We start from the raw sequence: 72,089 nt of genomic DNA on the forward strand, positions 1-72,089 counted from the left end.
CTGAATATCCACATCCATTGACTCAGGAAGTTTAATACCAGAAATTATCATAGTACCATGATTTAGAGTGTATGTAGGAGGATGAGTATTCCTGTGTTTGGTTCTGCTCAAATGATACAATGATCTGATCAAATGATCTCAACAAGTTGAGAAGAGTAGGGGCTGTTCCCAAGGCTGATAAACCCCTGGATATAGAATATGTTACTTCATGCCTTTTGTCTACAGCTGTGAGCTCTATTATAAGCTCAGAGAAGAGAACTATCCCTTGCTGCCTTCAACTATTGCAACAGACACAAACACAGGTACACACACCTTAATAATTACTCACCTAACGTTTACATGTGGAAACCGAAGCTTGGAGAAGATTGTGTGTTTTCTAAGGTAAAATATCTAATGAATGATAGGATTAGAATTTAGCTCTGGTGTGTCAGGGACAAAAGCTCATTTGAACCCCCAAACCACGATGCCTCCAGTTACTATGTTCTTGCCAAACGATATCAACATGAAATTAAAAAATATATATATTTTAGTAATTTTTGATTATATCCTGTTTTTTTTTTAAGGGTTTTACTTATTTTGTCATGAGAGACAGAGAGAGAGAGGTAGAGACACAGGCAGAGGGAGAAGCAGGCTACATGCAGGGGGTCCGACGTGGGACTTGATCCCTGGACTCCAGGATCACGCCCTGGGCTGAAGGCAGGCGCTAAACCGCTGAACCACCCAGGGATCCCCTATATCCTGTTTCAATTCGTATTTTCTCTCATTTCCATTGTGGTTTTATTCTTTTTTCATCTATTATTTTACTTTTGTTAGGCTCTTAGAACTGCCTACTTGGAGAGCACTCAAGACATCATGTGTCAGAGAGGGACAGAGAAATAAAAAGATGGAGAGAGAAACAGTCCTCTTACAGGTTTCAAGATTGGGAAATTTTAACTTTCATGGTTTCTGGAGAGAAAATAAAGGAAAAAAAATGAATGTAACAAAAGAAATGTAGAAAAAAAGGCAGTCTTAGAGTAAAGGTAGTATGAGATTACAGAGCCAAGAGAAGCAAGAGTTCCGCCGGAGTAAGATGATCAATTCTGTCAAAGAAGCTTTAAAGTTAAAGGTATTGAAGGCAAAAATATCTTCATAAGAACAATGTGAGGTATCTTTAGTCAGTAATATTATTTACATTATCTGTATTGATTTTAGAATACCTTCCCAGTCCACTTTTCCAACTACCTTTCATATATTTAATGCACTTTTGTCAGTAAGATTTTCTGCAAAAGTATTTATTTATTTTAAAGATTTTATTCATTTATTCATGAGAAGCACAGAGAGAGAGAGAGAGAGAAAGGCAGAGACACAGGCAGAGGGAGAAGCAGGCTCCATGCAGGGAGCCCGATGCGGGACTCGATCTGGAGACTCCAGGCTCATGCCCGGCCGAAGGCAGAAGCTGAACTGCTGAGCCACCCAGGCGTCCCCTGAAAAATTATTAAAAAGTGTCTCTAGGGTGGCCTTATCTTTAATCGTGTTTGTGATGGGGACACTAAAAGGAACATGAAGGTTGTTACAGTCTCATTATGAAGTTAACTTATCACCAGTGATTGAATTTTATGATACTTAATATTCCAAGATATTCATATCATGGTTTATACTCCTAATATTTTGTTACCTATAGATACATCAAATCATAAAGAGTTAATCTTCATAACTTGGTGAATAAATGGGTATGACGTCTTGAAAGTTTTACTTCTTGAGATTATGTAGTATCCTCATGGGATCCCAACAGTGTTTTGAAGAAGGAATGGAAAGAGACTGACCATTCTGCACTCTTTGGGGGTATCTAAAGGTCATTATTAAAAGTGAAAGTACCACATTTTAAGTATTAACTCATGAATGATGTCTGCTGACAGTAAGGCTGTTGAGGTCTAAGTGATGAGACATGAAAATATGAGTTGCTGAGTTGGTTGAGAGGACAAGATATAAATTCAGGTTCACTAAAACTTCTTAGAGCAGCAAAAATGCTGGCTTTAGTGTGAAAAACTCAATGGGATTTCTTGTAGATAAACTGATAAGCTGCCCTTTTTGTGTTTGTAGTAAGGCAGATCTTTATTTGAACCAGATGCTACTTTCTGCTGAGTGTGTTCTAAGGTTTTGCCTAAGTTGCTGACCAAAAGAGAACAAATTCCAGAGGGATTTGAATGAGTTAAAAAAAAAAATTGTTCACTGAAAATAAAATGTTAAAATATGGAATAATTTTATTTCAGGAAAAATTGCATTCCTTTTTAAAAATATTTCATTGAGATATATTTTGGATGGCATATAATTCACTCATTTAAATTGTACAATTCAGTCATTTTTAGTAGATTCACAGAACTGTGCCTCTATCACCACTAAGTTCAGAATGTTGTAATTACCTCGAAAAGAAACCGCATCCATTAGCAATCAGACCCTATTACCCACATTTCTTTCATTAATAGGCAGTCGCTAATCTACTTTCCTAGCTATAGATTTGCTGATCCTTGGCATTTCATGTAAATGGAATCCTGCCATATGTGGCCTTTAGTGACCCACTTTTTCACCTCGCATGATGTTTTTAAGGGTTATTCATGTTGTAGTGCATATCAGCACTTCATTTCTTCCTTCCTTCAGTAATTATTTTCTATAGAGGTATAACTGATGTACGACATAATAGTTCCAGGTGTATGACATAATGATTAGACATTTGTATATATTGTAAAATGATCTTAATTTACCATCCATCTCGTTACCACCCATCATTCCTTTTATCGCTGAATAACATTCCATTGTATGGTATTCAAGCCACATTTCATTTATCCATCAATTGATGGACATTTGGACCACTGCCACTTTTTGGGGGTATTATGAATAATGCTTCTATGAGCAGTTGTATGCAAGTTTTTGTTGAACATGTGTTTTTATTTCTCTCGAATATATAACTAAGAGTGGAATTGCTGGGTCATATGGTTACTCTACGTTTAACATTCTGAGTTGCTGCCAAACTGTTTTTCAATGTGGCTACATGAAAAGAAGGCACTTCTGATAGTTTAAAAATAATTCTGCAGTCTGCAAGATAAGTCAGCAGAGTTTAGTGGAAATTAAATGGAATGGGAAAACTCTGGAACTGGTCCCAGCTCTGCCACTAATTAGTTGTTTGACCTTAAGCAATTCATTTACATTCTCTAAAACCAAGTTTCTTCATTTGTAAAATAAGTGTGTTTCTTCAGACAAGCACAACTCTTGAATATAATTATAGCTACTTTCCCTTTTGTTTTTTTTATAGTTTCTTTAAATTTGGTCCGAGGCCTAATTTTTTTCCTTGGCCTTGAATGACAAACTTAAGCACGACCCATGACATCTCTGGCTATTATTAGGTATTATAAAGACTTCTGGTCACTTTTAGTCACAAAACATGATCTCAATTCAGTAATCAAATTGTCTGTTTTTATATAATAACCAAAGTCTGAATGCGATATGAATTAGAGGCTTCTTCCAGTTTCAGTGTAAACAAGGAGCGCTGTTGTTAGGGATCCCGCATGGGTTGGAGTGTCAAGGGGACTATGAGAAAAGTGGACAAGTGAAGTCCTTTATTGAGATCTACAGTTAATGATCTGGCTTGGGGACTCTTTGAACTTGGCAGATGTTTAAGACTTACATTTTTTTTTTTTTTTCCTGGTGATTTGTGATCGAGTATTGTCTTTGTGCTAGTTTGCTAGCACTGTTGTAACAAAGTACCGCAAATGGGGTAGCTTAACAACAGAAATAATTTTCTCACAGTTCTGGAGGTTAGAAGCCTGAGATAAGGTGGGAGCAGGCTTAGTTCCTCTGAGGGCTGTGAAGGAGACTGTTCTTTGATCTTTCTAGCTCCTGGTGATATGCTGGCAATCTTTGGCATTCTCTGGCTTGTAGACGCTTCACCCTGATCTCTGCCTGAGAAAAATCTTTATTTTCACATGGCATTCACCCTCTACCTATATCTCTATGTTCCCTCCTGTTTTTTTTTTTTTTTTTTTTTTTTTTTTTTTTTAAGAAGGACACCAGTCATATTGGATTAGGACATTCACTAATGACCTTATTTTAACTTGATTGCCTCTGTGAAGACTCTCTCTCCCAATAAGAGAACATTCTGAGGTATGGGAGGCTTAGGCCTCCCATATATATTTTTTATGGGGACACATTTCAACCCATAATAATTACAAAATGGATGTCCCTTCCTTGTGATAGGATTATTCTTCTATGCCCTTTGCCATGTGACTTCATAGTACTTCCCAGTTATCACTTCATCCTAGTGGCTTTAGGCTTGCCTGTACTCCTGGCTACTATTGGAAGGGGCAGACGTGAACTGCCAAGAGTTCCGAGTAGGGGCTTCACAGAGCAGGTATGTTTCAGCTCATCCCTGGAGATTTGACTGCCATGAGATTCTTAGATTCTTGAATGTTAAGACACATGGATAGGAGAACTTCTGAGCTCCCATAGTCCATCTAAGCTGCAGCTATAATGTAACAAGGATAAATATGTTTTGTTATTATAAGCTATTAAGATTTTAGGGCTATTACTTGCCACCGAAAAAAGTGACTTAGAGAAAAATTTTATTTGTTTTTGGAGATAATCTCATTCCTGGGACATCTCACCTGTACCTCCTTGATTCAAGTGATGCATCTCTGGGTTGTTGTGGATTCCTTTCTCAGTCCCTATTCATTGATATCACTAGTCTCTATGTTAGGTCTATACTAAGCAGTAATCTTCGATTGACAGTATTTAAGATCCACTTACACTATCACTATTCTCTTTCTGGCCCATCTTTGCTAAAGAAAATGCACACACCCTTTGCTAGGATGAACTTTGGAAATGAAAGACATTCAAAACATTTGGTTTTTCTGCAACGCATTCACTAGCCAGCCCATCACTAGCCAAGTAGGTGTTTTAGGCAAGCAAGAATCGGGCATCAGGCCACTAGGTAGGTGTCTCCAATCTTTAGGGAATGCATAGTAAGTGCTCCAAGTTGTGTGCGTGTGCGTGTGTGTGTGTGTGTGTGTTGTCTAATGAGTCTGTGGCAGCTATGCAGCTCCAATTTCCTCCAAGACTGAAAGCTTTAACGCTCTAGCTATTACCTCTTTTGGTCAGTAATGCTGCTTGTATCAAGGCCCAACTTTCTCTAGTTGTTCCCATGCAGTGACTAAACATAGTGGGGGCACTAGTGCTAGTCCATTACTGCCTGACAGGGAATTCCTCTAATTAGGGTTGCTGGATAAAAGAACACTCAATTAAATTTGAATTTAAGATCAACAATTAGTAACTCTTTACTATAGTTATGCATGCAAATATTTGGGGATATATACACTAAAAAATATTTGTTGTTGACCTGAAATTTAAATTTAGCTGTGTACGATTCTGTGTTTTTATTTGCTAAACCTACTTAATAATGACAGTGGTTGCTTAAGCACACCCCGCCATGCTGGCTGAAAATTACTTAGAAATATATAAACTCTTCCTATGCAGTTCTTTAACTCTCCCTGTATCATAGTTTGAATGTTGCCCTGTCCGCTCATGCTCATTTGCCTTTTTCCCTGACAGGCATCCCCTATAAAAGCTCTGGCATGTCTCATCCCCTCTTGGCATTTTCTCATGTGCCCTGAACATTATAGCACTTGATGAAACTTCTTTCTCCTGAAAATTCTATCTTAACTCTGTCCTGTGGATATTGGACTAGATGATTCCTAATGTTCTTCTAGCCATGTCTTAGGATTCTGAGTTTGTTCTTAGGTGGACAGATCACACTATAAAAAAATATTTCATCTTTACTGCATGAAAATAAAACTAAGACTTTAACTTGTTTAAGACTGAATTCTTACTCCTCTAGTCTTCCTCTGATATTCTATAGAAACTAGCTATAGTGAAATGCTGTAAGTGGTAGTTAAATGAGGTGAGAAATCGGATCAACCCTTCTTCCATATCATAAAAGCTGCAAACTACAGACTGTGTCCTAGCTGGATCTCTCCTGATTGAAGTGGTAGACCTAAGATAGTGAGTTTCCGTTAGATTGAACAGCTGCAATCTCCAGGCTTGAACTTCAGCCTGCTGATCAAGCTAGAGGTGGAACTGGCTCTTCTCCAATCATACAACTCAAAAACCTCTGCTACGCAAGAGTCAGGTTCATCTCTTGGGATCTGCATGTAGTTCTACAGAAATACTAGAGCACTGGGCATATTGGAAGTAGACAGTGGAGGACAGACACACTTTCTGTTTTTTTTTTTTTTTTATATTTCCATTGATATTCTCCAGTGAAATATTTTCAGCAGGCTGAAAATGTGTTCTATCTGGCCATTGTCTTTGTGTTATTGAAATGGGCACTATGACCACAGCCTTTGTCTTGGCATCTAGTATGGGATGCTAGAAACAAAATCAAAGGGACAGAAGTCAAAATCTATTTCAGGAGTGGGAAAAGTTTACCTTAGTTGGTATGGTATTCTTGAAATGGTGTAGTATTTCTATGGTGCTATATAGTTCAGTAAAATGGGAATCATGAGGAAGGGACATTAAACCTCATAAGCCATGTGACCTCTGTCATATTTACCTCCTGATAAAGGGAAAAACCTCAATGTAGAATAAGTGACCCAACAGAACTACCACATGGGCTTTCCCTATCAAATAATAATCTTACAACAATAATCACAATGATAACAACAATCACTGTTATTATTTTTTGAAATATTCATAATGAAAATGATGTTTTCCCCAATCCTACATATATACACTAACCATTTGGTACTTAAGATATCAAGAATACTAAGGGACTATATGAACAATCTGAAGGGTGGTGATGAAAAGACTCCTAAAGTATGACCCATATATATGAGCTTAGGATATTAAAGCAGTTGTGTGATGGGGTGACCTCTGAAGAGTTGTCTCCTGGGATCTCATTATCAGGCAACACTATCATTGCCTTACTGAGATCTCTGTCCAAGCAGTGTCTCCAGTTTTCTGCTGCTTGAATGTTGGCTATAAATAGCTCATAGCTCTATTCTTCTTCTGAGAATTGTCTTTGACTAAAGGGAATAAATCATTGAGAAATGCTGGAGAGGTAGAGATTTCTTTCAGAGGCAATTCATGGCCAGTTATGGATAGAAACCCTCCACTACTTCAAGTTGGGACAACTTTGTGTTGCTCATTGTAGTTAATCATGCCCTGTAATGCTTCATTAGATCAGGGTAAGGTTAGACTTCAAGTGATCATACTTCTTTGCCCAGAATCTTTCTGGATTAAATCTGATTACTCATTCCTGTACTAGATGCAGTTGAGAACAGTCTCTCATAAATCATTGATAAAAAATCCTTGTCTCAAGCTCTGCTTCTAGAGAACCTGACCTAAGACAGAGAGGCTTATGGTCTCATAGCAGATAAATGATGATTAGTAGAACAGGGAAACTTATTGGATCCCAGCCCCTCTTTACCTCCAGAATTGAGGTTGATATTTCCCCAATTGTAAATGTTAAACATCTCCATTAATTCAAGGATCAGAATTCCTCTTTAGGAATCTGATGGCTGGGCAGCCCAGGTGGCTCAGCGGTTTAGCGCCGCCTTCAGCCCAGGGTGTGATCCTGGAGATCCAGGATTGAGTCCCACGTCATGCTCCCTGCATGGAGACTGCTCTCCCTCTCCCTGTGTCTCTGCCCCGCCCCCCCATCTCTCATGAATAAATAAAGTCTTTAAAAAAAAAAAATATATATATATATATATATATACTTAAAAAAAAGGAATCTGATGGCTGAAAGCTCTGCCAAATTCCTCTAAGCTGCTTCAGAAAGTAACAGGTAATGGTTTAACACATAACTGATATTGCTCCTGGGTCTATTATTTTCCCCTAATAAATACTGAACCAGTAAGTCCAATAAGAATCATATCTTATGTGCCCTTATTTGATCAACAGAAAATATCCCCTATAGCCACCAAGAAAAGGATAAAAATTAGAAGGAAAGTAACTATGGAACTTCCAAACATTTTGCTTCTTTAAGAGTGGATGGAGGGATCCCTGGGTGGCTCAGCGGTTTGGCGCCTGCCTTTGGCCCAGGGCGCGATCTTGGAGTCCTGGGATCGAGTCCCGTGTTGGGATCCTGGCATGGAGCCTGCTTCTCCCTCTGCCTGTGTCTCTGGCTCGCTCTCTCTCTCTTTCTCTCTCTGTCTATCATGAATAAATAAATAAATCTTTTTAAAAAAAGAGTGGATGGAAAAGTATTATAGATTAGATTATGCATCTTTTCATCAGTCTCAACAATTTACATTTATTAATGCAAAATCTTTTTCTGACATATTTTTTCCTTCCGCATTATCAGTTTATCACGTGCTACTTAGGAATAATATTCACAGTACTATTTATTACTCTCAGTAAACAAGTGAGAAAATTGAATTGGAATTTAAATCATGATTTCCCTAGAATAGAAAATATGGACCTGGTTTTAAAAGTCTAAATTTAGAGAGGGTAACTAGGACCTATAATTTTAGATTGAGCTTCACTAATTTGGATCTGTGGACTTGTGTAAGGCAGAGATGCTCTGGTAAACTTTGTCAAAGGACTGCTTTTCATGTGTATTCCAGATAGCCCCTTAAACCTCTCAGGCTGTCATTGTGTGCTATTAATTTATCAGTGACAAAGGAGGGAAAAGAAAGGAAAATGGAAGACATTTTCCAAGATTAGAAGTGGAAGGTAATCACCTAGGGATGAGAGTGGGAGAAGCACTTCTACAGTTTGAAGAAAAATCTGAAGCTTAATGCCCTTTGAGGTATATTTAATTGCCATATTTGGTTATGGATGAGTGTGTAATCTCTTCATACAATGTTATACGTGTAAACAAACAAACAAACAAAAAAACAATGTTACACATGTCAGTAAAAAGGAAGATGGCCTCCTACAATGTGATCCTCTTGGCAGATGCATCTTTTCTCCTTAGATTACATATTCTTGCTCAACTACTTACTAGTTTTAGGGAACTGACTACCTTTCTTTGTGTCAGAAGTTTCCTCATTTGCAATATGGGGATAATAGTTTTTACCTTAAACTATTTTCAAGATTGAAGTATACAATATCAGTGAGGGTGACAGAACATAAGAGACTCCTAACTCTGGGAAATGAACAAAGATGTAGTGGAAAAAAAAAAAAAAAAGATGTAGTGGAAAGGGAGGTGGACGGGGGTACGGAATGACTGGGTGATGGCTTGAAGGGGGCACTTGACGGGATGAGCACTAGGTGTTATGCTATATATTGGCAAATCGAACTGGAATAAAAAAATATACAAGAAAAAAGATTGGAGTATACAATAAAATAAGACTATTGGCACATAGGAATGGATTAATAAATTATACGTATATGTATGTTTTCATTTGCTTTTTATTGTTTTCACTTATCTAAATTTTTGGTTTGGTTAAACAAGTAAAAACCCACATGGCTGCTTCAAAATATTTTGGTAAAATAATGATGGATGTTTAATGTTTAATACTCCTTTTCTTCTTCCTTTTTATCATATTCTTTTCAAATATTAAAAAATATAGTTCTTTTCAGCACCTTAAATATTATATGCCAGCCAGTAATTTTAAGTCCCCTTAGTGCAAGAAAGAGAACTAACATTCTTTGAACAACTATTAAAGGACTGATCTCAAAGTGAGATGACTGTATTTCATAGCTTCCCAATTAAAAACATAACATAGGGACACCTGGGTGGCTCAGCGGTTGAGCGTCTGCCTTTGGCTCAGGGTGTAATCCTGGGATCCGGGATCAAGTTTGGCATAGGGCTCCTTGTAGGGAGCCTGCTTCTCCCTCGGCCTGTGTCTCCACCTCTTTTTCTTTGTCTCTCATGAATAAATAAATAAAATCTTTAAAAAAAACCTGTAACATATCTATAGAAAACTTTGGCAAATACAAGCACATTTGAAGGAAAAATATGAGTCTCCCATAATCCCACTGGTTGACACAGCTACTTTTTTAGACTGTATGTATATTTACTTTTAACTTTTAAAATTAATATCATCCCACTGTAAGAGGAATTCATGTTCTATCTTGTTTTCTGGTCTTGTATGCTGTTTAAATTTACTTTGTAACTACTGATTCTTTTTTTGCTTGATCTATCACTGTAACTACCTTATTTATGTCTTAGATGTGCTCTTATAAACAAAATATAGCTGAGTTTGCTTTGTTGCATAATGTTCTAACTGAAGAATCGCATGTGTTTTTACTGTTTATAATTACTGACATCTTTGGACCTATTTTTGCTAAGCCATGTTGCACTGTCCTTTTGACTTACCCTCTCTTCCTTTCTACCTTTATCCTTTTCTTTCTTATTCTTTTCCCTCTGTTCTCTTTTGATGATTGGATTTCTCTTTCATTTATTTATTTATTTTTAACTACTGACATGAAAATGCACACTTGGTTTCTGATATTTAAAATGTTACTCAAGTAATTTAAATGTGTATATTTTACATAACACTGTAAATTTAGTCAATAATTTTACTTCTTCATGAACAATTTTATTTACTAACTCTCCTTTATCATATATGATAACATTTTTCAGAATTTTTAGAGTTTAACTTGATTTTATCCTCCATATTAGACATTATTTATACCCTGTGATTCAGCCAGCATTTTAAACATTCATGTTTACCATTTCCTTTCTTGGTTACTTATTCTTTCATGACAGACCTTCCACTTGGAATCATTTTCCTTCTCTATAAAATGTATATTTTATAAATAATTCCTCTAGAATGGCTCTAAGGTACTAAGTTCTTTCAGATGTTATTCTTTTGTCAGTGTCCTTATGTAAGTCATATTTTTGGAAGAGTTTTTCTCAGTGTAGAGCTCAAGGTTGATAGCATATTTTCTTAGCTCATTGAAAATACTATTGTTTTCTTTAGAGAGTGGTCAATCTCTTTGTCATTCATTTTGGTTTATTTCCTGTATTACGTTTAAGTTCTTATTTATTTATGGTCTTTGGCTATGTCACTGTTTTGTGTCTGCATGTGGAATTTTTACAATTCATTGGACTTCTTGAATTTGAGAACGGCATTTTTAATCACTTTTGGGAAAAATTTCAGCTAGTATATTTTCTATTATTGCCTCTTTTGTAATTTTTGCTATCTCTCTGAAACTCTGATTAGCTTATAATATTTGGCCTTTTCTGTCTTGCCTTGGAGTATATTCTCTCAAAGATAAGAGGGTAGTCCCTATCTCACAGTGTCTTGTCTTTCTCTCCTGCACTTATTTTCCAACTCACCAATACTTTCTTAGTTATCCCAATCCTCTGAGTAAACAGTTATTTGAATCTATATTTTAATGATAATTTTTTCATTTACATAATTACTTTTTAAAATATCAGCCTGATTAATTTAAATAGAAACATTTTCTTTGTAACTTTTTCAGTTTATTATTTTTAAGTCTAATAAGTGTACTATGCTTATTTTCCATCCTATATCTGCTAATGCCAATATCTGTCATCTGCAGGTTTGATTTTGTAGGCCACCCACCCACCTACTGCTCTCCTCCTTGTGGAATCTTGCATGTGACAGCTCCATTTGACTATTTAAAATCAATATGAGATTGTTAATTCATGCTTCTTGGACTTTAATTTGGGGGAAGCCTTTGAGTTCTGAATTTATTATTTTATTTTATTTTTCTTAAAGATTTTATTTATTCATGAGAGACACAGAGAGAGAGAGAGGCAGAGACACAGGAAGAGGGAGAAGCAGGCCCCATGCAGGGAGCCTGACATGGGACTCGATCCTGGTACCCCAGGATCATGCCCTGGGCCGAAGGTGAGCGCTAAACTGCTGAGCCACCCAGGGATTCCAGTTCTGAATTTAAACTGAGTTCATTCAGTGAGATTTGTTAGGCTCCTAGAGGCCAAAACCAACCAAGACCAATCTACATATTTTCCTTAAGACTTCACATGAGTAAAATGAATCTTAGCCATAACTTCTTGAATTGGGGTCTCTTAGAATTTCTAGGAAGACTTTTATTTCTATTTTTCACTCTCCTTAGAGCCCAGGCTGAGAAAAGAGAGTATTTCTGTATTCTTCCTTTACAGAAGATAGATGGATGAATAGGTAGGTAAGTAAATAGATAGGTGGACAGATGGATGGATGGATAGTTTTATTTTTATATTTTTATTTATTATCCTTTGGGTTTTGAGCATTATTTGGGAGAACTTTCAGATTACGTTGGTTTTACACAGAGGTCTCTTTTCAAATCTCCCAAGATATATGGTACTAAGTTCTTAACTCTTTTACCTCCAACCTTTTTTATGGTTTCATAAGATCAAGGACCTAGGACTTCCATAAACCTACTGAATTTTCCACTACTGAAATCTTTTGAAAAGGATGGATTGTGCCCATTTGTCTCCATTTGCTTGCCCACATTCATTCCTTTGCCTTCTTTACCCTTTGCTCTTCTTCAGGCAACAGGTATCTAGGAACTACATCATCTAAGCTTCCTGCACATTGTCTTCTTTTTGGGTTCAGACAATGGACAGGTTTGGTAGTAGTTCAGAATACTGGACAGCAGGGTTATTTCATTTTGCTTATTTCTTGCATATCTGGGAATAGTGTTGCATTCTATATTTAAAACTCTTGCTGGGCAGCCTTTCTTCCATGACCCTAAACTACTTTTAGTCTTCTCTAACATCATTACCTTTTTTGCCTCTTCAGGCCCAAGGATGGAAATAGTGTGTCACTGCTCTCAGTCTCTAGATTCTTCATAGCCCTTTTTGTACCCTAAGCAAGAATCGCACTCCCAGGCCAACAATCTATTTCATAGCCAATTTTGATTCCCTAACCCAACCAACTTTGGTAACTAGTGTCTCAACTAAATCCTATACCTTCAAGTGTTTCCTCTATTTCCTATTGGGATCCCTACTATGACTCCAACATTAATATTCCAGTTCTGTAGGTGAGCAAGCTGAGGCTTAGAAAAACTAAGTGATTTTAGAAGAGAGCAATGGGGTGGTTTGCATGATTTCACCCTGAATAAGCTAGGATCTGTGTTTCCCAGATATTCCTTCCCAGAATATTTTTGGATTAGAGTTGGCCAAATCAAAACTTGGAAAGCAGAAGCAAGGCAGTATCCATTACTCTCTGAAGTCTGTGGTAGTCAAATGTAATGTGGGACAGATACAGAGGTGCCTGGTAATCCACATCTCATCCTTACTCTCTACTGTATCATGCTGTAATTTTTTCTGACTCCTGACTCCTTTGACAAATTGTAGTTTCATACCAACTGTGAGATGCTTTACTTCAAACTCAGAGTAGCTGCTACATAGAAACAAAAACTTCCATTTTCACTGTGAAGATGCCTGGAATAAAAGACTGTAAGAAGAGAGAGGCAGGTAACATAGTCATTCTGACCAAACCACCTGAGAACCCAGACTCCTGAGGAAGGCCATTATGTACCCATGAGCCCCCATCAAGGCATACACATAGCTGGCACCTAGAGCCACATCAGTGATCCAGGCAAGACCAACAGAAGAAATACATAATCAAATCTTGAGACAACTGCAGTACTGTATTTTAAGCCACTAAGTTTTGAGACTTTTTTAAATGAAGGTGTAGAAATTGGAATATTAAAGTGTTTTACTATAATAATAATTAATAATTAATAATAATTAATAATAATTAATAATTTTTTAGAAACCTAAACTATGTGACATTGACTTTTGGACTTGCTGCTCCTGGAGACTAGAAAGGTCCTGAGAAAACCATCAGAAGCTGGAGATAAGGCAGTCTTTGTTATTTAGTGGCAGAAAAGTTGGCCAAAATGTTGCCTGGTTATTTGGAAGATTGAAACTAGTATGAACTGTTAGATCTGCCTAAGGAGGCTTCCAGGGATAATATTGAAATGCCAGCTGGCTTATTTTAGTATCATATGATCAGATATAGGAAGAAAGAGATGATATAAAAATAGAACTATACATTCAAAAACAGAGTTGGTGAAATGAGGACCAATATTTTTTGTGCTTGAGAATAAAATCTTCTCATTTCTAGTCTCCCAGCCAGCAAAACATCATCAAAGTAAAATGAAACCTAGGGCTACAAATGAAAGAAAGGTGTGTTTATAAGACCTTCTGTTAATACTTATGAAAGATATAAGGTGATATCAAGTAAACATCATCACCTAGAACAGTAGCAATCCAAACAATCTTTAAGAGTGTTATCAAGACGTCTCATGTGCTCCAAACAGATTGGGGCTCAGATCCTTGAGTCCCAGTTAAACTGTTAGACATAATTCCAAGTGACAGGAGTACAGCTCAAGTGACACCAGTGGAAGAGCAACCCAGATTTCCAGCACTGACCAAGAGGTAGTGTGGTTTGTTAGGTACTAATTAATAACTAATACAAGCTGCTACTCATCATTTGTAACTGGATGTATGATTTAATCATAATTCAATAATATTTTTTTGTTTATAGCATGCTAAATGACAATTTACACTATTAGCCCACTATGGCAAAAATATGTAACATCAAAATATCTTATATTTTCTTTTTAGAATTGGCAGATGAAATACACCTGGGGAGAGTTTAGAATTATATAAAAAGATGTGGCATTATTCCATGTAGAGTAAAGGAGAGCTGGATTGGATTAGTTGAAAGCACTTTATTGCTTTGGGGTATTCTTGTTTATCTTTGTTTTATCACTTTATCCTTTATTTTTAAAGCCCCTCCCCAAAAGATATGTATGTCAACAATCTTTTAGAATAATAAAGTTAATCTGACCTCCAAACCCCATTTTAGAATTAGAAAATCATTTTACTCTTATTTCTAGGGTTAGTCTTTCTGGGACAATCTTAGTCTTTAAAGGGCTTATAATGTTGGCATCAATTATTTTTTCTCAGCATTGTAGTATGAACCCTTCTTCAGAGAGGGAGATTCATATCCCTGCCAGATGCCAGGATAAGTGCATGTATTACATATGCTACTTCAAATCTGGAAGAGGCATAGTTTGCCCAAACAATATGCTTAGATTTTCTTCCTATAGTTGCTAACATCATCACCATCACTCCTGTGAGAGTACCAAACAGCTGACCCCTGTCTTGCTGCTGGGTTTCTGACTTAGGAAAGTCCTACTCATTTATCCTCACTTGAATTAAGTTCTCCTTTCCCTCTGTGGGCTACTGTGTAGAGCTGGTTGCACTCAGACTTGGAGTCACACATGATGCTTCCATCATGGCAAGTCGCCATCTTGGAAGCACACCCTGCTCAGCACTGCCAATCACCGTGTTAAATCAGCCAGTGATCTAAAACTGAGGATTTCTGTTGAAAACAGTCAGCCAGTTTCTTGTCAGCCCTGCCTACAGCTGTGGTATTGACATAACTGGTTTAGCAGTGGTTTCTCATGGTGTAGAAGAGAAAATACAGTGATCTGCATCTAGTGTTACTTAAGAATTGTTGCCTTCTACCAAGCCATGCTATTTAGGATCTAAGTATCAGAGTTATTTGTTTACTTTCACAACCACAACTGTTATTTATGAAAGCAGATCTGGAGAAATAGATACTTTAAGTCCAGGGAGGTGTCTAGCCTAAGTACAAATCTATTTCTGGAAAATTTCCCCTCTAATTGGCAATGAGCATGTCCAGATTTCTTCTACCACACAATGATTCTTGAGGACCTTTAGTATCTAATTCTGCTGCTAAACAGGCTGTGCCATTTCAACTTGGCATATATAGTCAAATACTATTGAAGCTTGAAGAGGAAGAAAATAGAATCTCTCTCTCTCTCTCTCTCTCTCTCTTTTTTTCTCAGATGGCATTTGGTCTATATGAAAATTTGCTCTTCTTAAGCAACACTTGTGTTCCATAAGTAAGAACAGAAATAATGTGGTCATTGTGAAGGAAATAAAAAATGGCAAAAACAATTATTCCTGGTAAATAGGCTGTCAAATGTCAAAATTGCTTCATTTTCTCATAATACCCAGAGAGATAGAGTCCACTCTAAGTGTTTTATGCTCTTTATGGGCTTAAGATTTTTCTATATCTAAAATACAAGAGAAAGAGATTCTTCAAGAATCTTTTGAAGGTGGAAAAGATGATGTAAGGATTTCCTGTCATAAAAGCTAGAGAGGACTGCTCTGTTTCTGAACTGTCAATCTAACTTTTACTAAAACATTTTGGCAGTGATTTCCCTCTGCATTGTCAAATGTGTCATTGATAATAGTTTTGCATCATAAAGGGGAAAAGGGATATTAAGAACTTAATTCACAACACTTGTCACTTAGTGGTGTCATTGACAGTTTAAAACAAGAGGTTTTACATCTCTGAAGATGTAACCTAAAGTCTTACAGAGTGATGGAGTATGTGATGGGGACAAAGGAGTGGGTATTTATTGAAGGTCTCTTATGTGTTTGGGATTTATACATTTCAAAATTTCCACAACCCTAAGGGGACCAAATTAATTATCTTGCCAGTTTCATAAGAAGGAACTGAGGCCCAAGTAGGTCAAATAAATTTCTGAAGATCTCATATCTATCAATGTCTTTTGGGACAGGTGCTCTAGTCAAGCTAACTCTAGAAGCAATGCTCTTCTCACTGAATCATGTTCCTTAGTACATGTTTGGAGAATGTGTAAAATGCGGGGGCATGAGTATGCCATCTCTCTTCATAAAACCATACGTAAGTAACAAGTATGGCAATTAAGATTATCAGAAAATGGAGTGGTAGCTGAAATCCCTTAATAACAATATTATCATGTTATAAACTATTGAATACTATAATGGTTCTGACTATTGTGGGTAGGACTGCTGCTGCCAGCAAGACTATCATTTTATCCCCAACAGAAAATTATTTTTAAAAATCTGATGTGTTTATTGTAAAGCCCCTGGGCATATGTACAAGAACACAAACAGCATTTACATATCTATTATCTATTAACTGACACTGCATTTGCCAGGCATTTGACACAATTAAGCAAATGCTTGACTGAACAGATGGGTCTTATAAGGATCCCTAAGGGCATGTCTGCATTAACTATGCCAAGGGGGGTTAATGCACCCATTTGGCATCTGCGTGCATTTTCCCATCAGCATATACACTACTGCTTTGCATGGTTGCAAATGGGTCCATTTGTGTCCCAAAGGACTAAGTGTAAATGAATTGAGCTATTCCAGTTTGTTCCATTTTTGTCTTCTGTTTGAAATGTATCCCCAACAATAGTACATTACACCCTGTGATTGTTTCTTGTATTCATTTACTTGGAAATGGCCTAATGCTTTTATTTGGTTTACTAGTGGTGTCAAGGAAATTGAACACTTTTATAAGGCAAAGTACATAACCTTTGTATTTTATACCTTGGGTTGTATAGTCTCTAATGCCAGGTTATAATAGCTAGAGGAAGAAAAAAACACAACTCAGATATTAATAGTAATAATAAAGAATTGAACATCACCATACCTGACAAAAGAAGCATTTGTTTTCACTAAACTATTTCGTGGCATCTGAAATGAAAAAACACAACCTGAGACATTATATACTTAAATCAGTACTGTAGTCTCCCTTTGTTGTATGTTGGATGAATATATGTCTCTTTGGGAAATGACCCTAACACATCAATTAAACTTTTTGTTCTTTTTTTTTTTTTAAGCCTTACCAAGTCTTCAGGGCCTTTTTCAAAGGCTTTCCTTAAAGGGCCACAGTTCAGGACCTGCTCTGTGGGCAGTGGATGCTTTAGTATTTTGTATAGCACAGAGATAAAGCTGTACCATGATTCAAAACACAGAATAAGTATTAGGGTTAATTATAAATGAGGAAGCTTAGACTGTGTTCTTTGAATTTCACATTGGTCTATAGCTGTATCTAAAATGTTTGGCACAAATGTTTTTGTGTCATCTTTTATAGTTAATGAAGCTCAGCTTTAAAGGCAAAGCAGCCCTGAAAGTACGTTGCATGCTGCAGATCATTATGTAGGAATATAAAATTAAACAACAACCAAAAATGATGAAAACTTCAACATCATTTTAGCACTGTAGGGCAAGCAAATATTTCAATAAATGAAATTAGCTAATAGCTTGTCAAATCAGGCATTGGGAATGGAAATTAGGTTATTTTTATTGTTTTTCTTTTTAAAACAATTCCTTCAGCAGTGTTTTGTCAATATATATATTTGATTTATTAAATGGGAGATAATCTCACACTAGGCAAATTCCTTGTAGCCATAAAATCTATTTCATTTAAAGGGTACATTCTATTATATGTAAATGATGAATCACTAAATTCTACTCCTGTACATATCACACTATATGTTAACTAACTGGAAATTAAGTAACAACTTGGAAAAAAAAAAAAGTACTTAAACAAGTATAGTGTGCATATTTATTTATTTATTTACTTGAGGCCTTTTTCTCTATTTTTAATTGAAGTATAGTTGCTGCACAATATTATATTAATTTCAAGTGTACAACATAATGATTTGACAATTATATACATTATTAAATGTTCACCACCATAGGTATTGTTGCCATCTATGACCATACAAAATTATTATAGTATTATTGTCTATATTCCCTATGCTGTACCTTTCATCCCTGTGGCTTATTCATAACTTGAAGTTTGTACCTTTTTATTCAAGTATAATTAACATGCAGTGTTATAATAGTTTCAGGTGTACAATATAATGATTCAACAATTCTATACATTTCTCAAAGCTCTCAAGATAAGTGTACTCTTAATCCCCATCGCCTCTTTCATCCATCCTCTCACCAATCTCCCATCTGGCAACCACCAATTTGTTTTCTGTACTTAAGAGTCTGTTTTTTGTTTGATTCTTTTTTTTTTTTCTGTTTGCTTTGTTTCTTAAATTCTACATATGACTGAAATCATATGGTATTTGTCTTTCTCTGACTGTCTCATTTCACTTAGTATTATACCCTCTAGGTCCATCCATGTTGTTGCAAATGGCAAGATATTCATTCTTTTAAATTTGTGTAAGTGTCTTACCAGCTGAAAGAGGAACAATATTTATTTGGGATTATTTTCAATGTTTCTACTTATCGTCCACACTACAAAATAACTGCTACTATTTAAATGTATCAGGTTAAATATTTGGAACTGCTGAGTCTGGAGTGAAAAGAGACCTCCTAGTTTTTCTACTGGAGCACAATTTTTTTTTTAAAGATTTTATTTATTTATTCATGAGAGACACACAGAGAGAGACAGAGACAGAGACACGGGCAGAGGGAGAGGCGGGCTCCATGCAGGGAGCCAGATGTGGGACTCAATCCGGGTCTTCAGGATCACACCCTGGGCTGAAGGCAGGCACTAAACCTCTGAGCCACCCAGGGATCCCCATACTATAGCACAATTATTTGAGTAATCTGAGGGTTCTATAGTATGTTAGTCACTCAAATAACTAGTTAGTGGTAATCTTAGAGTTAAAATTGTATCAAAATGCAGCACTCATTTTTTTTTTTTTGCCTAGTATAATACTACCCTGAGTCCTAGATAAATTTGGATTTTATTTTTTTAATTAGTTAATACAAAAAGTATAATATATGTAAATAAATAAAGGTCATGTGTTGATAAGAAAACACGTGCCTTCTAAAATTTGATCAATACATTTAAATATGTCTTTATACTTCTATCATATTAACTAAAATGTAGTACAAATTAAAGAATATATCATTTCTCTAGAGGTATTGACTGTTAATGTCATATATATGTCATTATGTCATCTAAGCCTCTGTGCATATGAGTATTTAATTTTACAAAGGCAGTATCATACAGTAGATGCTATTTTGCACTTTGCTTTTTCACTTAATGATATATTATGGATGTAAGATCTTATCTGTGCATGTATTTATTTGAAAATAAATGCCTATTCTTATCTGTATTTCTTTGCTATGTACTTTTATAGGATGAATTACTAGATGGGACCTAATGCTGATATTAATACATTAGACTCTGCATCACAGAGTTAGTTGGCCTGAAACAGACTTAAGAACATTTCTTGAAGATTAAATAAAATTCATAGTTGCTTGGTTTACTCTGATAAGGGTAGTAAAAGTATGACTATAGTTCTGCTAATACTTTCATCTCAGTTCTTGGTGTAGGCTTTATGTTAAAATTTGAGATCCATTTAACAAAATACTGAAAATCAAACTACCATGTCTTAAAAATATCCCACTTGATCTCTGTATGCTAAGGCCAGAACTCCATGAAAATTAATCCGTGGAGCCTTAAAAGCAAGTTTAGGGAGAGCTGTCAATGCAAATGCCTAACACAGCCTGGCACTGTGGCTCTACAGACTGCCCAGAGAGCAGAGGTTTTCAGTTATCTGACCTACCTCCTGCCCTGAAAATACATCAGTGTCAGTCATGGCCCTGGAGAAGACAGAGCATTCCAGAACTCAATCTAGCAAATCACACTCAATAGAATGCTGATTTGCCTTGCAGGGATTGAAGATTCGCATTTCCTCTTTTCTGCTCTATTCCCTTTTCTCTATTTTCTAATTGACACAATTACATATTTCTCATTTAATGAGCTCTTGGCAGAAAAGTTACACTACATAAAAACACACATTTTTCTCTTAGTGGTTATATTATTGTGTTAATAATATAACATGGTATCTGAACCAGAACTATTTTTATTGTATTGTTTTCTTGATCCATGGGTAACATGGACCAAAGAGTGACCCATAGCACCAAATTAGCTACAGTATATCACCCGGAATGCTTTTTACTGGAAAAACTCAACTGTAGATTATGCCTGTATTTGAACTATCACAAAGAAACTAAGTGATTTTTTTGGTCAAGACAAAATATTTACTATAAGTCATCGGTGTATACTATGTAGTAAGGCATTATTTATCATGGATGGACAGACATTGGTTATATGAATATTTTGGGAGTATTTGTGGCAGGATTAGACTAGCATCTCAAAGAAATCCAGACCCAATTCTGTAAACCTGAGCTATGAGTAGTTTCTTGGATAATAACTTACATAACTACTCCACCACCCACCCAATCTGGCATCTTCTAGATGCATATATACATACTTAACACATGCACAAACATAGGGAAGATACTAGTTATATAGGAATTTGTGGAAATATTCTTGATTAACTTTTAGGATAGTACTATCCTGAATTCCACTTTTTTTTTTTTTAAAGATTTTATTTATTTTTTCCTGAGAGACACACACACACACACACAGAGAGAGAGAGAGAGAGGCAGAGACATAGGCAGAGAGAGAAAGAGGTTCCATGTAGGGAGCCTGCTGTGGGACTTGATCCCTGGACTCCAGGATCACTTCCTAGGCTGAAGGCAGATGCTTAACTGCTGAGCCACCCAGGCATCCCCTGAATCCTACTTTAAAACCAAAACCAAACAACAACACAAACACAGTTCTTTGTTTTATTCTAATTCCAATAAAGCTTTTACTTTTCTTAAGACCAAATCTGGGGGTATTGTTTTGTTTATGCTCAAATATGTAATACAAATAAATGCCCAACTGAAGGGAATTTGAAGTTTTATTTTGAAGTCTTACTTTAGCGATCCCTGGGTGGCACAGCGGTTTAGCGCCTGCCTTTAGGCCCAGGGCGCGATCCTGGAGACCCAGGATCGAATCCCACGTTGGGCTCCCGGTGCATGGAGCCTGCTTCTCCCTCTGCCTGTGTCTCTGCCTCATTCTCTCTCTCTCTGTGACTATCACAAATAAATAAAAATTAAAAAAAAATTAAAAAAAAAAGAAGTCTTACTTTAGAGACATTTTATGGTTCTGCCCTGGTTACATTCTGGTTGTATAAGAATTGTATCGGAATTGATGTGTCACAGAGCACAACCATCTTATGCCCAGATTTTTCTCCTGTAAGAATTCTGAAGGATTTGTGTGCTGATACAAAGCAAGAATTTGGTCTTATGGAGCTCTCTGCATCTTGATCAAAGATATGCCTTGTCTTTTTTATCACAAAGTGAGAAATTGTGTTTTGAGAATACCATAAAATACCATGGCCATCTTATTTAAAATTTGTCAGCTGGTCCTTAGTCCTTAGTTTTTAAAGTAACAATTTGACCTTAATATTTTGCAAACACAGAGTGTATTAAATTAATTGACATAAGAAAATCAAATTGTTTCATTTAACTTTTCTTAGATCAGCAGGATGAAATAAGATTATAGAGACCTAAATAAAATCTACTTGTTCTTAAGACTAAATCCTATCTTTCAGAAAGAATCTGTGCCACTGCAGTGTATCACTGCAGTGACACAGATTTTCTCTGTAGAGATTCTTTCTGCTTCCCCCTTCCCCCAAAGTTTAAGCTAAAACTATTCAGTAAAAAAAATAAAATAAAATAAATTTGTCCAAATAAAATAGCAGGTAGAAGAGTTGGAGCATAGCTAAAAAGGTAACCTAGATGTGATTTGTTCTATTTTCAAAATATGATAGTTTCTAATCTGTAATTTGTTCCTAGCCTTTTAAAATACTGTCTATATGTGAACTTTTTGGAAAAAAGACATATATTTGATTTTAAAATGGTTGATGTTTTTACCTCAAAATATAATATGTAAGAGACCACTAAATCTAATGTATTTTAATGTCACCCCCAAAAAGATGTGTACTATTTTCTCCTGTGTTCAATATCTTTATGTTAATATTATCCTGAACACCAACATGAAATTTCTGTAACAGAATAGGTTACTGTTTGCTTAGAGCAAATAATAACTGTGCCCAAATTCTTCTCTCTATGGATACATGAGAACCAGATGTGATCCTACACAAAGTGGGGTCTACTGGATGTGAGGAGTCCCCAAAATGAACTCAGACAATTAGAAAGAAAAGAGAAGCAGCTGTTCCCACTCTACTTCTGAGTCTCGTTGGTGACATAATGGGGAGCTCATTCTTTTCTCAAGGGAATGTAAGTAAGTTTCTCCTTAGGGAATTAGACTAGTGTCTCCCAACTTCACAATGCAGAGAATGTCTTTTTTTTTTTTTTTTTTTTCAGAGAATGTCTTCATAATTCCAGGGCTTATCCGCCTTCAAACATAAACATATACTTCATAGGAAGTAGATTTAGAGTTCTCACAATCTCTGTTTAACTTAACATCCAGGCTTGCTTTTTAGCCCAGATCCCAGGTTCTAGCAACATTTTCTTAGGAAGCTCTAATTATGTAGAAATATGATTTTTTTTTTCTCTACAAGAACCTCATTTTCTGGGGAGTACCTTCCTATGTCTGCTTGGCCAGCAAATTTGTGGAGCAGCTTTTAAAGCCTTTTTTTTTTCCTTTTACTTATATGGTTAGGGCAAATCAGACATCATTGTGGACAATGTGTGGAATAGTTGCATAGTTAGCTAAAATCAAGCAGGTTGAAGAACAATGTCCATAGGGCACTGGTTGATGGCAAGGACCATCAGGTTTAAGCACTTGGCCCCATCAAATTTCAAGGCTTGGCCTCAGCATTTTTGTCATCTAAGTAAGCAAATGGTTGCAATCAGTACAGCCATCTTCAGAGTGATTGAAGAGACGTAGATCAGACTCATTTTAGAGCCCAGTCCTAGCCTGAGAGACCATTTTGGATAATGGTAGGTTTTTAAGAGTTATCTGCTGGCATTTTACATCACAGGTAAATGGGTAAGATGAAAATAGACATTAAATGCTGTGGGATCATTTATCCTATTGACATATGGCCCACAGTAAGGTCAACTGTTGACCAGAAGGGAAGTTCCATGAGGTTAAGGACTTCACTTTTTTTTTTTAATTGATATATTCTTATCATCCACAGGAATGTTTTATTCATAGTAGGCTTTCAATAAATGTACGTTACATGAATGAATGAACAATAGGAGGAATTAGGAAGTGAGAATAACTCTAGAATCATCTGAAAGATACTAGTATTTTGGTATCACATGAGTTTGATTACTCTTGGTGCTCAACACTCTTTTCTTTCCTTATTAAAATTTTATCCTTCCTTTGTTTCTTTTGATACATTTTAAAATACTCATTCTATCTGTATATACAACTTCTTGCTTTAATGAATTACAGATACGGAGCTCAGTCCTTAAACAATGAGGTACTCGAGGGTTCTGTTTTGGACTGTTTTCTCTCTTTACCTCTCTTCCTTGGACCTTCAACCCAATTCTTGGCTTCAACTACTCCCCACATACACATAGATTTTACACAGACATCTCTGCTACATTGTTCCTCAGTTCTTCCCACTCAGAGTGCATAAAGATGAATTGATCATCTGTCCTGCCAAAATGTTTCTTCCTTTTGTGCCTAGAACCAACATTACCTCAGTACAGAAGCCCAAAACTAATTCTCCTCCTTTCTCTCTCCTCCTTTAGAGTCTATTATTCAAAACCACTCATTCCCTACTTTCCGTTGCCACATACACTTTCTTCTTTTGTCCATAACAACAAATGCCCCCTTGTTTCTAGTTTTCCTTGCTTCCCTTCTATCCTGTGTACTTTTGCTAAAAGGATCATTCTAAGATAAATATCACTCATTTTATTAAATTTTAATTAATCAATTTGAATTAATAAAATTAGCTTTCAAAATACTTCTCAGATATTCATAGCCTGAGCTGTGTCTTTCTCGAAGGCAGATTTTACACTCTATCTCCTTACACATATTTTGCCTCTATCAGTAATTCCTTTATCCTTTTACTCAATAGTCAAATATTCTTTTTTTTTTCTCATTTAGCAATCATTAAATGAGGACTTATTTTGACCCAGGGGATTTTTCTGGGAGCTGGAGATATAGCAGAGAACACAACAGTCATAGTCTGTGTCTTCAAGGAATTTGCAATACAGTAAAGAAGATTATAGATAAACAAGACAAATAATTACAAATGTAATAAATGATATAAAGAAGAATTACAGGCTGTCTATAATAGGAATGCTTGATGTAGTCTGTGAAGTAAGGAATGATATCCCTGTGGAAATGAAGGTATTCTAAGCCAGAAATAATAAGGAAGTGTAAACAAGGTGTTTGAGGAGGGAGGGCAAGGGAAAATTATTACAGGAAGGGCTAAAAATTGTGAGAAGACCCTGAGGCTGGGAGAAATAAATGTATACCTGGAAGGATTTAAAAGGCTTAGTCCATAGAGGAGAGACCAAAGGGAATGTGGCACCAGTCCACCCATGCCATGCTGATCTGTGTCTCCCTTTCCTTCCTTTGTTGAACATTTAATATTTCAAATCAGTTAAAATGTCACCACCTCCTCTATGAGCAATCAATTTGATTTTTATCTTTTTTTTAATGCTCTTAAGTCACCCTGTGAAGACTCCCATCATAAGCTTATTTTATCTTTCTCCCCTACTATGATTATGAACTCCTTGTTGGAAAGCACCCCTTGCATCCTTGAGGTTCTGCACACCACTTGGCACAAGGTGAAAAATCAAAGACTCTGTTTCATGAAAGAATGAATTAATTAAAACTGAACAGGAGACTATGATGTGGTGAGCATGGGCATTGGACAGTCGATAGTGAAGTGCTATACCTACTATTAAAAATATTTCTAACAGTTCCTCCTACATCTGGAAGTGACTGACAAGATATGCTGCAAAAATTAATTGGTATTAGAATCATACTTGTCCATAGTTTAAACAATGCATCAATCTGTCAATCTCCCTGTCATATTTGTAAACATTTAAACTCGCCAAATGTTCAGAATCTCGCTGAGAATCAAATAGAACAGAAGCACAGTTCTCTTTCCTTCAAGGAACTCTGCAACAACTTAAGGAACTCTTTTATATGGATCTGCTGGGATTATGTTATTTCAAATATAGTTTTTCTCAGAACCTTGGAGAGCAACCGTTGAGCAAGAATGTGCCCTGTAAGGAAGAAACCTGTCTCCTACACAAGCTGCCGCAGCTAACATTATCAACTTTGCAGGTAAGAATTATATATAAAAACAAACAAATAAATAAACTTCATTTATCCAGAAATTATGTTCTGGATCTCACACTGACTTTCCCTACTTTTTGAAGTCATTAAATTTAGAATTTCCTTAGCATCCATAGTGGTTTATTTCATATACATTAATAAAATCTTGTTGGCAGTCTGCATGCATTCTTTACATGAATTTCTTAAACATTAATAGGACTTTGATTTATATTTAGAACTCACTGACCATTTGCTCTTTTTAAGCAAGGGAATGGTAATCAATCATGGACCACTCTAAAAACATTTTATAAAAGCACTACAAGGTCCCAGCATAGCAGAAACTCAGAAAAAAACCACCATCCCACAGCAAACGTTCAATGTATATTCTCTAGCCTTTACAAATGAAATTTTAAGGTGTTATTTAAAGATGTATATTTTAATTGCAAGTGCATTTTTCTCCTTTATACTATGTGTGTGGTTTTTCAATATAAACATGTGCAAGAGAATTCTCTTAGACTTGAGAGTTTTTTGAACACTTGCATCTCTAAGGAAAACACCAATCATGGACAAAGTCTGCACAGCTATAGCCAATTCATACTACAAATAAAACTTTTATTGGGAACAATTTTGGATTATCTATTTAAGTAAGATGTAGTGACTGGAATGGTGGTGTGAATTCTCAGTTGGAAAGGATGGGATTTTAAAAGATTGTTGAGGCAGTACTTTTACATCACATACAATGAATTAGTTTCATTTTAAGTACTTAGCAGAGTTACTTTTATTTTTTAATATTTAAATTTCTTAAATCTATACATGCATATATATGTAAAACATATGCACAGATATATATAAATATATCTTTGACAATTAACTAAAATTAGTCATTTTTCTAGACTAGTGAGGAATGCACACAGATCTATATATTCCCTTATACAAAACTTACTTCCATTTCTACTTTTATTTCTATTCCTGTTAATGGTAGATATCATTTACTGAGCATCCGGTCTACTCAATTACACTACATTTATTATCAAAATTAATTTTTATGATAATGATATGAGATAGATAATTCTATGCTTATTTATAAACGCATAAATTGGGATTTGGAAGGCATTTTGGCAAATGGCCAAAAGTTATATAATTATGTAGCAGGAAGTAGGCCTAAGTTTTAGAGTTTTTCATCAGCCACAAAACCAGAAATCTTGCTACTTTTTATAATAGTTATTTAGTATGTAGTAGGCAATTTTTCATGTTACCTGAAATAGTGTCATTGGCATTTAAGATGAATATTGTTATTTGTTTATTTATTTATTTATTTATTTATTTATTTATTTATTTACAGATGAGAAAATTGAGGTTAGGTCAAGCAAATTTCTTACATAGACTCTATGTGACATTGTTGGGATTCAGACCTGATCTATCTAGTTCTAAAAATTGGGCTCTTCCAGATGTACCACAATCACTGAATAGCTATCAGGTGTTTTCTATATTTCAAGAAGCCATACTGATCACTAGGAAAATATAATACAGTAACTATTCATATTTTTGTTTATTGAAAGTAATCTAATGATAATGATTACAGTATCACTAGTTTCAATAAATCTATTGAGATTAAATAAACCTATTTATACTAAATAAATTTATTGATACTCATAGCCTAAATATTATCTAATTAAAATCTCAGGATGTCATTACAGAATAAAGAAAAGGGGATTGAGTTTGTTTATTAAAGACATGAGGAGGCTTCTCTTATGAAGTTGAAATTAATATAAATTCTAATGGATGTGTTTAAACTAGCTTTGCAAAAAGGAGGAAAGGAAAAGCATTCACTGTAGTAAAAGAAAAAAAAATACCCACTTTGGGGTTTTTTTTAAAGGTTTTATTTATCTATTAGAAAGACAGCAGAAGCAGGGAGTACAGCAGAAGGAGAGGAGGGAGAAGTAGACTTCCCACTGAGCAGGGAACCTGATGTGGAGCTGGATCCCAGGACCCTGAGATCATGACCTGAGCTGAAGGCAGATATTAACCAGCTGAGCCCTCCAGGTGCCCCCATTTTGGAATTTTTAAAAATGTATAAAATAGCTAGTTCATGTAGTAAGGGAAGTGCAGCATGAATTAACAACAGAAGAAAAATTGGAAACCAAGGATGCAGAGTCACAATCTGAATTTTAATTTAAGAGTGGTAGAAATGAATAAATTTTCATGTTTGCACTTTAAAACTATCAGTTTGCCTAAAATTTAAAGAAAATGTTGGAGAAGGATAAAATAGGTGTTTGGAATTACAATGAGGCTAATGATTTGTTCCAGAATTCTAGAAGAAAGAGAATGGATTATTGAACCAGCCTGGTAGCAGTGGGGATGACTGTAAATGGATAGATTAAATTTTTTTCTTAATTCAATAAACATTTGTAGAGAGCCAACTATATACCAGGCATTATTATGGTTTCTTGAAATACAGCAATGACTAGAAAGAGGCAACAACCTTGTTTTTAAAATTTTTATTTTGGACTACTTAGGAGCCATTAGTTTTGTGCAGAAGAATGATATGCGACATATATTTACTTGAATTTTATTAGAGTTTTGTGCAAGGGAGTGATATGTGACATATCTTTACTTTGACTTCCAAGGCTCTGGCTTGAGCAGATAGGTCTATATTGGCACCACTTTCTAAATAAAATATAGATCATTAAAAAGGCACACTTCAGGTAGGAAAACAATGAATTTGCTTTAATCCGAAGTTCCAGCATGGTGTCCAAACACATATATACAGGAATAGTTTGTTTCATAGGTGGGAACTTTTCAGAAGAGAACTTTGACTAGCAATATCATTTAGAGGTATGTTAACATTGAGCTATAATTAAAACCACTGGGTAACTGTCAAGGGATCACGCAATGAAATGAGGTTAAAGCTAAGACTGATCCCTAAGAAATACTTATGTTTGAGGGTCAGGTGTATGAAGTAGAGCTAGCAAGAGTACATTCCCTCTTGGTATTGTGCATTCTATGGGTTTGGATAACTTTTTGATGATATGTATCCATCTGATGGCATCATACAGAGTATTTTCACAGTTGTAAAAATAATCTGTGTTCTGTGTATTCATCCATCGCCCTGTGCCAGCAACCATTAATTTTTTTTATTGTTTCCATAGTTGGTTGTTTTTGTTTGTTTGTTTGTTTTTGTCTTTTCCAGAACTTTATGTAGTTGGAATCATACAATATGCAGCCTTTTTAGATAGGCTTTTTTCACTTAGTAATATGCATTTAAGTTTCCTCTATATCTTTTTTCTTTTAATTTTTATTTTAATTTTTATTTATTTATGATAGTCACAGAGAGAGAGGGGTGGGGGCAGAGGGAGAAGCAGGCTCCATGCACCGGGAGTCCGACGTGGGATTCGATCCCGGGTCTCCAGGATCGCGCCCTGGGCCAAAGGCAGGCGCCAAATCGCTGCGCCACCCAGGGATCCCTTTTTTTTTTTTTTTAATTTTTTTTTAAAATTTTTTCTACATCTTTTTATGGTCTGATAGCTTGTTTCTTTTTAGCAGCGAATAATATTGAGTTGTCTGTATGTACCACAGTTCATTTATCCATTCACCTACTGAAGGGCATTCTGATTTCTTCTGAATTTTAGCAATCATGAATAAGGCTGCTGTAAACACTGTAAGCAGATTGTTGGGTGGACATACATTTTTAACTCCTTTGGTGTGTGATCGCTGGTTCATATGGTAATAGTATGTTTAGTTTTATAAGAAACTGCCAAACTGTCTTTCAAAGTGTCTATACTATTTTGTATACCTCCCAGTAATGAATGGCATTCATTGTGTTTCTCTATACCTTTTGCCAGAACCTGGTGTTTTTCAGAGTTCTGGATTTTGGCCCTTCTAATATGTGGTGGTATCTCATTGTTTTAAGTTGCATTTCCCTGATGACATGTATTATGGAACATCTTTTCCTATGCTTATTTGCCATCTGTATGTATATTTTCTTTGGTGAGGTGTCTCTTAAGGTCTTTGGCTCATTATAAATCAGGATGTTTGTTTTATTATTGTTGAGTTATAAGAGCTCTTTGTGTGTTTTAGATAATAGTCCTTTATCATAGATGTGTCTTTTGCAAATATTTTCTCCCATTCTATGGCCTGTCTTCTAATTCTCTTGACATTCAGAGAGCAGAAGCTTTTATTTGTAATTAAATCCAACTTATCAATTATTTCTTTCACAAATTATGCATTTGGTAAAAAAAAATCATTGCCATATTCAAAGCTATCTAGGTGTTTTTCCTATATTCTAGGAATTTTGTAGTTTCAGTTTTGCATTCTGCACTTGTCTGTGTCTATAGTCTTTTTTTTTTTTTTTAACATGTGGATGCCCAGGGTTTCAGTATCATTTGATGAAAAGACTATCTTTTCTCCATTGTATTGCCTATTTTATCTAAGATCTGTTGACTATACATATGTGGGTCTATTTCTGAGCTCTCTATTCTGTTCCATTGATCTAGTTTCTGTTCCTTTGCTGATACCACACTGAGTTGAAGACAATAGCTTTGTAGTAAGCCTTGGAGTCAGTTAGCGTTAATCCCCCAACTTTGTTCTTTTTCAATGTCGTGTTGGCTATTCTGGGTCTTTTGCCTTTCTAAGTAACCTTTAGAATTAGTTTTTCCATATCCACAAAATAACTTATTGGGATGGGAAGATTGTTTTTTAAACAAATTAAATACTGTTTTATTAAATAATAATGACAGAAATTAATAGATGGTTTTAGAAATATCTAGGTAATTAATTATATTAATGAGGATAATTTCAGTGGAGTATTAGAGATGTAAGGCAGATTAAATTTGTTGGGAAATACAAAGAGAACAAGAAAGGAGAGTACAGATAACTCTCAGACATTGTGAAGAGTGAGTAGTCAGAGAGACAGGAAATAGTTGCTAGAAATAGTTGCTGTGGGATCTAAGAGCCAGAATGAAGTTTGTCAAAACTGCAGTATATTTCATATGCCACCTCTAAATAGAGTAGGCAACAGAAAATAATTGCATTTTCCATAAAATCTAGAAACTGATGGTCTTAAGTGAAAAAACATATAAACAAGGAGCAAAGGTTTATTTGTTAGATATGTCTGTGTCTGAATCCTTGGTCTACCATGTTGAATTATATGATGTTAGAATGTTAGAAAGTTATCTAACTTCTCTTTGAGCCTCATTTTCCTTATTTGTTAAATGGAGGAATTAATATTACTTTATGGGTTGTTGAATGGATTAATGTAGTAGTATACCCCGTGTGCTTTGCTACCTTAGTGATGACTTGACTGTTACTGCTAACCGGACCCATCTCACCTTGCAGCTATGGTTATTCCATATTTGCTTACCTTTGGTTTCTACACTTATCCTTGATCAATTTCCCTAGATAGGGAGTAGATTGGTTTTGTTTAACCGAGGATACAGAAAATATGGAACTAAAGTAGCTGAGAGCATTTTTTTAAACAGCTTTTTTTTTTTTAAGAGAGGCTAAAACTTTTTAATTTTTTTTACATTTGGTTTTATTTAAGTTTGATTTGCTGATATATAGCATAACACCCAGTGCTCATCCCATCAAGTGCCCTCCTCAGTGTCTGTCACTTTGAGATACAGAGTTTTTATGGATTTGTCTAGTCTAGACGTTTCATAGAAAATGAATCATATAATATGTAATATTGTGACTTGTTTCTTTGACTTAGAATAATGTCTTTAAGGATCATCCATGTTGTAGTAATATGTATCATATTTCATTCCGTTTTATTGCTGGATAATATCTCATTGGATATTTTTTAGTCCATTCATCAGTTGAGGGATTTGCATAGTTTCCACTTTTTGGCTATTAGAAATAATACTGCCATAACATTTGTGGAAGTTTTTTCACAAACGTATGTTTGTTTGTTTTTTAAAATTTTAGTTAACATACAGTGCAATATTAATTACTGGAGTTGAATTCATTAAGTGATTCATTACTTACATATATCACCCAGTGCTCATCACAAGTGCCCTCTTTAATACTCATCACCCATTTAGCCCATCCCCCATATCCCTCCATCAATCCTTAATACAAATATATGTTTTTATTTACTTTGGGTATATACTTAGGAGTGGAACTGCTGGATCACTGATAATTCTGTATTTAATTGAGCAACTACCAGACCATTTTCCAGAGTGGCTGTACCATTTTAATTTCCAAATCAATGAGAGTTCCAATTTCTCCACAATCCTCACTAACACTTGTTATTGTCTTTTTTATACCTAATTTAGGGACTATGAATTAGTATTTCATTGTTGGTTTTTTAAAGATTTTATTTATTTATTTGACAGAGAGTTAGGAGTTAGTGCACAGGTAGGCGGAGCTGCAGGCAGAAGGAGAAGGAGAAGCAGGTTCCCCACTGAGCAGGGAGCCACAGGGCTCCATTCTAGGAATCCAGGATCATGACCTGAGCTAATGACAGACAGTTAACTGACAGAACCACCCAGGAACCCCTATAATTGTGGTTTTGATTTGCATTTACTTGATGGCTAATGTTGTTGAGCATCTTTTCCTATCATCATTAGCCATTTGCATACCTTGTCTGGAGAAATATCTATTCAGATTCTTGCCTATTTTTTTATTGATATTTTTGTCTTTCTATTATTGAGTTGTATGAGTTCTTTGGGTATTATATTTGTATATTCCAGGTGAAAATCCATTGTCAGATATGTGATTTGTAAAACTTATCTCGCATTTTATGCATTATCTTTTCACTTTCTTGATGGTGTCTTTTCCTCTGATTGTTTTTAAAAAGGATCTGTGAGTGGGGAAGGCAAATGAAGATTTATAGACTACTCTTTTTTTTTTTAAGATTTTATTTATTTATTCATGAGAGACAGAGGCAGAGACATAGGCAGAAGGAGAAGCAGGCTCCATGCAGGGAGCCTGATGTGGGACTTGATCCCGGGACTCCAGGATCACACTCTGAGCTGAAGGCAGGCGCTTAGCCGCTGAGCCCCCCAGGCATCCCTATAGACTACTCTTAAGCTGAACCAGGGTAACTCCAGAGTATTAACTTTTTTTTCATGATGTAGGAATGAGAGGATGTGCATACAAATGAAGTTATGTTTACAAAATACACAGATTTAGGCAGAACTGGTAGATTTAAGTGCCTTTGTCTTTTCCTCCGATTTCTCACAAGTGGCTTTGTGGATGTCACATGTGGGTATTTTACATGAGCCCAGGAGTAAGCCCTTTTATGCCCTTTATCCTTGTTCTCCTTGTAATTATGTACTGTCCAAAATTCAATGGAGGGAGGACAGAATTTATCACTGTCACTGCTGCCAGTGTCCTCTATGAATAATAGCTTCCCTACCCATAGTGCTATCTACTTCTAATTTCTTCTTTACTATTTAATACAGAAATGAACAGATTATCCTTAATATCTTGATCACTATGTCAAGTTCAGTCTCAAGTAGAACTATAACTGCTACACTAAGTAAATTTTTCAAGGTGATTGAAAAAAAAATAGCAATATAGTGAGGCATTTCATTCTAAATAAGAATATCACAAGAGCTATCAAACTGGAGAAACTTTGAGGATTCCACCTCTCAGTACATTGATTACAGTCTGAGAAGCAAGATATTGAAGGTCACCAGTAGTGTGAATGTGCTTGGGAGAAAGCATCAGCTCTGAACTCAATCAAGAGATATCACTTTTGGTTTGGCTTGTCACTGACTTGCTTTAGGAATTAATGGACTTGTGTTGCAGGTGACTTACATGTGTCTCTGCTTGTTCTTCTCTAAAGTGGTAAGGATGCTTTTTCCAGTGTTGAACTTTGGCACAATTAACTAGAAAGCCAGTGGTTTGGACAATGAAATGACTTGTTTTTGAAGGCAACCATAGCCTTCTCAATATAGATTAATTTCTTTTGTGCCCTTAGGTTAGTATCTGAAAGGGAATATGATCTTTATGTTTAATACGTATTGTTGATCTTACCATTACTAAGGTCTTGAGTTAATGGAATGTGCTTTTAAGTCATGATTTTTCATTTGAAATTTTGGATTAATCAAACTTAATGCATCTCTGAACGAATTAATATGAGTCAATTCTAAATCTTTAAAATACTACCCAATCATCAAGTTAGTGAAACTATAAACGTACTATAACCATCAACAATCAAACATCTATCACTTCTTTCCATAGCTTCTGCCTCGTTCCATTCAGATTCTGTCTCTATACTTCCTCCAAGTATGATTTTCCTGAAGTAGATATCTGATCATATCAGATTATAATAGCATGCATAGATATATGTATAAACTTTTATTGACAAGTTTACTCATATGATCTTAGGCTTAAATTATGTTCATAAAGAAAAGTGTCTGTGTTGTTTACATGTCCTAGTCAGGTTTACAATGGTATTGTTTTGAAAATATAGAATTTTTGGATGATGAAATGAAAATTTGTTGACATTTGAATTGATATTCTCTCTGCAAAGTTTAGGGTGCTTTTTCTAAGCAAAACTCTAGAGAGTCTTAAATATCAAAGAGTACTTCAGTTAAATGTTGTTTAGTTAAGTTAAATATTATAAAATTAAATTGAATTAAATTCAAAGTAATTGAGAAATTGTTGACACTTGAAACAAGACAACTCAAATATAAATGTAATTTTCAAGGTCAACAATGACTAGGCCAAGTTGATGGTCATAATTCTGCCTAAAAAATTGCACACTCTGATCTTTTTCGAAAAGTTCATTTTACTTGAGTTTGCACATTAAGTGGCAAGTATTATGCTTAGCAGGTCTAGATATAATGGTATTCTTGATTCTTAAAAGAGATGCAGTCACAAATCAGATTAGTGTAGTGTATATCATTTGTTCTAGCACAGGGCTGATTTATTACAGAAGACAAGAACCAAAGCAAGAAGGGTCTGGGAGTCCTGAAGACTCTGCAGAAAGTCTCTAGGAACTTTGAGAAAATCCAAGCAAAGCATACTGATGGAAAGATAGGTTCATCACTTCTCTGTGTTCTTACAAATTTACAGGGAAGCTCATTACCCTTTGTCACTTGTATGTCTAGACCTTTCTCTCTCCCCTCTACTTTCCAGAGTGTGTGCTTTCCAATCCCAAGGTAAGCAATTTATAAAGGAAATTGCAAGATATGTATGCATTCCTCCACACATGACTGTGAGGTCAGAAGGAACCCTAGTTTTTACTTCAGTAGAAACTTCATGTTGTTTTTAAATTAGTTTTGAAAATCACTGCTTTAGTTATAACTAGATCAATTGCTTATGAAAGTATACTTACATGCAAACTCAGAGGTAACTCTCAGTTATTTCTTATGAAAGGGATAGAAACAAAGGATCAAATCTGGATTTTTTTTTCTCCTTTAGGTCATTAAATCAGATTGTTCAAAATATATACTTTGCTGTCAGAGGGAGTCAAATTTGAATGCCCAATATTCTGGTAAATCAATTGTTGAGAGCTAGAGCTTTCTTTTGTCCCATCTCCATGTAGATAACACTACAAGATAAGCAATACTTGTGTGTTATTGTTAACATGTCAATATTACATAGAACCTGTATGTGAAAAATAAGTTTAACTGAATAATCTAGGAAAAGGTATACTCATATTTATGCCATAGGACTATTGTTAGAATTAAATCAGGTATGATATAGAAAACTCCTCAAAGTGTTTCTCCTCAGTGAGTATTCTCAATGAAATACTGATTATTTAGAAAGAGAGTACTCTTAACCAGAAATCCTTCTCCTCTGTCTTCTTTATAAAAGGAGATACATTTCTGACTCTGAACCAGTTTTCTTATTTACTATGTTATCTTTGTCATGATAACCTACACAAAGAGCTATTGAGGATTCAGTTAGAAGATGTAAGTAAGTACTTCCCACATTGTTCTTCTCAGGAAATGATAAATATATGGGACTTATTTTAATATTGTGGTTCTTACTTATCTGTATGTTTAAATTCATTACACCAAGCCATCAGGCTTAAGGGAAATGTGAATTTAGGAAATGTTATCGCAAAAACCCTAGTTCAATACACAGATGATTGAACATGAAATCCTAAATTCTCTTTTTACCTCTGTCCTTATAATAAGGTTCAGAAATTGTCCTCAATTTATACCTTATTTCTGGTATTTGTTCTCTGTTGCTCAATGACAGCCATCTTACACTGAATCTTAAATTCTATTTCAGGGGCCCTGCTATTCACCACCACCCTGAATCACTGCATAATTTTGGCTGCTAGATTTTCTGTTGTGTGGTTTAAACTGTTTGTATCAACAGGCTTGTTATTCTGAATTTCTCTCTTTGATTTTGACTACTTTTTTCTCTGCCAGATATACCATCCTTGCGCGACTGAACTGAGTTCTCTTCATTATTTTCAGTGGCAAGTTTAACTCCAGTCAGTCTACCTTTGGGCATGAGCACATGCATGCATGTGTATGAGTGTGCAAACACACACACCACACATGCAAATCTGTCTTTCCCAGCCTAGCCCGACCACCAAAACTTATGAAATTTTTGTACAATAACAGATGGCAGCACTTAATATTACTAAATCTAGATTCTTGCTCTGCAGTGTAAGCTTTTTTTTTTTTTTTTAAGATTTTATTTATTCATGAGAGAAACAGAGAGAGAGGCAGAGACATAGGCAGAGGGAGAAGCAGTCTCCCTGCAGGGAGCCCAATGCAGAACTCGATCCCAGGATCCCGGGATCACACCCTGAGTCAGAGGCAGATGCTCAACCACTGAGCCACTGAGGTATTCTATAGTGTAAGATTTTTAAATGCAAGATATTTGTTAAAGATCTTTTATACTTATTATGGGATTTCTTCATTCAGTTTGAGATAAATATGTGGTACTTAAGAATCTGGACTCTGGGTCAGGGCTTCTCATGTTCCCTTCCCAGTTCAGCCACTTACGAATTGTGATAACTTGGGGAAACTATATAATTTTTTTATATCTCAGTTTTGTCATCTCTAAATTGAGGATGTTGTGTTGCTATCATGATTAAATGAGCTAATAATTCATGCAAAGCTTATCAGAACACTGGCACACAGTAAGTGTTCAACAAATGTAGATTTTTTATTTTATGGTATTATCATATTCATGGAAATAGTCTTGCTCAAAATAAATATTAGCCTCTAAGGGAGAACTCAGATTGTTATAATTCAATCTTATATAATCATGTAATTCAATCTCATTCAATCAATTGTATGTAATTGAATCAATATTTAATCTTTGACTTGACATATTCACACAAGACAATATAGGTTTGGAATTATTAACCTTTGAGTCCAATGGAAACATTCCAGGAATTTATGAGTCAGGTTAAGAAGAAAATAATGATTACATTTATTTCTGGTACTGAGAAAATATATGAAAAATGTGCAAGTATATTATTAACTCATTTTTTCATGATAGGCACAAAATGCAATTTTAAATAGTGACATAACTATGATACCTATAGAAAAATTCTCATTGTTAGAAATTAAATAAAATATGACTATTAATATGTGCTTTTGATCATATTGGGCCCAACTCAATTTTCAAAATATCTAAGAAGAAAAAGAACATTAAAGTTGCTGTATTGTTTAACTTCCATTATAAAACATGAGTTGCAGAAGCCACGGTGAATCATGTATAAAAAGATGTTTCCCAATGAAGTCACAATTCAAAAATAAAATACAAATTACAAAACAAAAAACCTCATACTAACTTTGGTGAGTGTCATTATTAGATAGACAGGGACTTTACCAAACTGTAAATTTCTTCTATCACAATTCTGATGTGATTGGAAACACCATTCAAATGTTTGGGAAAACCCCAATGTCTGGAATGGTCAAGCTTTCTTGAAACTCAGATTAAAGGAAGAAAACTGAAGCAGGGCCTCTGTAGAATGAAACAAACTTTAAAATCACAAATACTCATTTTCATGAATATCAAGCAGGTTATGGAATAAATAGTTATGTTATTTGCTTTTGAACTCCACTTTGGTAGAAGTAATAATACTTTGTATAATTGTCTGGTTTATAGCAACCAGGTGACTGTTGATGTGTCAAAGAGTTTTTAAAATCTACTGTTGGGGGATCCCTGGGTGGCGCAGCGGTTTGGCGCCTGCCTTTGGCCCAGGGCGTGATCCTGGAGACCCGGGATCGAATCCCACGTCGGGCTCCCGGTGCATGGAGCCTGCTTCTCCCTCTGCTTCTCCCTCTGCCTCTCTCTCTCTGTGACTATCATAAATAAATAAAAATTTAAAAAAAAAAAATAAAATAAAATCTACTGTTGGAATCTTAAAAGGCTATTGATATTTTCACAATAGTGGCAACATACTTTGTTAAAGAAATGTCAGTATGAAAAATTAATGCATTTTGTGATATGATACATGGTTTTCAGCACCTGGAATAATTTACTCCACCTATATTTCTATCTCCACTCCACCTATCCTTGCTATCTCTAATATCTACATGTCTACATCTCTCTATTTCTCTATCTCTGTTTCTTATTTATCTCTCTATATTTGGTGGGAGGATCACTCCCAGAACTATCATTGCTCAGAAATTCCTGCTGCTCTCTATCCTAACTGAAATTTGGTATTATTTTTAATTTTTTCCTCAAAGTTGTTGGCATAAAATATCCTAGAGTTTTAGTTAATGTATATTTTTCCTTATTGATGAATTGCTTATTGATGTTATTTCTCTACTGGTATTTTGGGTTATTTGCCTTTTTTCTTGTTGATTTGTAATCCTTTTCATATTCAAGATAAAATCCAATATTAATTAAATGTATTGCAAATATCTTGTTTTAGTTTGCAGATTCTGTTTTCATTTTTGCTAGAAAAGGTCATTTGGTCAACATAAATTCTTAATTTTAGAATAGCCAAGTTTGCCAAACTTTATTTTTGTGTTTTAAGAAATCCTTTTTTTGTATTTTATGAAACACCTTTGTATCTTGGTTTTCTTATGGTCTCTTCTGGATTATTCTAAAAGTAAAGGTTATATTGACTCCATAAAATAAATTCTGGGAATGTTTCCTCCGTTTCTATTCCCTGAAAGAATTTTTATAAGGTTGGATTTTTTTTTCTTCCTTTAAATGCTTGGTAGAAATTCACCAGAGAAAATATTTTGGCATGAGATTTAAAATCTCATTTAAAATTTAATTGTGAGAATAATTTTGACAAATAATTCAATTTCTTTAAATGTAATAGGAATATCTATTCTTTTAATTTTTCATTGCTCCATTTGGTGAGTTATAATTGGTAAGTCCTTTCTCATCTGTTTTCAGATATACTTCCTGTAAAACCCTCTTATTATTTCTGCAATACCTTTTTAGAAAGGATTTTATTTAATTATTCATGAGACACACACACACAGAGGCAAAGACAAAGGGAGAGCAAGAAGCAGGCTCCCTGTGGGGAGCTTGATGCAGGACTTGACCCCAGTACCCTGGGATCATGACCTGAGTCAAGGGCAGACACTCAACCACTGAGCCACCCAGATGCCCAAATACCATTTTATTTTTAAAATCTCTTCAACCTCTGGATTCACTTTTTAATTCTGAGTATTACCTAATATTGCTTTAAAAAAATTCTTGAGCAACTTGTGCAGCTGTGTGCTCTTCCTTGTGTGAGAATTTTATTTTCCTCCTCCTTTCTTTTCTTTTTCTTTTTTTTTTCCTTCCCCTTTATCACTTTCTTCCTTCACCTTATTTTCAAGGGTTAGATTGTGCCATTGAGACACATGGATGGATCAAGAGGCTATTATGCTAAGAGAAATAAGTCAAACTGAGAAAGACAATTCCACTCATAAATGGAATATAAAAAATGAATAAACAAAAAAAATCAGGACTATAAATACAGAGAACAAACTAATGGTTGCTAGAGGGGAGGTGGGTAGGGGTTTGGGAAAAATGGTTGTAGCAGAAGGGGAGATGTAGTTACGGAATGAGTAAGTCATGGGAATAAGAAGCAGAGTAAAAGGAATACAGTCAATGATATTGTAATAGCAATGCAATGGGACAGATGGTAGCTATACTTATGGTTAATATACTATAATGTGTAAACTTGTCAAATCACTAAGTTGTACACCTGAAATTCATGTAACATTGTATGTCAACTATACTCAAAAAAAAAGGAAAGAAGAAAAGAAAAGAAAAGAAGAAAAGAAAAGAAAAGAAAAAAAGAAAAGAAAAGAAAGAAAAGAAAAAAATTAGGAGGATAATAAGTTTATATATACTCTACTCCTAGGCTGCGGACTTGTTTTTTTTAATCTGGGTTTTGCTCTTGGCAGCATTGTGTGTGTGGTGTGTGTGTGTGTGTGTGTGTGTGTGTGTGTATGTGGTGTCTGGCTTGGTTTTTTTTTTGTTTGTTTGTTTGTTTTTCTTATCTTTCAGTTTCTTAGAGTTGTTTTTATCAGAAAGGTCAGACAAGGAATCTACTCCTTTGTACTGATAGAAATGGAAGTTTAAATTCATTCTTCAACTCACTTCAACAGTCTCAAATGTTTCAGGCATGTTGTCCAAGCCAATGAAATACTTATTTTTCATATTTTAGTTTTTATTTTTATTTTTTTATTTAAATTTATTTTTTATTGGTGTTCAATTTGCCAACATATAAAATAACACCCAGTACTCATCCCATCAAGTGTCACCCAGTCACCCCCACCCCCTGCCCACTTCCCCTTCCACCACCCCTAGTTCGTTTCCCAGAGTTAGGAGTCTGTCATGTTCTGTCTCCCTTTCTGATATTTCCCACTCATTTTTTCTCCTTTCCCCTTTATTCCCTTTCACTATTTTTTATATTCCCCAAATGAATGAGACCATATAATGTGTGTCCTTCTCCAATTGACTTACTTCACTCAGCATAATACCCTCCAGTTCCATCCACGTTGAAGCAAATGGTGGGTATTTGTCATTTCTAATGGCTGAGTAATATTCCATTGTATATATAAACCACATCTTCTTTATCCATTCATCTTTCAATGGATCTAACAGTGGCATTTGCCAAGTCATTTATTCCTTCTTTCTTAAAATACTCCTATCCCTTATATTTTATGGTTTTCTTTCATTTTTTTTCCCCACTGGCCACTCCTTGGCAGAGTCATTTTGCTGCTTTCTTTCTTCACAATCAGATCACTAAGTTTTGGAATGGATCATTCTTCATATGTTTTGTATACCATTCTGTTCCAAGATTTTAAATAGTCTGTATGGTAATCATTTTCAAACATATCAAGCACAGATCGCTTTGTTGAACTCCAATTTTTTAATCCAACTGCTCATAATATCTTTCACTTGGATATTTCATAAACTTCTCAAATTTACTATATCCAAAAGGGAATTCTTGATTTTTCTGGGGTTTCTCAGTTTAGGACTTACACGTACCTTCCCCCTTTCTGGAACACTCTTTGACTCTCTTTTATCCTTAGGTCTTATTTAAGATATTGCCTGCACAGGTTGGCTTTTCCCTCCCTAAATAACTTCCAAATCTGTGCTCTCTATTCTATTACTATGATAGTTTTCTTCATGGCAATACTCACAGCCTGCTGCTACTACTCATTTCTTTATTTCATTATATTCTGTCTGGCATGTTCCTAAGGAAGCTCTATGGGGCCAGATTCCTACATGTGCTCCTCATTGCTGTATCCCCAGCAGTTGCCACAATCACAATTAATAGCACCTGATAAACAAACTTAATGAACATTTGTTGAGTAAATGCTGCTCTTATTTTTTAAGTGTTTTATAAGATGCAACAGAGTGTCAAAGTCTTAGCAACTTTGGCAGGAAAACAAAAGCAGGAAAACTGCAGATTTCACTAAATAACACTTTGCTTAAGGAATCTTAATATTTTAAAATGCATCTCTTATTCAGTCCTGGCTTACTCCCTGAGTCCTACGTTTTGCCTGTGAGGACACATTATTTAGAGTACATGGGAAGAAGTGGTGTGACTTGAATTCAACTCAAGGAATATTGGAAAATCTCAATATTGCTTTGCACAGGCCTATGCTAGATAAACAAGAGCTGTGATGGGGGCATGGATTCTACTTATTAATAACCACTCTTGTGAGAAAGCATTTTCTTTATGCATTTCCATCAGGAGAGAATTTCAGAACTGACTGAATGTCAAAGATAATGTGTGCATTTCCAGGTCATGGAAAAATTCAAAATATCTCTTTCTTATTCCAATCATGGGGAGTCTTTTATTGAAATTTAGTGTTTGAGCAGAATTGAACTTTACTCTTTAAATACACTAACACATTTTCAATTTACTTCAATTTTTAGAAGGGGTTGTTTTTCTGTGTGACCAAAAGAGATAGCTAATCTCTATAAAGATTGGCTTAAATTTAGCTTGTGTAGAAAATGTACTTCCAATGCAATGAAGTTATTTTACTTCAGTTTGCGTTTTGCTGAAGGGAAGCAGGGAAAAAAAGAAGGGGAAGAAGAAAGATGAGGTGGGATGGAAGTATGAGAATTTTTTCTAATGAGATTATTAGAGGTATCTCTCAATCAAAGAAGGTATATCACTGATATTAAACCACTTTAGTGCTTCTGGTCCTGATTTTTACTATATATTTCAGCACATTTTTGGAGTCAGAAAGTTATCATTGACCATTCAATGTGTTTTGCTTCTATGTGCCTGGGTCTGTGGAAAAAAGGCATAATAGCTATTATATCATCTGTTCTTAAAGGCACTATTGTTAGAGTTAATTAGACAAAGGTGAAACACTATGCCATCCTCAAGAATCAGTATTCATATGGTAAGTGCAAATTAAGGTTATTTATATTTGTTTTATAACAATTATTTCAGTTATCAAATAATCAGCAAATTCAAACTTATTTATAATTTCTTACATAAAAAGATTATTTTATGAAATGTCATTGCTTACTAAAATTCTCCGATGAGTTCAAGTAACCTTGTTTAATGCATCATAATACTGTGCTTAAATTGGTCACTTTGTGAGATGTTGGCAAGCTACTTTGTCAACAACATGCTTAAGCAGGCATTCTGAGCACGAAGATAATAAAATTCTGGTTTAAGTATTAATTAAGAAGTCATAGGGGCTGTTCATTTTAATCATTATTGTCTAGCTGAGAGGGCATGCAGTTACATAGTGTGCATATTTGTATGAAAATATTTCCTATTACTTATTAAGGTATCTGCATTGATTTTACTGGACCCACCAAGTTTTAAGCTCAAATAAGAATCTAAAACTAGGTTAGGTAAAGAAAGTGTGGTGTAAAAATAAATAATTATAAGAATTTTAAAAATAATTAAATTACTGCTACATTGTTGCCACTTCCACATTATTGTGTTAATTATGAACTAATCTGCAATGATTAACATTTTATTCCATTTTATTTTATTTTATTCTTTAAACTCTTATTTATTTATTCATGAGAGACACACAGAGAGAGAGAGAGGCACAGACACAGGCAGAGGGAGAAGCAGGCTCCATTCCATGCAGGGAGCCTGACGTGGGACTCGATCCCGGGTCTCCAGGACCACACCCGGGACTGAAGGTGGTGCTAAGCCACTGAACCACCTGGGCTGCCCCATTTTATTCCATTTTAATATGGCAACAAAACATGCAGAATTGTCTTTGTAATTCAACAGTGATTATATGGATTATTATTTTCAAAATTCCCAACACAATTTTCAAGGAAAATTATACCAATTATTGCTTTTTAATTCCCACAAAAGAGCATTTATTTCAGTAACTTGCTAAAATAACAATTAAAAAATTCCATTTATGTATACTTGACAAATATGACCCATGTTATTGCCTAATTTTTTTTGGAATAATAACATTAAATGTAAAAATTTGGTGAATTAATGGACTAATAATTTTTATCAAATGTACTAATGATAGAGCTAGATCTTCTAGCTCTGCCTTTGTTTCTGAGAGTTGCTCCCAAACAATCTATGGAATCCGAAGACATTGCTTCATACATGATCATGCATTTGCACATGAACACATGCACACTCACACTGAGATGTTTTGGTTTTGTTTTCAGATATAGGGAAATAAAACAAATCTATTTTGCTAAATGCACATGTCATGATCTTTTTAAACAAATATAATTTAGAATCAGATTTAATGATTTAGAATAATAACAGAAATCAGAGTAATTATTTTTAGCAACTCAAAGTATTCTCTAGGACAAATAGAAAAGGACAGAAATCTTTGTGGGAAAATGTGCATAATATAATGAAAATGAGCTCAGGATTTTAGAGCAGAAAGAATTTAGAAACATTCTAGATTGGTCTTTTCATTTTAAAAATAAGGATAAGAGGCCTGTAGAAATTAGTTGCCTTACAGAAGAATAGATAGCCATCTGAAAGGTTATTTGAATTTCAAGTTTCAAATTATTTTCCCCAATGTTCCCTCTTGAGTGACTTAATTATTTTATAGCACTAACTCAATATAGTCTCATTCATTAATTTATTCATTGTCTATTTCTACTAGATTATAAATCCCTTGAGGGCAGAATTTTGTTCTCTATCACTGTATCCTCAGTACTTGACCAGAATCCAACAAAAAATATGTATTCAGAAATGAATGTTGAACGAATTAACTAATTATGAATATAACTTGCCATTCGCTTCTTAAATTATATAGTCTGACTTCTTTTTTTTAATATAGTCTGACTTCTATTGTGACTACCCTAGAGATAGTTCTCTGACGAGTTCATCAAAGAATTTTTTTCATCATAGAAATTTATTTCCAAATGCAAATATCACTTTTTAGTTTTTTTCCAACATAGTCTTTGCATTATGTATTATGGGAACAACAATCTTCATAAAATAAAAGGACTGAGTCTCTAATTATCTCTAATTAACCTGTGTAGCCCCGTGTGAAGCTACCACCTTAGTCAGGAGATAGAGTATTTACATCATCCTGAAGGTTTTCCATATTCTTATTTTCATCAATCGTCCTATGTCCACAGGTAAGAATTGCTGGGATTTCTACTCTATAGATTAGTTCTGTCTGTCCTGAACTTTACTTAAATGGGGTTATAGAATACATACAATTTTGTATCTGGATTATTTGGATTGAGTTAATATTTTAGAGAGGCATCTGTGGTATAACATGCTTCAGTTATTTTGCATTTTTATTGGAATGCAATATATCATTGCATGAATGTACCAAAATTTATTGTTTATTCTCCTGTTGATGGACACTTGGGCTCTTTTAATTTTTGCCCTAAGGTGATTAAAGCTGCTATATGCATTCACATATAAATCTTTTTCTGTATATACATTTTCTTCTCTTTCTTTTCCTTTTTTTTTGTTTTGTTTTATTTTAAGAGGATAAGTGTCTCATTCCTGGGGTTATAATGTGGTTTTATATTTAAATTTGAAAGATATTGTCAGAAAAAAATATATTATCAGAGTTTTTCAAAAGGGTGTATCATTTTATATCCTCATAAGCACTAGTAAGGGAATATCAATTATTTCATTTTTTTTTTCAATAATCTTTTTCATCTTAGTCTCTTAATTGGATGTTTAGGTGCGTTTTGTTGTTGCTTAATTTTTATCACTCTAATGACAAATGATAACGAGCAACTTTTTTATGCTCATTGACCATTCATGCATTTTCATTTTTAAGTGCCTGTTGTTCAAATTGTCTAACTACTTTTAATGGGTGAGGGCTTTGTTTTCTCTATTATTGATTTGTAGGAGTTCATATGTATACATAGACTTTTCATATGTTTGTTATGTGTTCTTCATTGTAACTTTATTTTGCTTTTTTAAATTTAATTTTAATGAACTTTATTTTGTCACTCTATATCTTCTAGCTTTTAGGTTGGAATTCTTTTGTCTATTAAAAAACATCTATCTCATACGTTTTGTGAAGATATTCTATGTTGTCTCCTGGATGCCCTATATTTTTAGCTTTTGCATTTAGGTCCTCAAAAATATTTTAAATAGATTTTTATGGATGATATTATTTAGAGGCTAAAGTAAATCTTTCCCCATATGGATTTATAATTTTTCCAGGATGATTTGTTGGAAATACTGTCATTTCTCCACTGAGTTATATTGATATCTTTGTCAAAAATCAATTGACCATGGATGTGTAGGTTGATTTTCATGCTTTCCATTCTGATTCATTGACTTCAATGTTTATGCTTAAGTGGATAACGCAGTCATGATATCTGTGGTTTTATGGTAGCCTTTAAAATCAGCTATCATAAACTTGTCAATTTTATTTTTCCTTTTCAGAATAATTTAGCTCTTTTAAATCCTTTGCATTTTTATATAAAATAGAGAATTAGCTTGTCAATATTTATATAAGATGTCTGTTGATTAGGATTGCATGGAACCTATGTAACATTGTAGAGAGCATTTATATTTTAATAATGAGTCCTATTCATAAGATACATTAGGGTATTAGAAGCATTTTGTTTAATTTATACGTATTTGGAGATTTTGGAGATGTCTTATTGTTATGCATTTTATATTATATCTATTTTCTGAGAAACATGATCTATGTGATTACATTCTTTGACATTTTTTGATAATGTTTTATGGCTTTGCAGATGGTCTACTTTGTTTTATGTTCCTTATGTATTTTAGAGTGAATTGGATGTGAATCCTACAACAGTTTAAGAGTCTGAGAATAAAGATGAAGTCAAATTGTTGATAGTGTTAAATTTTCTAAAGCCAAATTTTCTTAAAACTTTTGTTTTCTACTTACTAAGAGTGGGTATAAAAAGAAATCTCTAAATATGATTGGAATATCAATAAAAATTTTTGTATTTATCCCCTTAGTGCAAACAGTTTTTGCTTCATGCATTCAGAAATCCAAAGCTCTATTAATAGGTGTTTCAGTGTGAATAATTTCTGTTGACTTGTCTCCAAGTTCAGCGATCCATTCCTGTGCAGTTTGCAATCTATTATTAGTTACATGCAATGAGGGGCACCTGGGTGGCTTAGTCAGTTAAACGTCTACTTTCAGCTCAGGTCATGATCCCAGGGTCCTGGGATCTAGTTCTGCATGGGCTCCCTGCTCTATGGGGAGTCTGCTTCTCCCTCTACCCACCTCACCACTTGTGCTTTCTTGCTTTCTCTTTTGTGTGCACTCTCCCTCAAATAAATAAATAAATAAATAAATAAATAAATAAATAAAATCTTTTAAAAAATCACATGCAATGAATTTTTGGCTGCACATATTACATTTTTCATCCTAGTACTTGCATTTGGTTATTTTTAATTGTTTTTTGTATCTCTCCTGCAATTTCCTATTTCTTTAACAATTAAACCTATATATTTCTTCAAATTATTTAACATTATGTTAAACAAGATATAAACATTAGTTAATGATTATTTTTGACTTTTTTTTTAGATTTTATTTATTTGAGAGAGTGTGTGCACATGCACATGACTAGGTTGAGGGGTAAAAGGAAAGGGAGAAGCAGACTCTCCACTGGATAGGGAGCTGGCTGGCCGTGGGGCACCATCGTAGGAACCCAAGGTCATGACCTTAGTTGAAGGAAGATGCTTAAACTGACTGAGCCATAAGGAGCCCCTTAGTTAATGGTTATTTTAAAGTCCTTCAATTGTGGGGCCTAACTTCTATTTTATGATTATTTTTACTCTAAGTTATATTTTTCTGTCTTTTTGCAAGTCTAATAACATTTGAATCTATACTTATTATTTTAATTTGGAGAACCCCAAAATCCAAAATTTTTCTCTAAAGAGTGCTAGGCTTTGTTTTAGCAGGTGCTTATATTAATGATGGTCTACTTTCTTTCATGGAGGCTTGACTATAGCTTTATTGGGACAGATTTCTATTGATATCGCCTTTGTTCCTAGAATACTCCTCTGAGATTTCAATGGAAAGTTCAAAATGATTATCAAGCCCATCCAAATTGGCAGGACTTCAACTCCAAATGTAGTTCTCCAACCATTGGGCAATCTGTCATCAGCTTTTTTAAGGTTATTTGTTCTTGTTTTATCCTGGCCATTGGGACCCTTCTCTTCACATGCATAGTTCAGAAATCTGGAATTCCTTTCTTGTATTTTTCCCCTAGATTTTTATCTGTTCTCCAAGTCCCAAACTTTGCCTATGATTGCTCAACCCAGTTAGATGGTCATTTTCTACATAATCTCTATTCTTTGGGTGCCAAGTGGACCGAGAAATACCCTTACAATAAAAACCTGGTAAATGGGATCTTGTCACTGTTTGTCCTTCCCAGTTAGATGGCCATTTTCTTTTTTTTTCTTTTTTTTTTTTAGAAATTTCATCTCTCTCTCTTTTTTTTTTAAAGTTTGTATTTATTTATTCATGAGAGGCAGAGAGAGAGAGAGAGAGAGAGAGAGAGAGAGAGAGAGAGAGAGGGGCAGAGACACAGGGAGAGGGAAAAGCAGGCTCCATGCAGGTTGCCTGTGGGACTCGACCCCGGGTCTCCAGGATCACGCCCTGGGCCGAAGGCGGCGCTAAACCGCCGAGCCACCCGGCTGCCCAGATGGCCATTTTCTACATAATCTCTATTCTTTGGGTGCCAAGTGGACCGAGAAATACCCTTACAATAAAAACCTGGTAAATGGGATCTTGTCACTGTTTGTCCTTTCTTTCAGTGTTTTTGTCTGCTCCACTTTCAGCCTGCTTTTGATTGCTCCCCAGGGCCTTTGAACTGTATATGTATTTATATTCCATAGTCCAGAATTTTTACCAGTGTGAGGGGTGGAGTGATATAAGCCATGTTGCCAGTATTTGAACCTTGAAGTCAGTGTACAGAATGTGTTTTGAAACTGTTACATTTTTTGGTTTCTGCAGCCCAGAGTTTTATTGGTTCTTCTTTGGATCTTCCTTACAGTCCTCAGCAGCTTGCTTTCATCCACCATTCCTCTAAATATTGCTGTTCCTCAGGCTTCTGTCTTTGGTGTATATTCTGGATGAACATCCATGGCTTTTTTATCATGTGAAAGTATTTATTATACCCAAATATATTTTCTTCTGTTTTATTCCTTAGCTTTATGTCAGTTTTCACAACCATTTACTGCACATCTCTATTAGATTTGTTCCTCAAATTCTATACTGATTTTGCCCATATTCAGTGTCAGATGAATTTGGATTGGAGCCCTTGATTTTTGACCCCTGCCAAGATGCACCTCAAAATCGCTGAACTTAAAAGAGACAGGTATGAGTTTGGGAGGTGCGTATGAGATTTTTCCTATCACAGTGGCTTATTAGTCTATGTCTCACTCTCTTGATTCCATTTTAATTTTTCCCTAGGACATGAAATTCCAGAATCTTGAAGCAAGAACAGGTCACAATTTCTAGGAAAGTAACCTTCACTCAATTTTATGACCTGCAATTCACTCAGCAATACATAATACTCTCTCTGCAGTTATCCCCAAGTCTTATTTCTATAATACTTCTAACAAGACACCTATTATGTTTCATTCACACCTGCCATGCTTCATTCATATATGTAATAATTTCCTGTGTGAGATACTCAATAGGTATTTGTTGAATAAGTTAATTCATTTAACAAATATTTATTGATCATTTACATTGCATAGGTATTTGGAATAGAGAAATGAGGGGAAAAAGACAAAAATCTCTAATTTGGGGTATAAAGTACATTATATATGTGCCTACATTTATAACTAAACTATAGCTTATTGTACTGCTTCCTACTTTCTCAGTCATACTGGCCTGAGTGATTCTGTTTCTGGCTTCCTCTGAATCATTCATCTTCCAAATCTCATGGCCATTACAAGCACTTTATGCTTAAACATTGCTTAAAGAGTCAGGCTATTTTTACCAAAACATTCTACAATTATTATTAAGTATATTAAGCCAAATGCATTTGATATTGCCAAATACTGCGTAAATGACATACCTTTACAATTGCATTTCCTATAACTGTCATTCTGAACATTCTTTTTCTAAAGATTTTTATTATCTGTAAAATGTGATTTGAAAATCAAAGGAGTATAAAGCATTTTAAAATATTTCAATTCTCTTTGAACATGGATAATAGCCTATGAAAATACATATTTCTTAAAATAGTGTCATTTGGTAGGAGATTTTATTTTGTGCTAATACAAGTGAAAGCAACTCTCTAAGTTTTCATATATTTCAAAATGGATTCCATACAGTTGACTACAAAGAACTGAAAGGTTAATTGAAAAGACTTGTATCAATGAATGTAGTCATTCTTTCATGATAAGGTGGCTTTATACTTTTATAACTTTAGCAGAACCATTTTCTTTTTCTTACCCCAAGAACCTTTACTATACTGACTTGCTATCATTTCTAAATGGAGAATTATCAGTAGAATTCTTCTAAGGTAGAGGAAGAAAAATATAATAATAACTAACATTAATCAAACACCTCTAGTACATTTAGAATGTTTCATGTTTCTCTCAATTTGCTGGTGGTTTAGAGAATGAGCTTTTGAGGAAAAAACATCTCAGATTCAGATCTGGGCTTTGCTGCTTCCTAGCTGTGTGACTTTAGGCAAATTACTTAATCTCAATAGTTCTAAGGTCTTTTATTGGTAAACTGTGGCTAAAAATGACTTCAAAGTATTGTTGCACTAATTATATAGAATGCCTACAAGGCACAGTGCCATGCAAATAGATGGTACCCAATAATTTTTAGCTATTTTTATTACAAACAACATTGAAGATAAGGTATTTTTGTCCTCATTATAGATGAAAAGACTGAAAGTTAGACACACTAAGTTAAACAATTATACTGCACTACTAAGTGAGAGTTTAAATTCTAAGTCTAAATATTTACCCTCTCTTAGAGCTGATAGCTGCCTTCTGTTGTTTTTTACCACCAAACCTGAAAGGTGGAAATATTTGTATAGGAATGGGGCACCATTTTAGACTTAACTACTCAGATTTGATATGTTAAATGCTCGGTGATCGGTGATTTCAAACCTGCTCTGAAACTAAATCACTCACAGAGTCTCAAAAATAAATCTACCATATTTGCCATTGATCAATTGTGATATATGAATTGTGTGTATACAAAAAGACACACACACACACACCCACGCACTCAGCCACATTCTTAACATTGGGCTGCCAAATACATTATACTTATAAGTAAAATGTTAATCCACATCAATTTTTTAAGACAATTTTTTTAGAGTAGCTAGCCCTATGATCACAGCAAAATTGGGAGGTACAGGTGTCCCTTTATGTCATCAACATCTCCTACGAGAGTGGTACATTTGTTAAAACGAATTAACCAACATTGAAAGATCATAATCATCCAAAGCCCATTGTTTACCTTAGGGTTAAAAGTTTGGAAAAATGTATATTGACATTTATTTATTATCATGATATCATATTGTCTATTTTCACTGCTCTAAAAATCCTTGTGCTCTGCCCCATCATATTGAAATTAGAATGTGAAATTTACATAGTTGCCAATCTGTATTATTAATTATTAATTAATAATGATACCATAGATGGATGACCTCAGAAATGATATTTCATCCTTTTAATCTTTTAATTTTAAAGTAAAATTGATTCATTTTCAGAATACATTGTATACCTTATTTCTGATGTACTGAATATAAATGATAATTTTCTTCAAAGGCTTGGTTGGTAATGTAGAGTTCTTTTTTGGTTTTAATCTCTATCAAAAGAAAGAGGTACAGTATGCTATTATTCACAACCTTTTTTTTTTTTTAACAGAAAGGATAGGTAAGAATCCTCATCCATCTTCCTGTCTCAACACTTCATTATAATGGTTTTTTATTTGGTTCACTAGTAGAGGTTCTATCAGGCCCCATGTATACATTTTTAAATTGCAGTTTGAATCCTTCATACTAAGTCATTTTGATAGCATTTTTTCCCCCTTTGGAGATTAAAAAACACAACTCTTGACTCAGTTTGAAGCAAATAATCCTTTTAATGAGAGGATGAACTCAGCCACAGCATTTCTTTGATTTTTTTTTTTTTTTGAGAACAAGTGTGTTAATTAGAAATGATTCAGTGGTAGGAGGAAGAGTTGATACTCAATTAATTACATTTCCTTAAAATAATAGAATTGGGTAGCTGGCACATTGTATTCTTACTGTAATGCAGTAAGAGCAGTTTCATGTTATTAGTAAGAATTTACAATCGTTCAAGTAATACTTTATCTTGCATTAGGTACATCTTTTCAGATTCAATTGAAGTGTAATATTTTTTCAGAATTTGTATTATAGGTTTGAAACTTTTCAGAAAATGCAAGATTTTTGTTAAAACTACAAAGAATTTGAGACAAAAGCTTGGAATAATAATTAGAGCAGCATTTTATTAGTTAAAAAATAGTCTTGTAGCAGTTTAAAGTGTCAGGGTGACTGATTTAAGAATTATATATTAATGGTTAATTAGGTGCCAAGAAAATTATGTTCTCACAGGTCCAAACATTATATATAATCTTAATTGCCTTTAGATTGCTTTTGAGCAAGTAAACTTAAGGATTAATGTCATCCATGAAGCTTTTCAATATTTAAAATCTATTGGAATATCTAGTTCACTAGTGTTCATAATGTGATTTTGTCAATTTTTAAAAGCTTTTATTTATTACAACTGAGGAGAAAAATTATGAGAAAGTTTACATTTTTTTCTTCTTCAAAATAGTTTTTACTGTACATTTCAATTATTTTTCTAATAAAAAAATTATCTCCTAAACCTTTTTATCCCAAAGTATTGCAGTGCTTTTCTCCTACTTGAAATATTTCTCCTAGGAGGCACCTGGGTGGCTCAGTCGGTTAAGCGGCTAACTTCATTTCAGGTCATGATACCAGGGTCCTGGGATCAAGCCCTCCATCAGGCTCCTTGTTTAATGGAAAGCCTACTTATGCCCCTCACTCTTGCTCACTCTCTCTCTCTTTGTCTTAAATAAATAAAATCTTTAAAAAAATTTTTTTGCCCTAAATTTAGGAGAGCTAAAGGAGGATTAAATCTCTACTTAAACTTTAGCCAACATTCCTGGTAGGATTTGGTTAAACATTAATGATGAAAAGATATCTTGTAAAGGATGAGTGGATATATAATACATAATTTCAAATCTAAATGATTGGAGAATCCAAAATTGTCACATTAATCTTGGATTAACATATTAATGTGTGTTATGATACTTAAGATATAATAGATACTAGAGATTAGTAGAAAAATATATCTATTTATTTAGTTAAGAATATATGTTCTTGGGGCTGCCCGGGTGGCTCAGCGGTATAGAAACTGCCTTCAGCCCAGGGTCTGATCCTGGGGACCTGGGATCGAGTCCCACATCGGGATCCTTGCGTGGAGCCTGCTTCTCCCTCTGTCTGTGTCTCTGCCTCTCTGTCTCTCTGTGTCTCTCATGAATAAATAAATAAAATCTTAAAAAAAAAAGAATATATTCTTGCCCGTATAATGTGAAAAAAAATTAAAAACACTTTCAATTATAAGATAAGTGAGTGTATGACATGTTGCCATGACATTACATTAAAGATTGTTTCCTTGGATAATGTGTTCTCATCTGATACCTGAACTCAGATACTTCAGAAAACTGATATATGCTGTTAGTTGTGTGTCAGCCACAGTGATAACTTTTTTTGCTTTATTTTGAAATATCTCTCAAGTAATGTATATTTGAACGATACAAGTTTGAAGCAGTGATCTGACTGTGGAAGGATAAAAATTCAAAAGGAATTTATTTCTACCTTAGAGATTAGAGAAATATGATGTTTTTAGGGCACTCTTTTCAAAACTACCACAAAAGTAGGACACAAACAGCTCATCAATACATACCTGGCTAACATTGTTTCATGTAAAACAACGTTGACCTACAATGAGATTTTTAGGTCTAAAAGAAAAGGTTGAGAAATGATTTATTTTCCTTTATTCCTTAATCATTTGTTCCTTTAATTTCTTTATTCTCAATGCTAGTTTTCATGAATAATTAGATTATAGCCATTAATTGAAAGCGATTTTAAAGGCAAAGGGAAAAAGAAGTTTCAGCTAATTGTATTTTTAGGTTTATTCAGTTAGAGAAACATTAAATTTAAGTCCATAGAATTTGGAAAAAATATAACCTATTATATATTATTATATAACTATTATATAAGAAATATTCATATATACACACACATATACAAGAACTGTACATATATATACACACAAATTTTATTATTTTAAAATTTATTATCTTTAAAAATTAATTTTCCATGTTCTCACAAATACCAGTTTGCCCATTGGTCAAAGAGATCATGAAATAAGGGTTTAAAAACGAAAGTAAACTTTGGCCTAAGACCCCGAAGGCCATGTTCCAGTCTTGACCATGGGAAACCTCAGTAAATGTCCTCATGGAGGTCATTTCACTCCCTGATTTATAGTTTACTTATTCCTGAAAAGAGAGAGGTTAGATTAGAGTTCTCTACCAGCATTTTAATGGCATAGAGTGTTAATAAGAATTAAATAGTTAAAAAAGAAGTTCCAAAATTGTTTGTTTGGTGCCCAGTGAATATATGGCTTCTACTATGAATCCCTACCACAAAAAAATTATAATTTACTTGTTCATGTTATTCATTGGTACATTGTTTCAATATAAATAGGAATGCAAGTTGGAAATTACAGCAAGAGAGATTAATGTACTCTATTTCCACCCTTTTCACTAAGAATATCTTAAAATTACAAAAATGCCTTGAAGTAATAAGATAAATTTATATTAGCTTTGGAAATTTAGAAGCGGATGCTGTTCAGCAGGGCGCCTGAATAGCTCAGCAGGTGACTCTTGATCTCAGGGTCATGAGCCCCACACTGAATGTAGAGATTACTAAAAACAAACAAACAACAACAACAACAACAAAAAACAAGACATTTTAAAAATAGCCAATTAACACATATTTGATGGGAAAAAAAGTATGTTGTCAACAGAACATTTTTTAAGAACTCTTAGAAAATTGAAAGCAAGTGAAATCATATGGCAGGAATGAGAAAGAGCAGAGAGATCCATAGGTCAAAGCATGTTTAGCAAGAAACTTCTCTAAATGTAAAAAGGTATTCAAAAAAAAAAAAAAATTCAAGTTCAGAACAGTATACACAAAAGAACCTGGAGGTTCAGGACCAGTTGTCAGAATAATTAATTAGGGTTATGTTAAAGACAGATGGGTATTGTACCCACCTTATTATGACCAGGAAGCAGCAATATTTACTCCAAGGTTAAATTTTGAAAACTGCTTTCACACCGTGAACTACTCTCTGAGAAACACTCTGAATATAAATATTAGGGTTTGAGAAAGAAGCAGAAAAATAACCAGAGTAACCCAGATTACAACAAAGGTAGAGGAGTGGAATAGAAAAGAGGCACTGTATTCTGCTCTTAGCCATCCAGCTTAAGCATCATGGATTACTTAGACTAACTCATATTCTACTAAGACCACAGTGGCATCCTTTCCTTATATTCCCTTGAAGAACTTTTATCAAAGATAAGGAGTCAATAAAACTAAGGCCACAGGAGCACCTGTGTGGCTTCAATTGGTTAAGCAGTTGACTCTTGATGTCAGCTCAGGTCACCATCTCAGGGTCCTGAGACCCAGCCTCATGTCAGGCTCCATGGTCAGCAGGGAGTCTGCTTGAGAATTCTCCCTCTCCCTCTCCTTTTGCTCCTCCCCCATTCATGTTTTTTTTTTTCTCTCTCTCTCAAATAAATAAAATTTTAACACACACATACACACATACAAACCAAAAAACTAAAACTGCAAAGAAACAACAAATATTTGAGGGGAAAAAAATCCAATACCATTAAAATCAAGACACAAAATTCAACAATTGAGACTTAGAAAAAAAATATATAACATACATCAGTCATTACCAGACAACCCTAAATTTTCAATGGTTTAGAACAACAAAGTCTACAGATGTACAGTGTGCAGTTTTATCTCTGGGGCCTCTGATCTTTCTCATTCTGGAACCCAAACTGAATGCATAGCCAATATCTAGAACATTTCTAGTAATAATTTCTAAGGAAAAGAGGGAGAATGGGATCATCCTTGGATAGTACCCAGGCAAGTCAGCTCACATTTTATTGGCAAAGCAAGTCTCATGTTCACATTTAACTTCTAAGAGAGTGTGTAAGTGCTATCCTACTACATAGTTGTACAAAGAAGGTGGGTGCAGCTCTAATGAGAAACATACGAAGTATAATAAAATATCCTAGGTCCAATTTTAAGTCAATCATATCCATATAACAAAAACAAAGGACCATGAAAAAATTGAGTTCTAGAAAATTAAAAATATAAACACTAGATTAATAATAATAAATTAATAATAATTTAATGGATGCTTGGTTATCAGAAAGGAAACAGGTGTAAATTGGGTTCATGAGGCTGTAGATTCAGTCACATTGTCTTGTCATCTTTCTAATTCTCTCCTCTTATCCCTTAGACCTTTCTTTTTTCACCCACGTGGTATTGTTAAATAGTGTTATTGTCAATAACGTGGTATTGTTAAGTTCCTCTAGAAGGTTGGAACTTGACAACCCCACATATTTCACAAAGACTCAACTAGCAAATATAGGCTTGCCAAGGCATTTTTGCAGAAAGAATATTTCTCCCATTAAAAGAAAGTTTCATTATTTATGACCAACTGTTATAAGAAAAAACCTCTTTCAGTGGACAAAGAGAGAGGGGAACCCACTTAAAAAGTTATTTTTAATTGTATCAACATTGAGGTTTTACAAGTTCTCTAGGTCAAGGTGGTATGGTTTTGGTGTATATCCATCACTATCATGGATTTATTCAAAACCAAATATTTATAAATCAAATGTAATATAAGCCAAATATTTATATTACTCTACTTACACAAAATATAAAACTGTCAATAAAGATGCTTCTACTGACAAATGACTAACCTCATGTGATATTTATGTCATCTCTTACTAATTGAAATAAAATTAATTTATTTTATATTAAATCTCTTTTGTATCTCTTTTTGTATTAATTTATTTTGGGTAGAAATCTTCTTTTCTACTATAACATAGGTAAGAAAAATATTACTTCTGTTGAGCTTTCATAATGATGGTGGTAATGGCTTATTTCATTGTTGAATAGGACTTTCTAGAGAAATTGTCATTGAAGTTGCTCATACATTTCTGTTCCTCATCAATCTCATCTTAGAAAATAACGTGACTACAAAGTAGAAAATTACCTTTTTATCAAAAATGTATCATGTTTTTTAAAAGATAAAACATATTTTGGAAATGTATTAAAGTTGTTCTATTGCTTTGCCTTTTGCAATAGAGGACCCATAATATCCTTGCCTTCAGAGACATCCATATGTCTGTGAGAAATTACTGGATGGTTACTGAATCACTTGAAAGTATAAAAATTCGTGTTCAGGAACTTGAAATTTTCAAAGATAAACTCTTGAAAGTTTGAACTTGACAAAACTATATGCAATTATTTTGCAAACAAAACAAAACAAAACAAAAAATCCCAAAACAAGTAAAGTGATTCTAAGGAACATTTAATTTTATTATAATCCAGAAAAAAGATTTATGATGGATCAGGAATCAGGATACAATAGATGCAAAATCTCTACCAGAAAAGGAGAAATATCTGAATGACTTCAATAGTAGGAAGGAGAAAGGAGTTGGAGACAGGAGAAGCAGGAGGTAATTCATGTCATGGTTTCCCTTCCCATTTTGAACAAGAGTCCTTCATGGTTAGATCTGTTAGGTCGAAGGGTAAACTAAATGCAGAAATGTTTTATCCTATTTCCTTTTTTTGAACCCTGGAAGGAGATGACCCTACAAGGCAATTCAGCATAAACACAGTGTGTGGAGGTACAAAATACATCTGTGGTAGAGGGAGGTAAATATCCAGATCATCCTCAGTCACTTCCGTGTGACACTGAAGAGACTGAGAAGTTTCTTGTAGTTAACTGCAAAGCAGAACAAGATTAGATAGAAAAAAGATGGATTATTTTGAATATCACTAAAAATCTGGCTCAAGAGCTTCCATATGTGTTGTTGACACAAAGAGTACCCAATAGCATTCTAGTCAAATAGTTTAGGACAAGCTATCTAGACTAGGAAGCCATAGCCAGACCTCAGAATATTGTCCCAGGCCAGGGACAACCTATGTAGCTCAAATGTGGAGTTAGGAAATGTGGAGAATGAAGCAGAGTAACAAAAACAGACTGTTAGTTCTCCAGCTACACACTTTAGGAACAGAAACCAATAGGATCCCAGGGATGGGAGCACACTAACCAAACATCAGTAAACACCAGTTGGCCCTCTCCCTAAGAAGAGAACAGCTGTGCCTCAGTGGAGTCCAATGCAAGAGCCAACATGAGACTCATACTGTAGGAAACAGTAAAGGGAAGGAGGAATCTGATCTTATCCCTCTACTTTATCTTGATACAGCTTTAAATGAGAGTGTATTTTAAAGCCGGGAAAAGCTGAGATAGTGTTCCATGTTAAATGTACTCAATGGGATGATCAGGCAATTTACAGAAATAAAGAAACTGCCATAAATCTTTGTAGGACCATGAGAACATTTCCAATGCCACTGCAAAAATGATGATAAAAATGCATCATTTAAAATAAATGTGTGTCTTTACATTGCGATTTTTTTTTAAGTGGATCGTAAGTACAACCTTGTGGATAAATACAAAATACTGTGGTTTCATGTAAATTTAGTCATTAGAAAATACAGCAAAATGAGTAGTAAAATTTTTATGAACCAAAGTGCTAATTGTAATAAATATCGAATATATAATTAAATTAATTTGAAAGAAAATCAGGATTATGGTTCAAAATATATCTAAATCCATAGCAGCAGAACTATTTCAAACATAAATATAAAAATCTTGTAATATTACATTGTTTTAACTAATAGTTTTTAGATGTGATTTGATCTATAATTTTGCTAATTCGAGTAAAATGGGAAAATATATAGAGTCTAGAGCTAGATTAACTGACTCCGCCTCTAACTAGTTGTATGAACTTGGTTATTGATTACCTTTTTGTTCTTTTGTATCCTCATGTGTGAAATGGCAATAATTACAGTATTTACTTCACTGGATTGTTTGGCAGACAAAATTAGAAATTATTTTAAGGTATATAAAATGATCAGAACAGTGCTTAGGAAATGGAAAACAATACAATCTTGACTTATATTATTGTCTTCAACCAGTGGCCATCAAAAAGACTCCATATTAGATAATGGATTCTGCAAATTTCTGAAATACTAATTTTGAAATCAGAGTTAAGTATTCTTTTTCTCATTTTTGGTCTTCGAAATATTTAAAATTTCAATTCCAAATGTAGACTCACCTGGCCAGTGCATCATTGTTCTGGTTTAAATTTTGTTTCTTTTCTTTTTTTTTTTTTTTATTCAATTTTATTCATGAGAGACACAGAGAGAGAGAGAAGCAGAGACACAAGCAGAGGGAGAAGCAGGCCCCATGCAAGGAACCCGATGTGGGACTCGATCCTGGGACTCCAGGATCATACCCTGGGCCAAAGGCAAGCGCTAAACTGCTGAGCCACCCAGGGATCCCCCCTAAATTTTGTTTCTAAGTGATTTTATCTCTGTTTTTTGAAGCAGCTTATACAAAAATAGATGAAAAAAAATCACATGCATTTTTGGTAAGCTGTGATATGTGTTTTCCAGGCTTATTTTTGAACATATTACTTAGAATTATTCAAGAAGTTTGTGAAATATTTTCATACATATAGTGCTAATTAAAAGCTAATATGAAAGAATCTTCAGCTCAGGGATTTTTACAAAGTTCACTAGCAATGGGAAGAATCTGGGTGCTAAGAGCACACAGGCTTATCTAGGCATATGCAAGCTTAGAGCTCTCTGATAATTAAAATCAACAAATTTATAGCAGGGACTCTGCTTAATTAGGGAGGTACAGAAATAATTTCCTTACCCTCCATAGGCCTGTTATATGTAGTTAAAATATATTCTTTAATGTGGTATTAAAAATTATCCTCCACTTTGAATACTTCTGCCTCTGCTTAGGATAAGAAAATATAAAAGAACATCACTCCCAATGTAGCAACCAGGAAAGTAAGATAACTTACAAAATCGTAGTTTCTTAAAATCCCTCCCAGAACTGAGGACACAAAGAAACATAAATGAACAAAATCCAGTAAGTGTGATGTACTCCTAGGAGAGAGGAGACCCAAAGCTCCTTTTAGCCTCGTAGAGCAGAGGTGAGAGGAGAAAATATCCATTCATGAGGGCAAAAGAAAACAGGAATTTGAAAAAAAAAAAAAATGTAGTTTAGTGAGGGTTAGCACGGTGATTTAGAATCCCTAAGGGCACACTGGTCACAGAGTTGGCCCCCAACCACCAATCTTTTCCCATAGGACTTCATCAGTGCTATTAGGACAGAACAAAAATAAAAATTAAAAAATTAAATAAATAAATTAAAAAAAAGGAAAGAACAAGAGATAAGAGAAACTCACCCTGCCCAAGTGCTTCAGCCTTCAGGGCAACAGGGCCTCTCACTTACGTAAGAGCAGGAGAGTTCATGACGACCTTCCTTGAGGCTGAGGCAGATTCTTGCCAGCTGGGGGTAGGGCAGCAGTGAGAGAAAACTTCTGGATTCTGGGTGCCATGGAATACATGACAGAAACTATATCTGGGATGGGGTAGGGTTGCTGAGAAATAGCCCCTGAGTTGGAGGCACAGGTGATTCTGCTGAACTCTGATGAAGGCAGAGAGAAGAAATGAGAAAATCCTGTAGGTCCTCTGGGTCTCCACCAAGTGATGAGTGTGGTTGCTGGTGCCTGGCCAAGGGGCAGGGGTGCCGGAAGGTATGAGGTGAGGTTCATGTATGGGGGATTCCTCATGACTGACAATGGGACAGTAGAATTAAGGTAGGTGCCCTGGGCACCCATACAAGTTCATACTGAAAGAACAGTTGAAAACTTATTCTACACTTTGATGTCTTTTTTCTTTAATGTCATAAATTACATTTGAAATTTCACATAGTGACAGGCAAACCCCATAATCCTAGGGACCAGACTCCTTCACACCAAATCCTAAAACACCAAGGTCATATTGTTTGTCTATTTCAAAAGTCCACCCCTCTTGTTCACTACCAAGTTAATTTCTGTTTTCTGGTCTGAACACAATCTCCAGTTATTTAATCTTGTGTTCAGCTGTCATAAATATAAATAATTACTTCTATATGTTCATGTAATGAGCATAATAATGATCATAATAAATAATTAACTCATTTCCAGGTCAAGTTACTATCTTTGCCTTCCTACATTATCTTTTATATACTTCACAAAAGGTATTTCACTTTTTCCAGAGCAGTGGTACACCAGCATTCCATATTTTCTATCTTTCTATAAATAAAATACGGAAGACCGTAGGTTCTTCAATATACAAGTATTGCTCCATTGCAGTTTTGCAGTTGTTGGTGTATCAGATCGAAGTTTTATGCGTACCTGCTTTCACTGAGGACGGTCTCATGTGTTTCTTAAATTCTTATTTTTACTCATCATGGAATATATATTTTAAGACAGTATCTTTTAAGGAAAAAAGTGCTGAGTTTAAGTCCTGGTTTGGTCATATTTTCTATTAGCTTTAGTAAGTATTTTACATTTATGTGACTGTAGTAACGATCTTGTTGATAAGATTTTGATGGGATAAGGAATGTAAATGAATGGAATTTGTATTCTCTAAATACCGTATCCATTAAGCATATTCCATTACTACTCAGAAACTTCTACATACTGATCCTGCACTTTACATCTTTTTATTTTATTTTATATATTTGCTTACGATCTCCAGAGTGCTGGGGACAATACTGATTAAGTGTATTCCCTCTTCAACAAAGCAGTGTATTTAAAGACTATTATCATAACCAGTTAAGTATCTTTTTTCTCACTCAGCTGATGAATTCCCATATCCCTCATTGTTCTCTGTATTACTCATTATTTTAGGTTCTGTGCTTGGACGAATGAAGAAATCTTATAAAGATTGCAAAATCTTTATTGATTGCCTCTAGATAAATTGCTCAACTGTGAGTTTTTATTAATAATAAACATCTAAAATATAGATCGATTAAAAAAAGACATTTTTTTAGAGCAGACAGGATCATATCAAAATTGAGAGGGAGGTTTAGAGATTTTTTCATATACCCCTGTCCCCATATGTGCATAGCCTCTTCTGTTATCAACATCCCCACCAGATTGGTACATTTGTTACAAGTGACCAACCTACAATGACGTATCATTGTCACTCAAAGTCCATAGTTCACACTGGAGCTCACTCTTGGTATTGTGCTTGGTATTTTGCTTTGTATCGGGTTGCACAAATGTATATTGACATGTACCCATCATGATAAGGTCAACAGAATCTTTCCATTGCTCTAAAAATCCTCTGTGCTTTACCTGTGTCCTTCCATTTCCTCTAACTTCTGGCAACCACTTATTTTTTGTGTGTGTGTGTTTTTTTTTTTTTTTTTTTTTTTTTTTTACTGCCTCCATAGTTTTATGCCTTACCAGAATGTCATATAGTTGGAATCATACACTCTGCAAACTTTTCACATTGGTTTCGTTTGGTTAGTAACATGAATTTAGGTTTCTTCTGTGACTTTTCATGCCTTGATAATTCAGCTCCTTTGTGTAACATCAAGAAGTGCAATTGCTGGATCTTATGATAAGAATCTGTTTAGTGGGATCCCTGGGTGGCGCAGCGGTTTGGCGCCTGCCTTTGGCCCGGGGCGCGATCCTGGAGACCTGGGATCGAATCCCACATCGGGCTCCCTGCATGGAGCCTGCTTCTCCCTCTGCCTGTGTCTCTGCCTCTCTCTCTCTCTCTCTGTGACTATCATAAATGAAATTAAAAAAAAAAATTAAAAAAAAAAAAAGAATCTGTTTAGTTTTGTAAGAAACTACCAAACTGCCTTTTAGAGTGGCTATGCCATTTTGCATTCTCACAGCAATGAGTGAAAGTTCCTGTTGCTTTATGTAATTGCCAGCACTTGGCATTGTTGGTATCCTGGATTGGGACTATTCTAAGAGGTTTGTGGAAGAAACTCATTGTTGTTTTAACTGATATTTCCCTGATGACATATGGTATGGAGCATCATTTTATATGCTTATTTGCCATCTGTATATCTTCTTTGGGAAGTGTTGCTTAAGATCTTTGGCTCATTTTAATTAATTAATTAATTAATTAATTAATTAAGAGAGTGAGCACAAGAGCAGCAGAGTGAAACAGAATCTTAAGCAGGTTCTGTCCTCAGCATGGAGTTGGTTGCAGGGCTTGATGTCTTGATGTTGAGATCATGACCCGAGCCGAAATCAAGAGCCAGATGCTTAAACAACTGAGCCAGCCAGGTGCCCCAATATTTGGCCCATTTTAAAATCAGGGTGTTTGTTTTCTTATTGTTGAGTTATAAGAGTTCATTGTATATTTTGGATAACAGTCCTTTACAGTATACATTTTTTGAAGGTTTTTTCTCTCATTCTATGGCTTGTCTTCTAATTCTCTTGATACTGTTTTTTTTCACAGAGCAGAAGTTTTTAATTGTAATGAAGTCCAGTTTATCAATTATTTGCTTCATGAATCATGCTTTTGGTGTTGTATCTGAAGAGATAATTGGCATACCAAAGTCATGTAGGTTTTTTCTTATAGTCTGAAAGTTTTATTGTTTTGCATTTTATGTTTAGGTCTATGACCCATTTTGAGTTAATTTTATAAAGAAGTATGTAGTGTCTGTTTCTAGATTTATTTCTTTTGCATATGGATGTCCAGTTGTTCCTGTATCATTTGATGAAAAGATTTTCTCCATTGTCTTGTCTTTATTATTTTATCTAAATCAGCTGATTATATGTATATAAGTCTGTTTCTGGGCTTTCTATTTAATTCAATTGATCTATTTTCCATTCTTTCCTCAATACCACACTGCCTTAAAGACTGTAGCTTTAGAGTTAAGTCTTGAAGTTGGGTAGTGTCAGTCATCCAACATTTTTCTTCAATTTTGTGTTGGTTATTTTGCATCTTTTGCCTCTCCATATACACTTCAGAATCATTTTGTCAATATTCACAAAATAATTTGCTGCGATTTTGATTGGGATTGCATTGAATCTGTAGATCAAATTGGGAGAACTGACATCTTGACAATATGTGGTCTTCCTAGCCATGCATACAGACTATCTCCCCACTTATTTAGATTTTTAAAAATTATTTCTTTCATCAGAGTCTTATATTTTTCCCTATATAGATGTTGAACATATTTTGTTAGATTTGTACCTGTTATTCATTTTGGAGTACTAATGAAAATGGTATTATGTTTTAAATTTCAAATTCCATTTGTTCTTTGTTGTTATATAGGAAAGTGATTGACTTTCGTGTATTAACCTTGTATGCTTCAGATTTGCTATAATCATTTATTAGTTTCAAATGTTTTTTGGTTGATTCTTTTTTCTATATAGACAGTGTCATCTCTGTGCAAAGACAGTTTTACTTCTTAATTCCCAGTCTGTATTTTTTAAATTTCCTTTTCTTGGCTTAGTAGCATCAGCAAGGACTTCCAGTATGAATGTCGAAGAGGAGTGGTGAGAGGGGATTTGTTAGATTTTGTCAAATACTTTTTCTGTATCTATTTATATGGTCATCTGAGTTATCTTTTTTAGCCTGTTCATGTAAGTGATTGCTTACTCATTTTTAAATTTTGGACCAGCTTTGCATATCTGTAATAAATCCTTGTGGTTGTGCTATAAATTCTTTTAGAAATTGTTAGATTAAATTTGCTAATATTTTGCTGAAGATTTTTATATGCATATTCATGAGAGTTATTGATCTGTAGCTTTTTGTTCTGTGTAATCTTTTTGTCTGATATGTGTGATCTGGCCTTAGCATGCATTCCCTCTGCTTCTATCCTCTGAAACAGACTATAGGGAATTGATATAATTGCTTCCTGAAACACTTGATAGAAACACCAATAAGCCCATGTATATACTTAGGGCTTTCTCTATTGGAAGGATATTAATTATTGATTTAATCTCTCTAATAGATATAGACCTATTCACATTGTATAGGTGACTTTTGGAAGATTGGGTCTTTTAAGAAATTGATTAATTTCATCCAGGTTATCAAATTTGTAGATATAAATTGTTCATAGTATTCCTTGATTATCCCTTCGATTCCCATTGGATATGTAGCAATCTCTCCTCTTTCATATCTGACATTCATAATTTTTATTTTCCTTTTTCAGGTTAGGCTTCCTGGAGACTTTTGATTTTATTGATCTTTTCAATGAGCCAGCTTTTAGTTTCATTATTTTCTCTGTTGATTTACTATTTTTGATTTCATTGATTTTTGCTCCATTTGTTATTATTTCTTTTCCTCTGCTTTGTTTGTATTTAGTTTGTTCTTCTTTTTCTTTTTCCTAAGGTGGATGCTTAGATGATTGATTTTAGATCTTTCTTCTTTTCTAGTGTTGTTAAATCTCCCAGTATTTTGGGATTTTCCAGTTATCTTTCTGTTATTGATTCCTAGTTGAATTTTATCTTGATCTAAGGGCAGAGATTGCATGGCTTCTATTCTTTTAAATTTGTTAAGGTGTGTCTTATGGCTCAGTATTTGGTCTGTCTTGGTGAATGTTTCTTGTAAGCTTGAAAATAATGTGTATTCTGCTTTTGGATGCAATAGTTTATAAATGTCAATTATATCCAGTTGATTGATTCTTTTGATGAGTTCAACTGTCATTACTGATTTTCTGCTAAGTCTGTCCATTTCTGAGGGAGGGGTGTTGAAGTCTATAGCTATGATATTGGTTTCATCTACTTCTTGCAATTCTGTCAGTTTTTGCTTTCATGCATTTTTACGCTCTCTTTTTAAGTGCACACATATTAATGATTGTTATGTCCTCTTAGAGAATTGATCCTTTTGTCATTATGTAATGCCCTTCTTTAACCTGAATAATTTTCCTTGCTTCCAACCAAGTCTTCTCTGTCTGAAATTAATATATTAATATTAGTATGTTTTATCTTTCTCTATCCTTTTAATTCTAATCTATATGTGCCTTTATATTTAAAGGGGGCTTCTTGTAGACAATGTATGACTAGGTCTTATTTTTTGATACATTCTAATAATATCTGTATTTTTTTAAATATTTATTTATTCATGAGAGACTTAGAAAGAGAGAGAAAGAGGCAGAAACATAGGCAGAGAGAGAGAAGCAGGCTCCATGCAGGGAGCCCGATGTGGGACTGGATCCTGGATCCTTGGGTCACACCCTGAGCCAAAGACAGTCAACCACTGAGCTACCCAGGCGTCCCTGGGTTGTTTCTTTAGGCAATCTACTCTTTTTTAGGTTCAGACTGCTAGCGTGTTTCACATTTTGTTCAGTGATTCAAATCTCAGTTCTCTTCTCAAAGCTTTGGTCATGCTGATTTGGGCCTGTCTCATTTAAACTTGTGAAGTTCAGAGGTTGGGATGGGATTTTACAAGTGAGCTGAGTTCTCAAAGTCTTTGCTATGCTAATTTGCGTTTGTGCAGAGCCTGTCTGGTTCTCACATTACATCCAGTTTTATAGGTTTCTACACAGAAACACCAGCTTCTCTTTTCAATCTTTCCTTCCACTAGGGTTTTCTCCATATACTCTGACCTAACTGGTTTTGTTACATTGTTTACTGGCCCGAAGTATTCAGACATTCTGTCAGAGGTTTAGATGCAAATACTGTTGTACTGTGCAACCCGTGTCTACTGTTGGTATAAAGCAGTGAGAAGAAAGAAAAATAAAACCAGGAAACTCACCTGTGACTGTATTACTTCTTCTAGTTTCGACTCATCTACATCACCTGCCTGCTTTTGCTTACTTCTCCAGGTTCTCAAGTAGTTGTTTGTTTTATTTTCTTTTGTAATGTCTCCAAATGCTATAGATGTAATCACTGAGAGGGATAAGTGTTAGGGGCTTAGATAGTCATAGGCAGAGCGGATATTCCCATAAGACGTACATTTTTAGTATTTCTCTTCTACAATGAGTAATTGAAGGAGTTGTCACCCACATTTTGAAAAGTAATATGTTCAAATGTTCATAGCATTTTTTGTTGTTGTTGTTCATAGCATTTCTTAAAGTGTGTCTATTGAGTCAGTGGAAGGCATAGGCTTCTGAACCAGTATTGGATTCAGCACTAAATTGAACACACATGGCAATTAATTGGCACCAATTAGGTTAGTGTGCCTTATGGCTGCCCAGATGCTTGGCAGAAAGTAAGGTTGGGAAATCAACTTTCATGTTTGCTATTTAAAATTACCCATATCTATTATTTTTGAATTTGAGCAGCTGCTATCTTTCCTGAAAATTGAACAAACACATCTGTCTTAGCAGGCTGCTAGATTTAAACAACAAAAAAGGTCTCTGTTAAAGTAAACATTTAAAAACAATTTAAACCTATCACTGCTATAGCTCTATCAGGTATTCATCTGCAACTTAACTTTTTAACTAGAAAATACTTTCACTCAGATTATAGTCATTTTTATGTTGAATAATTTATTACTAAGAGTGGGCTAAAGATAACAGAATTATCTGTTAGTTGAGTACCTAATTTTTAAGTTTTAACTGCCATACTTACATCCAAATTAATGATTATATTTCCAGGAAATATATTTTTTATTTGCTTGCTGATGGCAATAGATCTGGCATGGTATATATGGATTCTGTTGTCAAATATTTTGAGCCACTACAATATTTTAAATAAATATTTTAAAGCACACAGCAATAATATTTAGTATTGATTGAGTTATTCATATATATTCCCAGAATGAAGATGGAGTGAGAATCATAGCATCAATAAACACAAAGTGTGATTCTATTTTAGTAATTCTCTGAAGATCATCCTGCAAATCTGTAACAATTTTCTTATTAGTTTTCCCTTTACTTATATTTTATATCCCTCATGATCTGTAAGTGGGTGTGTAACTGATTTTAGTTTGGTGTTATAACATACACATTGACTTATCTATCTTTCTTGTTCTGAGATCTTATACATCCATTTTTTGTTATATTTTTTTGAAGCTCATGGTCCAAGATGAATATATTATGTATAAAATTTTTATAATTATTAGATTCAAATTGGCATTTGCCATTTTATGCATTTTAGAAGATGATGAAATAAAGGAATTATCTTTTTTCTATGAAAATGACATTTTCATAAAAGAAACTTCAAAAATAAAAATAATTAAATAGTTATAAATAACAGCAAGTTGAGAATAAATGAGATGTTTCTAATTTCTGACAAATTTTCTTCCTAAAATACAAATGTTGATTATTTTGTAAAGAAAATAAACAGTATTAACACAACATATCTTTACTTGGAAAAATAAGTAGATCTCTAGGCTCCTGTATTAGATTGCTAGGGCTGCTGTGACAAATTATCCCAACTGAGTGTGTTAAAAAACAGAAATGTGTTGAGTTAGAGTTCAGGAGGCTAGAAGTCAAAGATCAAGGTGTTAGTAAGTTTAGTTCCTCCTTAAATTTGTGAAGGAGACTCTGTTCATTGGCTCTCAAGAATCTGGTGGTTTGCTTAGTAGTAGTTATCATTTTTGGCTTATAGAGGTATTTGGCTAAGAAAATAATCTTCACACAGCATTCTCACTTGTGTCTGTGTCACTGTGTCTAAATTTTCTCTTTTCCATTTTTATAAGCCAAACTCTATGAGGCCAGCATTACCTTGATCCCCAACCAGACAAAACCCCACCAAAAAGGAGAATTATAGACCAATATCCCTAATGAACATGGGTGCAAATATTCTCTTCAAAATACTAGCGAATAGGATCCAACAGTACATTAAAGGGATCATCCACAGTGACCAGGTGGGTTTATTCTCAGGCTGTAGGGGTGGTTCGACATCTGCAAATCAATCAGTGTGATACACTACATTGATAAAAGAAAGGACAAGAACCATATGATACTATCAATGGACGCAGGAAGAGCATTTGAAGAAGTATAGCATCCTTTCTTGATTAAAACTCTTCACAGTATAGGGATAGAGGGCACTTATCTCAATATCATAAAAGCCATATATGTAAAAAGCCCACAACGAATATTATTTTCAATAGAGAAAAACTGAAAGCTTTCTTCCTAAGGTCAAGAATATGTCAGGGATGTCCATTCTCACCACTGCTATTCAACATATTATTAGACGTCGTAGCCTTAGCAATCAGACAGCAGAAAGAAATAAAGGGCATCCGAATCAGCAAAGGGGAAGTCAAACTTAAACTCTTTGGAGATGACGTGATACTCTTTGGAAAACCCAAACAACTCCACCCCAAAATTGCTAGAACTCATACAAGAATTCAGCAAAGTGGCAGGATATAAAATCAATGCCCAGAAATAATTTGCATTTCTATACAATAACAATGATACAGAAGACAGAGAAATTAAGGAATCAATATCATTTACAATTGCACCTGAAACCATAAAATACCTAGGAAAAAACCTAGGTATTTTGCAAAGAGGCAAAGGATCTGTACTCAGAAAACCACAGAAAACTCTTGAAAGAAATTGAGGAAGACACAAAGAAATGGAGAAATATTCTATGCTCATGGATTGGAAGAACACATGTTAAAATGTCTATGCTACCTATAGCAATCTATATATTCAATACAATCCCTATTAAAATATTAGCAATTTTTTTTTAACAAAGCTGGAACGAATAATCCTAAAATTTGTATGGAACCAGAGAAGATCCCGGATAGCCAAAGGAACGTTGAAAAAGAAAACCAAAACTAATGACATCACAATTCTGGATTTCAAGCTCTATTACAAAGCTGTGATCATCAGGACAGTATGGTACTGGCACAAAAACAGACAGAGATCAATGAAACAGAAAAGAGAACCCAGAAATGGACCCTCAACTCTATGGTCAACTAATCTTCGACAAAACAGGAAAGAATATCCAACAGAAAAAAGTCTCAGGTTCCTGGGTGGCTCAGCCAGTTAAACATCTTCCTTCAGCTCAGGTCATGATCTCAAGGTCCTGGGAGAGAGCCCTGCAGTGGACCCTCTGCTCAGCAGAGAATTTGCTACTCCCTCTCACTCTCCTTTGTTCTCTCTCTCTCTCTTTGAGAAATTTTTATTTTATTAATTATAAATATTATAAATATTATGTTTATAATTATATGTGTTATATAAAATTATAAATAAATATAAATATTATATTATAAATATTATTTTATTTAAGAAATAAAATCTTTTAAAAAAGAAAAAGAAGAGAGATTTTTAATTATAAATATTATTCAATATTATGTTTATAATTATGTTATATAAAATTATAAATAAATATAAATATTATATTATAAATATTATTTTATTTAAGAAATAAAATCTTTTAAAAAAGAAAAAGAAGAGAGATTTTTATTTTAATTATAAATATTATTCAATATTATGTTTATAATTATGTTATATAAAATTATAAATAAATATAAATATTATATTATAAATATTTTATTTAAGAAATAAAATCTTTTTAAAAAGAGAAAGAAAAAAACAGTGTTTTCAACAAACGGTGTTGGGAAAATTGGACAGCCACATGCAGAAGAATGAAACCTGAACATTTCCTTACATCATATGCAAAAATAGACTCAACATTGTTGAAAGACCTAAATGTGAGACAGGACTCCATCAAAATCCTAGAGAAGAACACAGGCAGCAACCTCTGTGACCTTGGCCAGAACAACCTCTTGCTAGACATATCTCCAAGAGCAAGGGAAACAAAGTCAAAAATGAACTATTAGGACTTCATCAAGATAAAAAGCTTTTGCACAGTAAAGGAAACAACTGACAAAACCAAAAGACAAGCAACAGAATGGGGGAAGATATTTGCAAATGACATATCAGATAAAGGACTAGTATACAAAATCTGTAAAGAACTTATCAAACTCAACCCAAAGAACCAATAACCAATCAAGAAATGGACAGAAGACATGAATAGACATTTCTCCAAAGAGGCATACAAATGGTCACAGACCCATGAGAAAATTGCTCAACATCACTCAGCATCAGGAAAATAAAAATCAAAATCACAATGAGATATCACCTCACACCAGGCAGAATAGCTAAGAAGACCAAGTCAGGAAATGATGGATGTTGGTGAGGATGCAGGGAAAGGGGTACCCTAATACACTGTTGATGGAAATGCAAACTGCAGTCACTCTAGAAAACAGTATGGAAGTACCTCAAAAAGTTGAAAATAGAGCTACCCTATGACCTAGCAATTTTGCTATGAGTATTTACCACAAAGATACAAATGTAGTGATCCCGAAGGGGCACCTGCACCCCAATGTTTATAGCAGCATGTCCACAAAAGCCAAAGTATGGAAAGAACCTAGACATTCATTGGTAGATGAATGGATAAAAAAGAGGTGGTGTATATATACAAGGGAAAACTATTCAACCATCAAAAAATGAAATCTTACCATTTGCAAAGACGTGGGTAGAACTAGAGAGTATTAGGCTAAGCAAAGTAAGTTAATCACAAAAAGAAAATTATCATATGACCTCACTCGTATGTGGAATTTAAGAAAGAAAACAGAGGATCATAGGGAAGGAGAGAAAAAATTAAACAAGATGAAATCAGAGAGAGAGAGAGAGAAACAAACCAACAATAAGAGACTCTTAATCATAGGAAAGCATCTGAGTATTGCTGAAGGGAGGGGGGTAAAGGGATGTGGTAACCAGATGACAAGCATTAAGGAGGGCACATGATGTAAAGAGCACTGGGTATTATATAAGACTGATAAATCACTGACCTCTACCCCTGAAACCAATAATACATTATATGTTAATTATTGAATTTAAATTAAAAAAAAATAAAAAGTGAAAAAAATAAAAATAATTTAAAAAATAAAAAAGCATAGCATAACCATAATCTGGAATACTATACAGATTTTTAAAATAATGTGGGTAAAGACTCTCCACTGGAAAAAAGACAGTCTCTTCAATAAATGGTGCTGGGAAAATTGGACAGCCATGTGCAGAAGGATGAAACTAGACCATTTTAATACACCAGACACAAAGATAAACAAACTCAAAATGGATGAAAGATCGAAATGTGAGACAATAATCCATCAAAATCTTAAAGAGGAACATAGGCAGCACCCTTTTGAACTTGGCCACAGCAAGTTCTTGCAGGATACATCTATGAAGGGGAGGGAAACAAAAGCAAAAATGAATTATCAGGACTTCATCAAGATAAAAAGCTTCTGCACAGCAAAAGAAACAGTCAACAAAACTCAAAGACAACCTACAGAATGGGA

The sequence above is a fragment of the Canis aureus genome, chromosome 38 (genome assembly GCF_053574225.1).
Source record: "Canis aureus isolate CA01 chromosome 38, VMU_Caureus_v.1.0, whole genome shotgun sequence".
NCBI classification, from domain to species: Eukaryota; Metazoa; Chordata; class Mammalia; order Carnivora; family Canidae; genus Canis; species Canis aureus.